Raw genomic sequence first — 72,089 nt, forward strand, 5'->3', positions numbered from 1 at the left:
GGATGAAAAATGTAAAGGGATTTCCAATATTATTATCTTTTTTACATCCCGAAGTAATGTAGTGCAACAGAACTTAGTTAAGACTCAAGATACTAGCATTTCGCGTAGCTTTGTTTTACAAAAAAAATAGGGTAATTAAGCTAAGTAACCTCCTGAAAATAGCCAATTTATTTTTAGCCAACGTTCTGTAAATAAGTTGTAAATAGCCAGTGTCATTTATTAACAGTTAAATTTGGACGGGATTGCCCTTTCTTATTCACGCCCATTATTTTCAGCGAAATAATTAAAATGAAAAGAAAAAATTCGACCATAACTACCTTGCAAAAATCAAGGGAGCATTTAAAACTCCATAAATGCATTAACAAACGAATTTAAACATCCAAACCACATATTTGGACGTTATTTTTACTGCTCTTCAGAAAAAAAAAAAAAAAAAAAGAAAAAAAAAAAAAAAAAGAGAGATTTGTTGCAGCGATTTCTGCAGATCTCGAAGACGTCGAGTCGCGCCTGAGAAGGAGATCCTCAACCGGGTCAAGATGCAGTGGCTGGCGACGCACGCGAGGGAAGCCGCGACCGACGACGGCGGATCGAGATCGAGTCGCGTCGGACCATCGGAGAGCGCGCGCGAAGGAGATCGCGACCGGCGATGGCTGGGGATCGCAGATCCGAGCGTCCAGGAGCGTTGTTGAGCAACCACGAGCCGATCCAAGATCCAAGCCGCGAGCGACGCGCGAAGGAGATCGCGACCGGCGACGGCTGTGAAGCGCATATCCGAGCGTCCACGAGCGTTGTTGAGCGACCACGAGCCGATCCAAGATCCAAGCCGCGAACGAGTCACCATCGCCGGTCCATTTTGATGGCGGTCACGTCACCATCACTGCCGGTGACCTCCGAGGTCCGCGTAGGAAGAGACAGACATGATTAAATAAGAAGAACAGTTTTTTTTTTTTTCGGTTGCTGTTCATAGAAAACATATTTACAGTATATTCGTGTAAATAAGAAGCATATTTACAGTATATTCATTGTAAAAACAAAGCATATTTACAGTATATTCGTGTAAATAAGAAGCTTATTTACAGTATATTTACAGTATATTTGAACTGAAATAAAAATTCTGGAAATATTTTGAGCACGAAAATTCTGGAAAATATGAATATTGAACTGCATCCACTTCTTCAATAATTTCGCCATTTTTGAATATTGAATAATTAAAACTTGCCGAAATTTTTTTCAAAATTCAAACAAAAATACTTCCTAAAAACTTGCCGAAATTTTGAAATATTGAATAATTAAACCTTGCTGAAATTAAAACTTGCCATTTTGAATATTGAATAATTAAAACTTGCCGAATTATTTTCAAAATTCAAACAAAAAAATTGCCTACAAAAAAAACTTCCAAAATCGGTCAAACAAGGGCAAATAAGTAAAAAAAACCTTATTAAATGAGCTGCCACGTCATCATCTAGGCTATTTACGGATTATTAACAAAACGTTGGCCAATTTTAAATTGCTAGACATTGAGTGGCTTACGCAGCCAATTATTTGAAAAAAAATATTTTTAGATTCAGTTTTTGAAGAAAAAAAACTGTTTTTTTTAACTGATAGATGTTTGTTAAACTTTATAAAACAGTTGTTGTTGGTAACAAAACTAATTTAGCGTTTGATTAAATAAATATATTATAATAAAAATACTAAAATAAATATGTTCTTTAAAAAAAACAACAAACAAACTCTCTTTTGTCTCATGTACGAGAATATTAGAGTAATTTGTATAGTAAACTTAAAAATATTTTTTCCAAAAGCTAGGAATTCTAGCTTTTTCAACTCATGTACAAAATCTAAAATCGCTTTTAAAGTTTTTTGTAAAAACAGTTTTACCAAACACCAGATAAACAGTTTAGTTTATTCTAAAAACAAAAATAGGACTTTTTAATCTCAACTAAACACCGCCATTATTTTTGGGAAATTGTCTATTCTAGACTAAAAAATGGACTTTTCGGTTTTGCTAAAAACGTCTACAAAAGACTAAAATTGAAAAATATCACTTGTAGCATTTGTGTTATATCAGAATGGTGCGTTTATATCGTGTGTTTTGAAATGTCATATTTATACTTTCAGATTTATGTTAATAACATATATATCCCTTCAAATTCATAAATGAGGCAAATACATCCTTTTGTTGATTTTTGACTAAATATATTTGTTCAATTTCTTTTAACCTCGTCCATTTATTTTATTTTTTAGTTTTAATTATAAAAAAACATGAATTCTCTATCTCTTATAAATCACCACCCTCTTCACCAGCTCCAGAAACGCTAATAACAACGCCAATAACAAGTAATTTTCAAGTTCAATAATGAGGATCTATTAGCAACAACCAAAAAAACAATAAAAATTATGAGGATGGTGACCTGGGGAGACAGGCTAAAGAGGGAGAGTTGGAATTAGGGGTACGAGGATGGTAACGTGGGGAGGAAGAGAATTCATGTTTTTTTTAAATTAAAATTAAATGAAAAAAATGGATGAGGGTAAATCGGGTTTTAACAAATATATTTAGTCTAAAGTCAACAAAATGGATATATTTACTTCATTAATCGTTTTTGAAGGGATAAATATGTTATTAACACATATCTGAAAGTATAAATCTAACATTTTCAAAAACATAGGGTATGAGTGCAGCATTTCGATAAAACACACGGGATACAAGTGATATTTTCCCGACTAAAATAAAGAGAATAGTATTTTTTTTTTTTCTTTTACCCTTATTTTGAATTATGTAATGACCATTTTAAACTAATTTTTTCTCTATTAATTTTAATACTATATTTTAATAAGGAGTAATGACCATTTTAGCTCGATTTTTCCTTTTTTATTTTAATAAAATAAATTGTAATAAACTAAAATAAAATGAAGAGAGAGAGAGAGAGAGAGAGAGAGGGAGAATGAAAGAGACAAACCCAAATTTTAAAGTCTATAGCTCTTGATTTCAACATCCGTTTTTGATAATTTTGCTATCAACGCGAAGTCTCAGAGACTACTTTCTTGTAAGACCGGTCTTGACCATGTTTTCTTTTAACTCTAAATTTTGTGACAATATGTCACGAAACTATAAATTCGTGAAGACATTGTCACAAAATTTTGAATTTATGGAAATTTCGTTCACAATCACTTAGTTCATTGAAAAATAGTGGTTTCCAACCTAATGTCAGCCGGTTGATACTTGAAAAAAAAAAAAAAAAAAAAAAAAAAAAAAAAAAACCACATAAGGCGTGAACACATTTGGATCACGAGATGATGACATGTTTTATTTTGTAAATTTGAAAATTATCATAGATTGTGTACATGTCCCTTAAATATTTCATTTTCATAAAATTTTAAAGAATAACATTAGTAACGTGTCCCTTAAATATATCATTTTCGTAAAATTTTAAAGAATAATATGAGTAAGGAAGTGTATTTCAAAAAAAATAATACAAGTTATTATCTTATGATCTCATATAAAGTTGACATCCATGGTTCTTACATGTTTTTTTTTTCTTAATTCCAACCTCCACTCAACACCGGGCTGAAAACCACTATTTGTGAAATAATCAAGCGATTCGGGGCGAATTTACCAAACAAAAAAAAATATTTGTGATGATGTTGTCACGAAATTGTTATGTTTATGAGGAAATGGTCTCTATTTCGTGACCATGTTGTCATGAAAATCCAAAAATTTATGATCTTGTCGTCACGAAATCTCAAAATTTTGCAACAGCAAAGTCATGAAACATACCATTTTGGTGACGATATTGTCACAAAATTTTGAATTACTTGAGAAATTCGTCCAGAAACAATTGATTCGTTGAAAAATAGTGGATTTTAACCTAGTGTCAATCGGTGGATACCTAAAAACAAAAAAACACTAACAAAAAAAAAAATTAAGACCACATAAGACATAAACACATTTGGATCATGAGATGATGACATGAATTATTATGTAAATTTAAAAATTAACATAGTAAGCTTACGTGTCCATTAAAATATATCATTTTCTTGAATTTTTAAAGATTAACATAAGTAAGGAAGTATATTTCAACATAATATTATGTCATTATTTCATGATCTCATGAAGGGTGACATGACATTCATGATTCTTATTGATGTCGGATTCGGTCCCTCGATAATCACGAGAACTATATATTTTATTAAGTGTTTCGATTTTATTTATATTTATGTTGATCTAAAAAATTCGACGTATAAAAATTGAATAAAGCTAATGGTAACAAAATAATAAAGAAGAAAACGAACATAAATAAATAACGAATCAAAAAGGATGTTTATATTCAAGACTGATCAATCGAGTACAACTAGGGTCGAGCTCGGCTCATTGAAAGTGGACGTGCTCAACTAAGATTTTGAGAACAAACTTGAAGATAATAGCGATATTGAAAATGATAACGGATGATATTCTCAGGTAACTTAGTCTATTTATAGTTGAGGTTGAATCATCTCGATTGTCCATCTGAAGGACACATGGTCGCGCTGGAGGTGGTCAAGGGGCTTATTTGCCTGCTGACATGAGCTGGCGAGGGCGAAATAGTCGGATGAAGATCACTTCTTCTACACTGACGACATGGACATTAGGACCCATTCCTGAAGGAAAGATGAGATCGATTGGGCGAGCTGGACCTTAGCTTTGTGAAGGAATCAACTCATTCGGACGAGTTATGCCTAGGCTAACGTGAACTCAAACACGCATTTGGGCTTGGGTCCAACTGAATATTTTCAATGTGGAGATCAGATCCTACACCCACAATTAGTCCCTTTGTATATTTAATAGGTATTTATTAAATAAACTAAAAGACAATTTTTTGAAAACTCGAAAATAATCCCGGTAATTTTTGTTTTTAAAATTGAATTTTTAATTTAACTCAAGCACTCGAGTACTCCTGAACACGTGCATTGTCAGCTAGATAGGTACAAGCACCAAGATTGATGCTGCTTGATATTCTTTATCAAAACCGTTTGAGATTCTTACTTGAGTGGGAATTCTAGACTGGCTGATATGATAAGCTAGCCAATCGACGTCGATAAATAAGAGATAAGTGAAAAGTTATTTTCACTCTTCTATTTATTGCCTTTCGGAAGTAATCAACAAGTCAGTTGTCATTCTTTTTAACTTTTCTTTCATTTCGCTCTCTAGAAATTTCCTCTCTAAGATCTTTGAATTTTGTTGAGTTCATCCCCTGAAATAAGGTTTTCTTGAGTTTGCTACCAAGAAACTTTGAATTTCTATCAATTCGGCCCAATTTAGTCTTAAATTTATGAGTTCGGTATAGGTCTTGCTCATAATCCTTCAGATCGACCCAAGTTTAGCTATAAATTTTTTAGTTCGAACCAGGTTATTTCTAGGTCAATTTTTTAGAATTTCGCAGCCTATAGCGTGTTTAGTCATGGATAGCTCACACAAACCTAGTTCGTCTTTTGAAAAAATTTGATAAGGTTGCTAGAGTCTTTGATCTCATTCACCCGTTACAACATGTTGGTGATTATTGTACCTTGATAACCATATTAAGTGCGGAAAAAATTAATTACACTAACAAAAACTAATTAATATTATGATTAGCTAACAAGATCTAGATGTACTTATTAATTATTCATGAAAGTAACGTCAAGCAACCAATAAGAGTTAGGTTCAGAAATTCAGTAATACTTACATGTTTTGGATCAACTACTGAATCTTCACGCTTTGACTCATCCGTCTTCAGTCTTAAAAGACTATCTTCAATCTTTTAGCTCCTTCTTCAAGCTTTAGCTCCTCGATGCTCTGAATTCGTCAGTGATGACACCGTTATCTTCCGAAACGTAATCTCCGAGACGAATAAGAAAGATGAGTGGACACAATCTTTAACTCACTATGATCTACAACGAGGTGTTTAGATCGCACCATGTTTATGGGATTGAAATCACAGACTTCCAAGAAGGGGAGAGGGAGAGTCGGCCGAGAGAGAGAGAGAGAGAGAGAGAGAGAGAGAGAGAGAGAGAGAGAGAGAGATAGTCTTCTCTTGGTCAAAATTTCTAACGCACAGAAGTGTGTTTGTTGCCTTCTCATGAACCCCTATTTATAGTAGTGGAAATGATATATTCTTGGTAGTTTCCAAAATATATTATTTTCTTTTATTGTGTTCACACTAGTGAATCAAAGCTTGGCCCTTAGACCTCATCTCATGAATCCTATTTTCTCTCTTAGCCATCAGATCAACATCTATGATATTTTATTTCCTGTTTAAATAGAGAATATTTATTAATGAGAGAATAAAGGAAATATCTTATTTCTTTTAAATATTATTCCCCTATTAATATTCATGAGAGATAATAAATGACAATATCTTATTTCTTTTTAAATATTATTCTCTCCTAATATTCATGAGAGAGAATAAATGACAATATATTATTTCATTTTAAATATTATTCTCTCCTAATATTCATGAGGGATAATAAAAGGCAATATCTTATTTCTTTTTAAATGTTTTTCTCTCTCATTTATTTAAACAACTAAAGAAAAAATATTGGTAAGTACAAATAATGGCATGGACGAATTTCTACCTCTCGGCCAAGGAGGATTTGCGTAAATCATGCCAAAATCTCCTAAAATTCGTGTACCTCATTTTGTGCAAGGCCCAATTGCTTAAAATCTGATTAATTATTTATTTACTTGGTCCAACAATAAACAAATAAATAATTGATTAATTATTTACTTGATCAAACAATAAATAATTAATACTACCATAAATAATTATTTAATTATGCAAATACCCATATTTAAGAATTGATGATGTCAATCACAATTACAGCTAGTGAGATTAAAATAATGAAGACATTATTATTCGAAAGTTCTTATCTGCCTTTATCAGAGTCGAATCGGGGACTATGGACCTAGTATTAGAAGCTTAACAAATCCGATGAAAAAACGAAAAAGTCATTTCTCTTTTCTACATCGATTTGTTTAATCTTGGTCAGACTCCACCTTCCACGCCAAGGCTGAATCCTCCTTGGTACTAAAATTATATTTACTCATCGTGACGAGTGTCCACTGATATAGTCAGTTTGTGATCAAGATCCTCAGGTTCAACCCGTGTCGAGAAAATAATATATGCTCAGAAAACTCTAATTAAAGCAAATATTACAGAAGTCGATGAAATTAAAAATTATATTAATTGTCGATATATAACACCTTATGAAGCTATATGGAGACTATATGAATATCCTATACACCATAGAATACCTGCTATTCAAAGGTTATCAATTCATTTACCATGTACATAAAATATTACGTACCATTCCAATCAGAAACTTGAAAATATTTTAAAACAACCTGGGATTCAAAAAACATCTTTAACAGAATGGATGAAAATAAATAAATCTAATGATGAGGCTAGAGAACTTACGTATACAGAATTTCCATCCAAATGAATTTGGAACAAAAAAGATAAAATATGGACTCCAAGACATTCTGGCCATACAATTGGACGAACATATTACGTTTATCCGAATTCAAGAGAATTGTATTATTTAAGATTACTACTAAATCATAAAAAAAAAAGGTGCTACTAGTTTTGAATCGTTACGAACAATTGAAAATATTAAATATCCAACATTTCAATCAATATGCAACACTTTAGGATTATTAGGTGATGATAAAGAATGGGATGATTCAATTTTTGAAGCTACATTTATGTCATCATCAACACAACTAAGACAATTGTTTGTTTTGATTTTATTATTTTGTAATGTAAATGATCCTATCAAGTTGTTTGAAAAGCATTGGAAATTTATGACTGACGATATCATATTTAAAATTCGTAAATTATTCAATAATGATTGTTTTCATATACCTGATCATGAACTATATGATTATGTATTATATGAACTACAAAAGTTATTAAATATGAATTCGTCAAGTTTGCAGAGCTATAATTTACCACTACCAAAACAATCATTACTTGATGATTTGAATAATAAACTTTTAAGAGACGAGTTAAAATACGATACAAATAAATTAAAAGAAGAACATTTAAAATTAGTTGGTTGCTTAAATGAAGAACAAAGAGACATATATAACAAAATTATAGACGCGGTTACAAAGAACAATCACAAATTATTTTTTATTAGTAGTCATGGAGGAACTGGGAAAACGTATCTATGGAATACTATAATCAGTAAACTAAGATCAAATAATGAAGTTGTTTTAGCTGTTGCATCATCTGGAATAACATCTTTATTATTACCAAATGGGAGGACAACACATTCTAGATTCAAAATACCTTTATCAGTTGATAAATTCTCTGCATGTTACATTAAAAAACAAACACAATTAGAAAAATTAATTGAAAAAACATCTCTTATTTTATGGGAGGAAGCACCAATGAATAACAAATATTGTTTTGAAGCCCTTGACAAGTCATTACAAGATTTGAGAAATAGTTACGATACACCATTTGGAAGAATGACTATAGTATTAGGTGATGATTTTCGTCAAATATTACCTATTATAACAACAGGATCTAAAGAACATATAATTGATGCAACATTAACCAATTCTTATTTGTGGAAATATTTTAATATTTTAACTCTTAACAAAAAATATGAGACTTAATCAACATAATATATCGTCAAAAGAGAAAGAGGAAATTACTGAATTTTCTACGTGGATTTTAAACATTGGTAACGGTACTGTAGATGGAATAAAAGAATTAGAAAATGAAGATGCGACATGGATAAATATACCTGAAAAATATATATTACATTATGATTTAAACCCAATTGAAACCATTTTCCATTCAATATATACTGATTTCTTTACTAATTTTAATAATATTGAATATTTAAAACAACGGACAATTGTAGCCCCACGAAATAAAACCGTAGATGAAGTAAATCAGTACATTTTATCAATACTACCAACTGATTCTAAGACGTATTATAGCTGCGACACAATTTCACCATCACACATGGAAACGTAGATGAACTAAATCTTTTCTATCCTGAGGAATTTTTAAATAAATTGAATTTTAATGGACTACGGCCACATGAGTTAACTTTAAAAATAGGAACACCTATTATGTTATTACGGAATTTGAATCAATCTTTAGGATTGTGCAACGGTACAAGATTACTTATCACACAATTAACAAATAGATTAATTGAAGGAAAAATAATTAATTCTAACAATACAAAAGAAAAAGTTTATATTCCTAGAATAGAGATGACTATACATGAATCAAAATGACCTTTTATTTTAAAAAGAAGACAATTTCCAGTTAAAATATCATATGCTATGACTATTAATAAAAGTCAAGGACAATCTCTTGATAAAATTGGTCTGTATATAGAAAATGAAATTTTCAGTCATGATCAGTTATATGTTGCATTATCTAGAGTAAAATCACCACATGGATTATTTATATTTATTCATGAATCCATGAATAAATATCTAAATCATGTAAAAAATATTGTCTACAAAGAAATTCTCCATTGTACAAAATAGGGCAAATACTACAGTTGATTTCTTATGAAATGACATTTATGGCTAATATACTATTATAGGAGTTGACAAATAATGGAAATACTAATTTAAATTCATAGGAGCCTCAGCGATTCAGCACTGGCCACTGGGTTTGCTATGAAAAAGGTCAGGAAAGACGCTACCACCAGTCTGTTAATAAATCATTACTATGTTCAACTTGATGAATAGGTAAGCACATAGAATTTATCTCTGTCAAGTTATATTGTTAGAATCAGTATTCTCATATACCCCTGTAATTGTACAATTTATCCTTTTTTCACGATGTGTATCAACTACTTCATTCTTTTTCCGACTCCATATACTCATTTTCTTTTTCGTACAGTATAAGCGCACTCTTCTTAAATTAGTTTTGCATTATCATCATGTCTGCCTAGCCAAATTTGTATTTAATAGGACTTCTATCATTTGAATTACAAATACGAGGTTGTTATTAATATATATTTTTATATCTAAAAAGGAGTTACAGCTTTTCTTTATTTATTGAAGAATGTTTAAGCACATTACATGTTATGAACGTATTTATCTCATAACATTTTGGATTCAGTTCTTGATTTTTTTTTTCTCGCTTTTTTTCCGTTCACTATTTAACAAAGCTTCGAAATGAAATCATTGCATGTCATAAACCTTATTAAGCAGCGCAATTGTGTTATGATATTATATTTGATATTGTTTTTTTCAGTTGTTGACAAAATGTAAGTTATTAACTTTGATTCTATTATGTACTTAATACTTCTTGAAATTCTTTTTTGCAGACGGTCGAAAGTTGCTCAGCAAAATTCATCATTATGCAAAGTCTTTCTATAGAGTATCTGTGTATATATGTGTGAAGTACCTGGTTATAAATAAAAAAAAGAATAAATTATCTATTTGCCCCTTGTACTTAGACACATAATTGAATACAGTCGTTATACTTTTATTAATTTCTGCAAATTTGCCCTTTGGACTCGGACTTTGAGCCTTTGATATCCTTCTGTCAACTTATGAGTCACGGTTTCGGTTAGTGGTGCACATCTATTGCACGTGATAACGCAAAAAGGGCATTTATATAATGTTGTATACAAAATGTAAATAAAAATCTGATGAATATGTAAATAATTAGAAGAAGAAATCGTTAAAACAAAACTTAAATCCACATTGCACAGTATCAGATCGACATTGCACAATATCAGAAGTTGAAAAAAATCGATTTCAAAAACCCTAGAATGTGGTACTCGACTGAACAAGCTTGGAAGAAAATGGTGAGGGCGAAGGGCAAATCTCCGGTGAAGAAAACACCGCCGAGCTCTGGTCGCGGCAGGAAAAAAAGCACTCCATCTCCGTCGACGTCTCGTCAAACCCCAAATCGTCGACGGAGAGATGAATCCACCTCATCACCAGGGTTGCGAAAACCTTATGGGAGTAGAAATAGAACCCCGATTCAGTGTGGAGCTTATGGTAAGTACAAAATATATATTTTCTTGTATTTATATCTTCGCTTTTTTGGGACCACTTTCTAGTCGACTTAATTTGTCGAATAGTGTGAGAAAACTCTTTTTGTCGACATATTTGTTCTATATGGGGTCCATTTTTTGTGGGTTTGTCTCGTATATTGATAAAGTGTAGGGTACGTGGTTAGAATAAACAATTTAAAGTACATTTGTGGTGTTGGTGGGTGTTATAACGATATGTAACACTGAAATGGTTGGTGTGTTATTTAATGATTTTTTTTTCTTTTGCTGTGTATCTGCTTCTTAGAGGAACTCCTAAACTGCTTCACTATAAATGTATACCATGGAGGTGTAATGTCATTGTCAGATTCTGAAGCCAAGTACGTAGGTGGTTCTGTTGCACACTATGACAACGCTGATTGGGATAGGATTTCTATTATGCAATTGGATAAGATGATAAGAAGGGATTTAGGTTATGCTGATCGTTGTATCTACTACATGAGGTACCCGGGGTGTAGGAAGATGGAGATTGTGTATGATGACGCTATTTTGCTTGAAAACTTATCGGACGCACTGAAAACCAGCTGGGAAGTTGACGTGTATTGTGATCACCCAGTTAATGTTCCCACTGTCATTGACGAAGGTGAAGAGCAGATTCGTATGATCACATTTGGTGATGATGTTCAAGAAGAGATTGATGTTGACGATCACGGCGTGTTCTGTGACGATGAACTTGTACAACAGGACCAAGATGAGATAGTGCAACAAGAAGAAAATGAGGCTGTTGAGACTGAGCCACCACAAGAAGCTGATGAGACTGATGCACCCCAACCACAGCCAGAAGCTGATGAGACTGAGGCACCACAACCACAGCCAGAAGCTGATGAGACTGAGGCATCACAACCACAGCCAGAAGCCGATGAGACTGAGGCACCACAACCACAGCCTTAATACGATGCAGATGAGGATGACGACGACGATGAAGAAGCGGCAACAGACACGGCGGTACCAATTCAACAGGATTTTGGGTTTGAGTTGAGTGAAGACGAAGTTGTTGTGGACGGTGAAGCTGTAGACAATGGTTTGGCAGGGTTAAAAGATAAAAGCAAAAGACCTATGCGCGAAGATGAAGACTTTACTCACGAGGGCATTGAAGACGACATTGATGCTGACTTGCCATTGAATGAGTCTTCATCACAAGAAGAAGCAGCTGATAACGTCAGGAATAGAAGTGTCAAGAAGAAATTGCCGAAGTTCCAAGAGTTCAGGAATGGAACAGATTTCAGGAACGTAACACTGAAGTTGGGGTTAACTTTCCCAAATGCAAGTATTTTCAAGAATGTGATAAGAGAGTACGCAATTCGAGTTGGGAAGAATATATGATTCAAGAAAAATGATCGCGACCGTGTCAGAGCAACGTGCAAGGATCCGAAATGCAAATGGGTTTGCTATGCATCACTGCTTGGAGATACTGGTACGTTCATTATCAAGACATATAACTCTCGCCATACTTGTCCTAGAGTCCCTCGGAACAGGTTTGCAACGCCAGGTTAGCTAAAAAGTATCTCCAGGATTTCAAAGACTGCGAGTCATTGACAGCTGCAGACTTCATGAACCGTGTGCTAAAGGATCACATTCTCGAAGTGAGCAGACAGAAGGCGTATCGAGCCAAAAAGTATGCAACCAAAATCATTGAAGGCTCTTACAAAGAGCCGTATGCTGCATTATGGGACTACGCTGTAGAACTACGACGTTCTAATCCAGGGTCTACAGTTGAGATCCAAACTGAGTTTGGGAGTGATGGAAAACCTGTATTTAAACGGATATATATCTGTTTCCAAGGTTGCAAGGCGGGTTTTGCTCATTGTCGTCCTGTTATTGGTCTTGATGGTTGCCACATAAAAGGGCACCATACTGGTCAACTTTTAGCAGCAATTGGAATTGATGCCAACAATGGGATTTTCCCTATTGCGTATGCTGTAGTTGAATCAGAATGTAAAGACTCTTGGACATGGTTCTTAGAGTTCTTGAGAGAAGATTTGAGCATCAGAAATGGCCACCATTGGACTTTTATTACAGACAAACAAAAAGGCCTAAAAGAAGCATTAAGTGGATTATGGGATGAGGGTTCTGTTGAAGCTGAACACAGGCATTGCGCGAGACATCTACATGGTAACTTTACAAAGGTAACGTAAATCTCATTTACGTATTTATTTATTCAGCCCTATTATTTCAGATGGTTTAAAATGCTCATGCATGTATGCTTATATGTACAGGTTTTCAGGGGTCAATTTCTGAAGGACATGATGATGTCTGCAGCTATGGCTTACTCAATTCCAAAATATGAATCCGAAATGAATATCATTAAGACTGAAATGCCAGAAGCATATGAGTGGTTAATAGAGAAGCCCCCTCAACATTGGGCTAGGAGCCATTTCCGAACGACACCAACGTGCGATATTCTACTGAATAATCTTTGTGAGAGTTTCAACGGAACTAGAGCAATTTTAATGGCCAGGTATGTAATTTCGGTGTATGTTCAAGTAAACCTTATGTTTAAGTTAGCTTCAACTGAACTTAAGTTAATCTTTTGAATAACAGACAGAAACCAATACTATCATTGTTGGAGCGTCTCAGACTTTACCTTCTTCAACGATTTACTAAACAAAGAATAGCAGGTGAAAAATGGGACTGTGACTTAGGCCCACGAATTTACAAGATATTAGAAAAGAACAAAGAACTAAGTGCAGAGAACATACCCTACTGGGCTGGGGACTCTGATTACCAAGTGTCAAATATGTACGGTACAATGTACGCTGTGAATCTGATGACACGAACTTGCTCTTGTAAAAGATGGGACCTATCAGGTAATACTCTGGTACATTATCATTAAAATTTCCTGGAATTGTTATTGATGTTCTATCAACGTACCAGGTATTCCATGCTCTCATGCCATAAGTTGCATATGGCAAAAGCATGAGGATCCATTGAACTACGTGGCTGACTACTATAAGAAGGAGACGTACACAAACATTTATGTCCACAAAATCAAACCAATCAATCCAATTGAGCAGTGGCCAAAGACTGGATTGGAACCCATGGCTATGCCTCCGGATAGAGCAAAGCCAGGTAGACCTAAGAAGCTAAGAAGACTACAACATGAAGAGGTGGTTCCAAGGAATGGAACAAGAATGACAAGGAAGTATGTCCAGGTAAAATGCTCACAGTGCGGAGAGAAGGGACATAACATCAAAACATGCTTTAGAAGAAAACAACAAACCGAGGTAATACTGGTTTTCATTATTCTTAAAAGTTGTTACCTTGGTTGAGAATTCATATATTAATGCATGTTGTTGTGATTCAGAGAGAGAATAGGTCAAATCCACAGCGACGTGGTTCATCAACACAACAAGCCACTGACCATGATGCACCGGCAGCAACACAGTGTCAGCCGCAGTCTCAGCCAGTTCCAGCGTCACAACCATCTCAGATTAGGGTAAGTTCATAACATTACTATATTCATTCTTTAGATTATTGTGGTGGATATATATATTCTGTAACACTATCTATTTCAATTGCAGACAAGCCCAAGATTCAGGACTCATAACACCATAAATCTCCGTCCTATGCGTCGTCGAGAATTATTCCGAGAGTGATCGAAAGGGGTAGATCAAGGACAAAGATAATTCAGCCTGTCTGTTGTCCCTTGTTTTGTTAATATTTTGTGTAAATGTAATCTGTATTAGGGGTTTATAAACCTACAAACATGTCACGTGTAAAAAGCTTGTAAAGCTTGTTTTGGTCTAACTACTAGAAGTTAAAAGGCTGTGTCACAAACTAAAGTTGTTTTGTGAATGAAGAATATTCACGAATGAATCATTGTTTTGTGTTTACTCTATTTATTCCTATTAATAACTTGAATATGCAATTATTTATAACTCATGCAACTGAGACATTATACTGATTCTTTCAACTTCTTTATAGTATAAATAGGCAAATACTTCAAATATGCAAATACTAGTACAATGTCGGTATATATAGCCAGTTATTTGAAGACTCTTCTTATTTGAAATACAACACAACAACAAAAACAACCAAAACAATAACTAGCATTTTAATCTTCGTCAATTCAGAAACAATAAGCTTCTTCAGTTCAATTCCCTCACTAAAGTCCTCTTTGACGTCCATAGCTCGTTCTTCGTCTTCAAGTTCTTCATCAACAATACTTGACATTCTTGATTCATACCACTTCATTTTCTTCAGCAACATCGGAATGTCTTGAGCGGCTGTTGGGCACTTAGGCGGGTCCACCACATAAAGAAATCACATCCCGGTGACTCCTTACTCTGACCCAATCAACAACAATACAGAAATCACCAAAAAAAAAAATAAAAGCTTAACAAAACAAATACATAAAATCATCAGAAGCCATATTTTACAGTACAACTAATCGATTAATTTGAAAAGAATCACCTTATACGCTCGACATGATTGAAATCGCCTTCCAGGGTTATCTGAGGTCCACGCAGTTCTCTCGACGACGCTCAAACCGCAGGTACAAGTCGGAACTCGTCGGCGTTCTGCTCCATTGTCGCTTCTTGTCAATCGCGACTTCTGTCGACTTGACGAACTAGAGAAACTCGAATCCATAGCAAGACGAGATTGAGAAGAAGAAACCCTAGATCGATTAGAACAACAAATTGAGAAGAAGACCTTGGTTTTAGATTTGGGATTTCTGTCGATTAGTTAGCTAGGGCTTACAAATTTGGGATTTTGTAAACTCAATTCCTTATTCAATCTAATAATCGACGAATATAAATTGAATAAGGAATAGATCAAATAACGTTAAGGGTAATAACGTTATTTACTATTTTTTACGTTATCACGTGCAATACATGTGCACCACTAACCGAAACCGTGACTCATAAGTTGACAGAAGGATATCAAAGGCCCAAAGCCCGAGTCCAAAGGGCAAATTTGCAGAAATAAAAGTATAACGACTGTATTCAATTATGTGCCAAAGTACAAGGGGCAAATAGATAATTTATTCTAAAAAAAATTACGTTTGTATGCACATATGTTTGAAATATTTACATTTCAAATACACAGCTTTTTTTCTTCTTCATATTCTAAATATATAAATGTAATTACCTTTGAAAATATTATTGGCACTTCATAATAGATCTGATTTTTTAAACCCCCCAAAAAAAAAAAAAATCAAAGAAGATCACATTGTGTTGCTGCCGAATATTTTGATAAAAGGGTTCTCAACAAATTTTTATTCTCTTGACATTTTATTTGTCTTCTCAAAATTTGGTCCACGTCGCAAAAAGATACATTCACTTAACACTTAACACTTAACACTTAACACTTAACACAACGTTCAAAGTTCAAACTAACCTATAATGGTTTTCAAATTCCAATTACCAAAGTTGTGTCAGAATAAGTAATGATGCTATCCCATATGTCAACTTTGAACACACACCCATTTTCTAAAAACCTCCGTACTTATCTCTAACAAATCCTTTTTCAATATGAGAAATAAAAATTAAAAAAAAAAAAAAAACCGGATTGCTCTGCTGAACGACGCTTCAATTATCACATGTTTATTTCGCTGCTATTTTCATTATAGATTAGCATATTATAACAGTTATTTTCTTCAAAATTATCGGCTATAATAACTCAAATCTTCAACAGTCCTTCCAACAAAAGTCGTTTAAACAAATTTCATCTTCATTTCCAGTTAAATTCGTTCCCTTTCTCTTTCTATTCTTCGACTCTGTATAATTTTCAATATTTATTTTTAGGATTTTGTATGACTGTTTTTCTTGAACGACGGTAGCTGTTAAACGAAGAACAAAAGTACTTAATATCGATGTTTACTTGGAACAACCGGTCCTATTGTTATGTGGTATATTACGTTTCCAATGCTCCTTGCAAAAATTTGTTTAAGCTGCCTTCCTCGATCACATCCGGCTTTATTATTTATAGCTGCCACTGTTTTATAATTTACAGAAATGACTTCTCATCAAATTGCCTAAATCTCTTTTTATGTGTTTGAACTTTAAAGTGTGAAGAATTAATTTTATGACAGTTTAATTTTGAACTTCATAGGAATTCAATTATTCTTGACATTTCATTTTGCTGATTGAACAACCAGTCCTATTATTATGTGGTATATTACGTTTCCAATGCTCCTTGCATATATTTGTTTGAGCTGCCTTCCTCGGTCACATCCGGCTTTATTATTTATAGCTGCCACTGTTTTATAATTTACAGAAATGACTTCTCATCAAATTGCCTAAATGTCTTTTTATGTGTTTGAACTTTGAAGTGTGAAGAATTAATTTTATGACAGTTTAATTTTGAACTTCATAGGAATTCAATCATTCTTGACATTTCATTTTGCTGATTGAACAACCAGTCCTATTATTATGTGGTATATTACGTTTCCAATGCTCCTTGCATACATTTGTTTGAGCTGCCTTCCTCGGTCACATCCGGCTTTAATATTTATAGCTGTCACTGTTTTATCATTTACAGAAATGATTTGTCATCAAATTGTCTAAATGTCTTTCTATGTGTTTAAACTTTGAAGTATGAAGAATTTATTTTATGACAGTTTAATTTCAAACTTCATAGGAATTCAATCACTCTTGACATTTCATTTTGCCAATTAAACAACCGGTCCTATTATTATGTGGTATATTATGTTTCCAATGCTCCTTGCAAATATTTGTTTGAGCTGCCTTCCTCGGTCACATCCGGTTTTATTATTTATAGTTGTCACTTTTTTATAATTTTGTTATGAAGTGATCTAATCCTAGCTGCGAGCTGAGCGATCTGCGAGCTGAGGAGCTGAGCGAGCTGCGAGCTGAGGAGCTGAGCGAGCTGGTTTGGTGCTTGCGTGAACTTGCACGTTTTGTTTTAAACTGTTTCTTGAAAGGCTGTAAACAAAACGAGCTACTCAAGAGAAGGTTCTGCATCGGTTTTAGCATATCTGCTGCAAATTCTACCGTTGGATCTTGATGACGTGCACTGGAAGTTATCTCGCTTGGCGTCTTTAAATAGAGTTAGACTTGGTTTCATCAAATGTAACTTTTCATACTGAATTCTGAGAGACATATTGTAGTGAGAGAAAGTATAGAGAGAGAGAGAGAGAAAGACTGTTAGATCAAGAACAGTTGTGAGATTTCTCAAAGTACTTGTAATCTGTAATATCTGCAAGAGACGATTGATCTCATTGATAGTGAAGAAACCCCAAGGCTAGACGTAGGTCAATTCAAAACCGAACCAGGATAAAATCGCTGAGTCCTTATCTTTTGCGCTTGTTTTTCTGTTATTGTTTGTGTTTGCGTGTGTTGCTTGCGATTCAAGTTACTTCTGTGTTCATCAATCTTGTGCGCAGATTGGATTGGTTTGAATCAAAGACTCAACAATTGGTATCAGAGCCACCCTCACACGTATAGAAGAACAGAGATGGGAATCACGAAGATCGAAATCGAAAGATTCGATGGGAAGGGTGATTTTGCACTATGGAGAGTCAGAATGAGAGCCATACTTGTCCAGATGAAGATCGCCAAAGCATTGGAAGGTGAAAAGGGATTGCCTGAAACAATGTCGGCATCAGAGAAATCAGACATCCTCGAAATGGCTTACAGTACCCTTATTCTTCACCTCGGAGATAAGGTGATGAGGGAGGTTTCAAAAGAGAAGACCGCTGCTGGAATTTGGTCAAAGCTTGAGTCCCTGTACATGACCAAATCACTCTCCAACAGAATTCTTTTGAAAGGAAGACTCTATGGATTCAAGATCCAAGAGGACAAATCCCTCACGAAGGACTCGACGAATTCAACAAGATCATTCTTGATCTCGAGAATATCGAAGTGAAGATTGACGACGAGGATCAAGCCGTGCTTCTTCTAAACGCGCTGCCAAAATCATTCTCAAATCTTGTTGAAGCAATGAAGTTCGCCAAAGAATCCCTAACCCTTGAAGAAGTTCAGATCGCCATCAAAGCAAAAGATCAGGAGCTGAAAAGCGATCCAACGCCGAAGGTCTGAACATCCACAGCAAAGGCAAAAGGAATTCCAAATCGAATTCGAAGAACAAGAACAAACCAAAAGGCGGAGATTCCAAGGACTCAAAATCCGATGAACAAAAGGAATTTCCCTACTAGTGTTATCACTGCCACAAGGAAGGTCATATGAAGAAGGATTGCCCTGACAAAGACAAGACTTTCGAGAAGCCAAAGAAACACGCAAACGCTGCCATTGCTCAAGAGGGATATGAGAGCGCTGAAGCTCTGAACATCTCCGACAGAGATCCATCAAAGAACTGGGTTCTTGACAGTGGTTGTACATACCACATGTCACCAAACAAGTCATGGTTCGAGGATCTGAAGCTCGAAGATGGAGGACTGGTGTTTCTAGGAAATGACAAGGCTTGCAAGGTTTAAGGGTCAGGTAACATTCGTATCAAGATGTACGATGGTATTGAGAGAGTTCTAACCAATGTCCGATATATCCCTGATCTCAAAAGGAATTTAATTTCCCTGGGAACTTTAGAAGACCTTGGCTATAGTTTCAACTCATGGAATGGTCATATCTTGATTAAGTGGGAATCCGAAATTCATATGAAAGGTTTCAAGAAAAATGGCTTGTATTTCTTGATTGGATCTAGTGTTGTGGGTAGTGCATATGTGATTAACATGGAAAATCTGGCAAGACTGTGGCACCTCAGACTTGGCCATGCTAGTGAGAAAGGAATGCATGAACTTGAGAAGAAAGGCTGTTTTGAGGGACAATCCCTGGGGAAACTACAATTCTGTGAAGATTGTGTCTATGGAAAAACAGTCAGAGCCAAGTTCAGCAAGGCAATACATAGAACTGAAGGGATACTGGACTATATCCACTCAGATCTTTGGGGTCCTTCAAGGATAGTCTCTCATGAAGGGAGCATATACTACATGTCCATCATTGATGACTTCTCTAGAAGAGTGTGGGTCTATATCTTGAAGCACAAGTCAGAAGCCTATGACATCTTCAAAGTTTGGAAGACTGCAGTGGAAAACCAAACATGTAAAAAGGTAAAACGTCTTAGAACTGACAATGGACTTGAGTATTGTGCAGATATCTTCAATGAATTTTGCAGGATTGAAGGAATCCAAAGGCATCACACTGTTGTACACACCCCACAGCAAAATGGCCTTGCTGAGAGATTCAACAGAACTATCCTTGAGAGAGTAAGGTGTATGTTATCTCATGCTAAACTGTCTCATACTTTCTGGGCAGAGGCAGTGAAAACAACATGTTACCTAATAAACAGATGCCCATCCACTGCTATAGACTTGAAAACACTAAAGGAAGTCTGGTCTGGTCACAAGTCAGACAATTCAAAATTGAGAATTTTTGGATGTACTGCTTATGCTCATGTGAAACAGGGAAAGTTAGATCACAGGGCAATCAAATGCATCTTTGTGGGATATCCAGATGGGATCAAGGGATACAAGCTCTGGTGTACAGAACCAGGACAAAGAAGGTGCATTATCAACAGAGATGTGGTGTTCAATGAAGAAGATTTTCAGAACAGGAAAGAGCCCTCAGGACAGGACACCTTCATGATACAAGACCACATCAACAATGATCAAATTGAGATGGAGCTTGAACCAGAAAATGCTCAAGAAACAAATCAACCTGCTCAAGAACAACATCAAGATGAACCAGTGATTGAACATGATGATGAAGTTCAGAATCCAGGTGGAGCTGACCATGAACCACATGATGAACCCAGGAATGCAGCTCAAAATCAACAAGACTACAACCTTGTTAGAGACAGGGAGATGAGAGTCCCCAGACCCACTCAAAGTTTTGGTTTTGATCTTACTGCATATGCTTATATGACAGGTTCAGAGATCTTAGAAGAAGAGCCAAGAAACTTCTATGAAGCATGTCAAAGCAAGAACAAAGACATGTGGAAATCAGCCATGGCTGAAGAGTTGAACTCTCTTAAGCTGAACCACACCTGGACAGTTGTGAAGAAACCAGCAGGAAAGAAGATCATTGGATCCAAGTGGATCTTCGAAGTCAAAGAAGGGATACCTGGTGTTGAGAAGCCAAGGTTCAAAGCCAGATTAGTGGCTAAGGGCTACTCACAGTAAGAGGGCATTGACTACAATGAGATTTATTCTCCAGTAGTCAAGCACAGATCCATAAGAACTATCCTAGCTCTTGTAGCTCATTTCAACTGGGAGTTAGAGCAAATGGATGTCACTACTGTATGGTGACCTAGAGGAAGACATCTATATGCAACAACCAGAGGGTCATGAAGTTGGAGATGCCAAGTCAAAAGTCTGTCTACTACACAAATCTCTCTATGGTTTGAAACAGTCTCCAAGACAATGGTATCTGAAGTTTGATGACTTCATGATTCAGCACCAATATATGAGAAAAGTGAATATGATTGGTGTGTCTACTACAAGAGAGTATCCAACAACGTAATGATTTATCTGTTACTCTATGTGGATGATATGTTACTTGTTTGTCCAGATAAATCAGAAATCTGCAAGTTAAAAGCTCAGCTAAAGGAGAGATTCAAAATGAAGGACCTTGGCCCTGCAACAAGGATACTAGGAATGGAGATAAAAAGGGATAGAAAGGCTCACAAGCTTTGTCTATACCAAAGGAATTATCTGTCAAAAGTACTTAGCAAGTTTGAAGCCGGGTCAACAAAGCCAGTGACAACCCCTATGGCAAATCATTACAAACTCACTACTGACCAGAGCCCTGTTAATGATGAAGACAAAAGATACATGTCCAAAATACCTTATGCAAGTGCAGTTGGAAGCCTTATGTTCTCCATGATCTGCTCAAGACCTGACCTAGCTTATGCCATAAGCTTAGTCAGTAGATTCATGTCTGATCCAGGAAGAGAGCATTGGAGTGCAGTCAAATGGGTTCTAAGATACTTGAGAGGTACAATTGATTATGGTCTGGTTTATGGTAACAGTTTGTCTAATGATGTGCAGGTACAAGGTTATGTAGACTCAGACTATGCAGGGAGTATAGACACTAGAAAGTCTCTTACTGGCTACATATTCACTGTGTGTGGAGGAGTTGTGAGCTGGAAGTCCACACTTCAATCTGTGGTTGCCTTGTCTACCACAAAAGCTGAATATATGGCTATCACAGAGGCTATTAAGGAGGCACTCTGGATGAAGGGATTGCTGACAGAATTAGGCTATAATCAAAAGCAAGTAACTGTGTTCAGTGACAGTCAAAGTGCTCTACATTTAGCCAAGCATCAGGTTTTTCATGAGAGATCAAAACACATCGATGTGAAGCTACACTTTGTGAGAGACGTGATTAACTCGGGAGGAGTTAATGTGATGAAGATTGCCACTGAAAACAACCCTGCTGACATGATGACAAAGCCTCTACCAGCAACAAAGTTTCAACATTGTCTGAAGATAGTCAATGTTGGAAGCTGTGAAAAAGAAGAGTAAATGGACAAGGGGTTTCTGATCTAGATGATTTGAGAAGTCTTAGATCAAGGTGGAGAATTGTTATGAAGTGATCTAATCCTAGCTGCGAGCTGAACGATCTGCGAGCTGAGGAGCTGAGCGAGCTGCGAGCTAAGGAGCTGAGCGAGCTGGTTTGGTGCTTGCGTGAACTTGCACGTTTTGTTTTAAACTGTTTCTTAAAAGGCTGTAAACAAAACAAGCTACTCAAGAGAGAAGGTTCTGCATCGATTTTAGCACATCTGCTGCAAATTCTACCGTTGGATCTTGATGACGTGCACTGGAAGTTATCTCGCTTGGCGTCTTTAAATAGAGTTAGACTTAATTTCATCAAATGTAACTTTTCATACTGATTTCTGAGAGACATATTGTAGTGAGAGAAAGTATAGAGAGAGAGATAGAGAAAGACTGTTAGATCAAGAACAGTTGTGAGATTTCTCAAAGTACTTGTAATCTGTAATATCTGCAAGAGACGATTGATCTCATTGATAGTGAAGAAACCCCAAGGCTGGACGTAGGTCAATTCAAGACCGAACCAGGATAAAATCGCTGAGTCCTTATCTTTTTCGCTTGTTTTTCTGTTATTGTTTGTGTTTGCGTGTGTTGCTTGCGATTCAAGTTACTTCTGTGTTCATCAATCTTGTGCGCAGATTGGATTGGTTTGAATCAAAGACTCAACAAATTTACATAAATGATTTCTCATAAAATTGTCTAAATGCCTTCATTCTATGTGTTTAAACTTTAAAGTATGAATAATTTATTTTATGACAGTTTAATTTTTGAACTTCGTAGAAACTCAATCATTCTTGACATTTCATTTTGCTGATTGAACAACCAGTACTATTATTATGTGGTATATTACGTTTCAAATGCTCATTGCAAATATTTGTTTGAGCTGCTTTCCTCGGTCACATCTGGTTTAATTGTTAATAGTTGTCGCTGTTTTATAATTTACATAAATGATTTCTCATCAAATTGTCTAAATATGTGTTTAAACTTTGAAGTATGAAGAATTTATTTTATGACAGTTTAATTTTGAACTTCATAGGAATTCAATCATTCTGGACATTTCATTTTGCTGATTGAACAACCGGTGCTATTATTATGTGGTATATTACTTTTCCAATACTCTAACTTCATAGAAATTCAATCATTCTTGACTTTTCATTTTGCTGATTAATGGGTGATATTTAAAGTAAAAAAAAATATATGCATTTCCTTATTGTCAAACCATTATACTTCTAACATGGTTACAGCTGATTTAAAACCCAATACTAAATCCATCCCAATCGGATGCCCAATACTAAAAAAAAAACCTTACCTTTAGGGATATATATGCCAAAAACATCTAATACTTAGATAATAAAATTTACATCCTACTTCAAAACATTGTCGAATAGATAATAATTGTTTCACCCATACTCAATAATCTGTAGCTATATATATGTAGCATATATATATATATATATATATATATATATATATTAAATAAGTAATGCAATATTGTTTTGAATTAACAGATAATGGCTACACCAATCAAAGCAATACGACCAAATCAACAATATGATATGATTCTTGCTAGATTTTCCAGAGGTTGGGTCAACAAAGACTTTGTCACTGGCCGAATGATAAGTTACGACTATATTTTGGTTGATGAAGAGGTAAATGCATTATATTATTTTCATTCTCGCACTATATTTCTAATTATAATATAGTATTTTTGTAACATTTATGCACTTTTTTCAATCTAATACCAGCACAAGACGATACACGCTTTGTTGATCAGAGTAAACCAAGATACAAAGTTGTCCCTCATAACGCAATGTTACATTTAACAAAGGTATCAACCTTCACCATCGTTGCTAGAGAAACTCCAATGATTCCATTACACAAGTTCAATTTTGTTGAGTACGATCACCTTGGAGAAAGAATTGACAACAATACTATTTTGACAGGTAATATTAAATAATAAATATCATTAGTTATATATATATATATATATATATATATATATGTTAACATCTATATTAATCTCTTAATCACGATTTTTTTATTTTGGTAAATAGATGTGATAGGAGTCATAACTAGCGCCCAACCAATACAACAATCGACCGTCAACAACAGAACAACATCAAGAAAAACAATCAACATGCAGAATATCAGGTTAACATTTCCCATGCTTTTAAGCTCAACCTAAAAATAATATTATAATTATCATGTTACATATATTTTTATCTTCATCATTTCTGAAAACAATTATTGTCAAATATTTTCGTAGAAGTGAAAATCTACAAGTTACATTGTAGGGGACGATGGGACAAGAGTTTCATGATGAAATTGACAAATTAACAACTGAGACAATAGTTGCAATCTTTGCTGCAATGGTAGTCAAACAATATCTAGGTATTCAACCCTTCATTTTTAAATTTGTTTGTATTCATAGTACTTTTCTTTGGTAGTATACATATCTTCTAATAATGTGGTTTGCTTACTTATATTATTTTACAGGCAAACCATATGTAGCAAGTACATCATCTTCAATGTACTTTGTAGATCTAGACTTGCCAAACACTCAGACTTTAAAAACACGGTATATACATATTGCTTTATTAATAGATATATTTTTCTATTTCTCTGATATAATTCATATACTTAAGCTGTATTATCTAATTACTAATTACATTTTCGTCTCTAATTACATATAGATTTGCTGACTAGACGACAAAAATTGAGGTCTTACCAGCTTCGAAATCAGACGAATCAGTAGAAGACCAAAAAAAGTAAAAATAGAGTGAAAATCGGTGACTTGAACAACTCTGATCTGGTAACCCATTTAAAATTTTAGAATTATGCGTCGTTATTTTACAGTGTCCCTTACAAATAATAAATATGTTTATATGATTTTACAGAGTGCCAAATATACAATCAATGCTACAATCACAAATTTTGACACTACGCAAGGTTAGTATTATAATTCATGTCCCACATGCAATAAGACGGTTAAGCAATCTAGAACAACTTGGTGGTGCGACGATCATGCGTTTCTATCGGGTCTTCCAGTACCATGGTACCATTTTTTTCATAAATATACTCAATTATATATATATATATATATATATATATATATTCAGTCAAACACTATGAATATTTTTCATACAGGTATAGGCTAAACACTTATATTGAAGATGACAGCGGAGAAACAAAAGTAACCATATTCGGTCGAACTGCACAAATTTTAATTAAAAAACCATGTTCTGTGCTCACTTTTGACGAAAGATACACTGATCAAGCAATAATTCCACCGACAATCGAACAACTAAAAGGTCTGCGAAAAATCTTCCAAGTTTATTTTAAGAGACATGGAACAACAATGAGTATCATTGTTTCAAATATATTTGAAGACGAGCTTTCGGAAACAATTCTCAGCCCATCCTCGACTACTTCAACTTTGGTCCCCAAAACTCCAAAAGCAATGCAAACAAGTTTGAGGTAATCAAATCCCTCATTATTTCAAAATAGATTAAAAATCAGTGATGTAATTCATTATTTTCTACTACAGTATCGAGAAAGCAGCAACATCAACGTCTCTAAAACGAAAACTTTTCAGGTATACAAACATAATTCATTCATTTGCTGTGAGTTTAGAATTTGTTCATTCCATTTCTCTTTTCCTGCTTAATCATACGATGTTGTCCAATTAAATATTCTTAAAGCTTGATTGAATCAATTTCAATGAATCCCAATAATTTTTTTCCATCTGGTTGGTGACATTATGACATGAAATTTTCTAATAAAAAAAGATAAAACCTTTCTGATTACTTCTTATTGCTGTTAGCTTTTATGAATAAAATTTTACATTATTGATTTGTGCTGGATTCATTCTATTATATACGTGCAATAAAAAAGAAGAAGAAGAAAAAGATCAAAAAAAGGCGAAGCAATGGTATTTTGGTATATGTATTATACTCTTTTTGGATAGACAATGGTATATAAACATATATGCATATACCTCTACGACAAATAAGGTATTTTCTTACTTCATTTTATATATGTGAGCAGTTCATATATATATATATATATATATATATATATATATATATATATATATATATGAACTGCTCACGACTCTTGATATTTGGTAGCATTCCAAGTTTCTACAATGGTTTTTTATCCGTGGTAAAGTCCAAAGTTTGTAGTATTGAGACTAAGAAAATAAGAACACAAACACAATGACTTGACGGTATCAAACATGCGACCATTGATGAAATAATGAAAAACGTAACTGATGTAGGTTAAGTGTGCCATTAAAATGACATTAATTTGTTATCGAGAAAAATATTAGCTATTATGCAATAAAAAAAATCTTAATAATCAAGTTGAAAAATATGCAGACTGCTAGCAGGAAAGTAAAAAATAATAATGATCATCATTAGTAATCATTCTAATTAGTATCACACACACACATATCTAAGACTACATTCTTAACAACAAAAAATCTTTAGTATAATTAGTGAAAATTGGTTCTTTATTTATTTTTTTTTCTTGATTTAATAATGTAATTGTATTCAGCAATATTTGTTGATCATATAATTAGTTCTCAACATGACATGTATATATATCACCAGTTCTTTTTTCTTCCCAGGTAGTGACTTTTAGTTTGGCCGTCGGTCTTAGTTGGTCCTGCAGTGCCAATTCCTTCAGCAAACCGAGTACGTCTTTCCCATTATTCTTTTGTTGATTTAACAGAGTCAGTATATTACTATTGTAAAATCTTGAAAGTCACTTTTTTTTGCCCGAATTACACATATGTCAACACTACTTTGTTATTAATTTCTTTTCAAATATGTTGCTTCTTAAATATGATTATCTATTTATCTCATGTTATTTATTTGCAGGACTACAAAGACTCATGAGAGTAATATGAAGTACTAAATTAAGTAGCAACTTTGCAAACATGTCACGAACATGTTTTTGAATATATTGTAATGCATATATGTACATATACATGTATAAATATATATATGTAAATATTAATCGTACGTAAAAATATATGTTATCTTTTGTTTACATGGAATTTTGCTAAACGGTTGCCGTAAAACCAGTCATATTTAAAAAAATAAGAGTTCAAACTCACAACTAACCCGCGGCAACGCGCGGGTAAATTAACTCGTATTAATACTAAAAACAAAATTTTATCTCTTATTTAGAAAATTTTCTAGTTTAGTTCCTAATTTTTTTAAGAGCATTTATTATCGCTGGGAATTCAAACCACGATTTCTATTTTAAAGATGGGTGGAAATAACATTAGACTAATCTAGCTAAATTAAGCCACCGATTTTTTATTTGCTTATTTGATCTCTCCTATGACTAATAGGGAGAGTATATTAAATAAACTTAAAAAGTTTTAGGCATGACATCGGAAAGTTCTATAATCCAAGAGTGAAATCCTACTTAGAAGTTTAGCGACGTTTTTATTTTTTATTTTTATTTTTTTTATTTTCTAGGGTTTCAAATTTCAATGATCTGAAATGAGGCCTGAAATTGGCGAAGGATCAAGATTTTCGATGAGACCAACAATGGCGTCTATAGGGCTCGGATCGAAACTTTTAAAATACGGGAACCAGCTCGTCGTCTCGCCAACTCCTTCCGTCTATGAGCTTCTTCATCTTCTCGACAGACTGGAAAGCTCTCTATTGAACGTTGAACAGCAACCTGGCGAGTCTATGAAAACCGCAATGGCTCCATCGATGAAAGCGGTGGTGGATGAGAGGCTCTTAGGGCACTCCGATGTGGATGTGAGAGTCGCAGTCGCGTCTTGCATCACAGAGATCACAAGAATCACTGCGCCTGCAACTCCGTACGACGACGACCGAATGAAGGAGGTCTTTCGGCTCATTGTATCGTCTTTCGAGAATCTCTCAGACAGTTCAAGCCGGTCGTACTCGAAGAGGATCTCTATCCTTCAAACCGTCGCCAAGGTCAGGTCTTGTCTGGTGATGCTGGATCTTGAATGCGATGCGTTGATTGTGGACATGTTTCGGAATTTTCTTAACTCGATTAGAGATCACCATCCGAAGATTGTCTTCTCATCCATGGAGACGATAATGACCATGGTTCTGAAAGAGAGTGAAGATATTTCTGCGGAGCTTTTGACGCCCATACTTTTCTGCGCGAAATGTGACGACAGCGAATTAGTTCTCCCCGTTGCCCGGAGATTAGGTAGAAGAGTACTTCTAAGTTCTAAACTGTGAGGCCAAGGTTAAGCCTTACTTGGTTCAGGCTGTTAAAGCTCAAGTCAGGACAGACGAAAAGGTTGGCTCTTAATGAATAATATTAATTCGTTATACTACTTGTTTTTCATATGATTTATTCTAAAGCTAATACTCTGTTTGTATAGGAGAAGTTTTCAGAACTCGATGCCCTGTTCGCTGATATACATAGTCTCTTGGAAGTTAAAGCATCAAAGACTGAGAATTCAAGCTTACTCGACGCCACCGAGATTACGGATGCAGAAAAAGTGCTGAGGCAGTTCGAAAATATGGATCTTGATGGTATCATCCAATTAGGGAAAGCTCTTGAGAATGTGGTGGACGAGACCGCCAAGTTTGTTGACGGTTTTGAACAAAATCATGAGAGTTATGAAGCCGCTCGGCGAGATCTTAGTGAGGCCCGAGAGAAGGAAGAGTCGGTGAATGTGCTCCGGACAAAGTTGGAGAGATTGGGTTCCAGTTTCATGCATTTGAGGACGGAAGCGGAAGCTGTTTATCAAGAAATAGACAGGCTCGAGAAACAAATTGAGGGTAGGAAAGAAAAAGTAGCTCAGCTTTTGAAGAGTGCTGAGGATTTGGGTAGTGAAGCCACCATCAGAAAAGAAGAGCTTATTCAAGCACAAGGGTCTATGAATTTGTGTTTGACAAAGAAGGAAGAGGCCAAGAAGACAGTGAATGACTTTGAGAGGTCTTGGCAGTTTTTTAAGGTAGATTAAAATTTTATCTGGAAAAACTAGTTATTCTTTACCGCCTCATTTATTTTCATTTTCTTCTTCTTCAGGAGATACACAACATGAGCCAAAGAGGGAAGGCTCAACCTCAGCAATGGAGGAATACTTGAGCCGATCCAATCATGCACTGTATTTGGATACTTGCACAGAGTTTGGGCTTCTGTTAATATCTCAGGGTCATTGAAGTAATCATCTTATGTAGAAAATATGGTGCATGTATAACAGATTTCAATTTGAAACGAAGCTAGTAAAAGTAAAGTCCTATTATCCAATTCTAGGCAATATATATCTGCCAATTATTTGTTCATGTTATCATTGTTAGATTTACGTCACAATTTTCAGAGTGTTGGCGATTTTGTTTATGTATACCACTCTCTTCGGTGAAAACTATTGTGAGGGACATACTGAGAACTAACCTCATTGAAACTCCTGTGCACCACCTCAATGTCGCTAAGAATGGTTCCGAGATCGCTGTATGATTTGTTGCGATACATAGTTTACGCAGAAGTTATGCCATGGTCTATTTCAGCAAAAAAAATTCAATTAGTTGTGATTTATTAAAATAAATCTATGTGTTAACCATTTCAATTCAACGTTCCCACTTCACGATCTGGTTAATGGGTTAGTTTGGTATTGTTGTGCTTTTTAAAAGAAATAATTGAATATTCAAGCGAGATTTGCTAAGTAGCAATATTTTGTAAATTTTAAATAAATAGTCATTATTGTGATAAGACATTGTTTATACATTTTTAACATTTTATTTATACTATTGGAGTATGATGGTTGTTTATAATTATTAACGAATATATATATAAATATTTATGTGTTTTTTACTTTGTTAATAAAATTTCGCGGCTATGTATTTAAAATTTACGAGAGATTAGTTATATGACAAAATTTGAGATTTGATATGGCTATATATCTATAGAGTCCCTTTTTAAATGTTGTAATTTATGGCCAATGTTTTAAAAGTTTTAATTAACTAACCATGACATATTAGCCTTTTACCCAAATACACTTATTGCAACGTGCTAAACACTTGAACAAAAAGAAACCGACTATTCAAAGTCGACATGCTCCTCATCCTTGCCACCTGGAACGTCGATAGCATGATCAACCCCATCGAGCAGCGAAAACATAGAATCGAAGAAGGACAAGGTCACTCCCCGAGAGACGTTCTCGATCGAGGCGGCTTCCCGACACTCGAGTGCTGCGGCACGACGCGCCTCCTCGACTTTGACATCAAAGTCATCCTGCAAGTCTGCTGCAAGCTGCATCGTCTACGCCTTCTTATGGGCGACCCGAGCGACCTCCTTTGCCAAGGAGTCACGCCCGCACTCCGCCCGAACACATGCAGCTTCACTCATCATAATATGACCCTGCACGATCCCCACCTCGTCTGTCTGAGTGTCCAACTCACGTCGAAGATTCTGCACTTTGCTATAGAGCACTTCCACCGTACGAGTTGCTCCCTCGGAAGCCTTTGTTGGAAAATGTTGGTATTTAATACCAAGTTAATGGCTGATTTGTGGCAACAATTTGAGTGGGATCCACTCATCGGATTTGAATAATTCGAAGTGCTACGTATTCCTTGTAACGAGGGGTATAAGATTGAATATTTGTTTGCCAAAATCGGACCTAGAAGGAATGAGAAATTGATGCTCAAAGTAGGCTTAAAAGAAACACATACATGTTATGTTGTGGAGGTGGAATTGCAAGAGTCCCACATTGTTTTGAGATGCGTGTTGTGGTAGTGTATAAATACTATCATCTATCCTTTAGTGGATAAGCAAGTGCGAGAGAGGAGAGTGTGGGTGGGTTAACTTAACCCCTCACGCGCGCACACACACACACGCGCGCCGCCGCCGCCGAGCCTAGCCGGGCCGGGCTCGGGCCGGGGTCCGGGTTTCGGGAATGTCTCGGTCTCGGGCTTATCTTTTTATTGCAATTTCATTTCCGGATTGGGCTTGGGCCTACGCTACCATGCATTCACGTAGACACTTTGCATCAGAGGAAAACGTCTGATCTTTGAGCTCCATTATAATCTCTGACTCTTCAGAGTTGAAACCTCTCATTTATGTGAGGTAAAGAGCTATTATGGAGCTTAATGGTGGACGTTTTTTGGGAGCTATAGCTCAGGTCTCTGCGCCTATAAAAGGCAGAGCCATTCTCTCATTTGTACACACCCGAAGTTGATATTCCTTCATATTCCCTACTGTTCCTTCTCTCTCTTGTTGTTCCCAGAAATTTCTTCTTCTTTTTGTCCGAGTTTAGTGATAGTTCTGCTTCGGTTCTAGTTCGTTGTGCGACGTACGTTGTGGTACCTTTGTTCGTCGAGTTTGTCGTTGTATCCTGGGAAGCCTTGCTCAAGAGTTCCTGTACCGGTGGGAGAGCAACAAAGCTTCAAGGAAACTGTCCAACAGTCCTCGACAATTTTCCTTTCTTTTTATATAATCTCTGTGAAGGTTCTTTATTATTTTTTTGTTCATCGTTACTTTATCATGTTGTAATTTTTCGTTTCCCTTAATTATAATCTGTCTTTATTCCCAAAATATTTTATAATATTTCTAACAGCCTTGCGCTCAACGTTCAACTTGCTTGCCAACCTCGCAACTGCCAATTGGGCTCAATCGCATTGATCAAGGACGACCTCCAACTCCACGCGAGTCTGCTGAAGCTCTTCGCGAACTCTCGCGAGTTCCGCCTTCAAGTGGGGACCCTCTTCGGCTTGAGCTAGCTGAGATTTCGCGTGGGCCAGATCGTCCTTGACGAATCTTATACGGCAAATGAAGTCAAGAAGGATATTCTCGCCTAGCATATTGCGACCGAGTACCTAATTAAGGCGATCAAAGAGACGAGTTAACAAAATGCGACTTGCGTAAAATTTTCAACAAGATAAGCGAAAGAGACTCACCTTATGAGCGTTGGTTGATGTGTATCTCTGACAAGTCCACTATTGCGTCCTCCGCTGCTGCTCCAGTAGGTGAAGATCAGGTTATGCCTTATAATATCTGATCTATTTGAAATTTTGTATGTTATATTTTAGTTTTCTCCCTCCTCTACATGAATCCATATATTTTGTGTTTCGGTCTGTAGTTTTTTAAGACTACATCAACTCTTGCTACTCTATTAAGACTTGGTTCTATGCTCTTTTGTGCTATTGCTGGTGTTTGGTCTTTGCAATTTACTTTTGCATCTCGCCTTTGATTTTGTTGAGGCAAACAAGGTCTTTGCTATTGCTGGTGTCCATCTCATTTATTTTGACATGTATGCTTTGATTGAGTTTGATTGTCTGCTGATTTTTTTTTATGAAGATTAGTGTTGTGTGTTTTTCCTACAAAAAGTCAAATGGGGAGTTTGTTGTTATTTTGAATTCGCTGTTTTCGTACTTTGGCAAAATTGATGTTCCTCATGTTGTTGGAACATCTCTTATGTGACATGTGTTGTGTTAGGAATTTGTGTAACGATCAATAGATCTAGAACGGCCAAACACACAAAAACGATATGGAAAGAACAGAGCAAGAAAATAAAAAGACACAAGGGATTTTTCCCATGCTTCGGTGTAAAACACACCTACTGCACGTTGAGCTCCGGTGGTGGAACTCGCTCACTAGTATCGGCAAATCTTACTCTCAGACCAAGTTTCTCAGTACACAATGAATACAGAAAAGAAGAGAGACCCCAGAAGATTACAGTAATCAAGAACACACAAGAACACTCAACCGTGTTTCACCCTCACCGATTACAACTTCACGCTCTCACTGTTTTCACTCAGAGAAACCCTAGCCGCGCTCAAGAAGAAGACTAAAGAGATTAACCATTCTCAAAACGCCAAAGAGTCTTTAAGTATGTGAAACTTCAGCTCCAATCCTGACCATCCAATTACATTGATCATTAACGGTTCAGATTTGCGGCACAGGAAACGACTTGACGAGCGCCAGTCATAGACGACACTTCAAGCCTTGTCGTTTCTCCACCTGCAGCCCAACACGCCTTCTGAACAACTGGGCCGGGACAAAGCATTTGGGCTTCACATATCAACAATTCTCCACCTTGAAGTCTAAATGCTCGTCTACACAATACTAGTTACATTCGCTCAACACCACCTTCATAGCTCACTCACCTGAGATCAGCCTACAAACAACAAATTCAAGCAGTGCTTGAATTTTGTGTTCGTGACTATCTTTGTTCCCATGTCCGCCGGGTTATCCTCTGTTGGCACCTTCTTCAAGTCTACTTCACCTTCAGCTATACGATCTCGTACAAAATGGAATCTGACGTCCACGTGCTTGGTCCGCTCGTGGTACACTGGATTCTTACTGAGATGTATGGCGCTTTGACTATCACAGAACACTGTCACATTGTTGTCCAACAGCTGAGTTTCCCGGAGCAGACCTTGCAGCTAGATGGCTTCCTTAACAGCGTCGGCGAGGGCCACATATTCTGCCTCAGTTGTAGACAGGGCTACCAGAGGTTGTAATTGTGACTTCCAACTCACACAATTCCCACCTAGTGTAAAATAGTACGCTGTAGTTGACTTTCGAGAGTCTCTGTCCCCTGCAAAATCTGAATCCACATACCCTACAAGATCAAGAGTGTTATATCTGCGTTTATAGATCAAACCAGTATTCAAGGAACCATTAATGTAACTGAGGACCCATTGAAGAGCCTTCCAATGTTCATGACCAGGATTTGACATAAAACGACTCAATAAAGATATAGCAAAAGACAAATCAGGACGAGTACTAATCATCGAGTACATCACAAAACCAATAACATTAGAGTACGGTACATTTTCCATTTTTGCAGATTCTGACAAAGAATTTGGGCACTGATGTTTACCTAACAAGAAATGACCAGCCAAGGGAACCTTGACAGGTTTCTGATTCAAATGCCCAAATTTTTCTATCAGCTTGGTTAAGTAAGAAGTTTGATGAATTTTTAAAGTAGATTTAATTCTATCACGATCAACAAACATCCCTAGTATTTTTCTAACAGCCCCAAGGTCTTTCATATCAAACTCAGAATTAAGCTTATTTTTCAGCTCATTTATCTTAGACCTGGACTTGCTAATTAAAAGCATATCATCAACATACAGAAGCAACTATACAGGGATATTATCATGACAGACATAAAAACAAGAATCAAACTGACTTCTATTGAAACCAATACTGATCACAAAATTATCAAATCTTTTGTACCACTGTCGTGGTGACTGTTTGAGGCCATATAAAGATTTCTGTAATAAACAGACACAATCAGCAGATTTGTTGGAATCGATCTAGGGTTTGAGAAAATAATTAACGCTTCGGTAAGCGGCGAAATTTTAAAAAATTTCTTTTACAAGTAAAAACGGTTTTTACTAACCTAGACAAGTGCAAGTACATGTAATTAAAAACCAATATGAGCTAGAAGTTTACTAACCTTTCTTGAAGCTTGAACTTTGAAGAAGCTTGTGGAAATTTTGCAACGCTCGTCTCCCCTCGCAGCACGTCTCTCTATCTTTCCTCGGCACCTCGAGCAACCACGAAAGTTTCTATCACTAAATCACTCGAAAAGAAGGAATCAGTGAGTGGGCACTTTTAAACACTACGACTTAAGAACGAGTCTCGAAGTCGCAGAGCTAAACACTAGGTCGAGTGAGGACCTAGGTGCCAAGACAAGAAAAATCGAAAATAAACTTAGAGAGAGAGAGAAGATGGGCGGCAACCACAAGTTCTAGAGAGAGAAGCTCTCAATCTCTAACTTATGTGGAATGAGAAAAATGAGAAGAATGAGGCTCCTATTTATAGGAGAGGTCTCACCTTCAATAAGGTAGTTTCCTCTTCTATAGAATATCACATATTCATGAGCCAATTTCCTCTTTTCCTCTATGATGCACTCGGCCAAGGTAGGCTTCATTAAGCCTTGGATTTGTTTCCTTTTTTGTTCCTTGCCTTGCTTCTTTCTCAACTTGGGCGCCTACCTCTTGTTTCCCTTAGAGGAAATTTGTTTCCTCTTTTTCTTTTGGCAAGTATCTTCATACATTTATGCACAAAATATTCTCTCTATCTCTTAGGTATGTTGGGCGCCTATAGCCTTCTAGAAAAGGCTTCTAGAAGCTTTTCCTTTTGTTCATGACAACATGAAAAAGGCCCAATAAGAATTTTCAATAAAATTCTTATGAAATGAAATTAATTCACAAGGCCCAATGATCAAGTCATGGCCGAGTGAAACATGTCATAAAATGACCTTGTCAAAAATTTATTGACATTCATTTCATCCTTTGTCTCAAAAGACAAAAATACCCTTTCGACAATTTTCGTTCTTGTTTTGACTTAGCTTCCAGTTTAACAATTCCTATCGATGTGATTCGTGATAGTGACCTCATGGACCTAAATGAACAAAGCTTGAGCTAAACACTTGGACTCAAAAGTTCACAAACCTTTTCCAAGTTTAGCTTAATGCCAACTGACTCCACTAAAGAGCTGACACTGAAAATCTCTCGGTTCAAATGAATTTATTTTCTACTCAAGAATTCACCTAATTGTAATGAGCGGATCCACTGAATATTATCTATGTTTACCCTTCATGAATGTCATCAGCTAGTCGGGATTTACTAAATTACCATTTTACCCTTCTAGCTGTTATTTCCTCAACTCCTTTGTCGCTTGTGAATAAGTTAGAAACAATGTATTGACGAGGAGCTAACAAGTCACATTGTTTCATCCAAAAGAGTCAGGACTCAATTTGGACACTGGCTAGTTCATTTATTCACACTCCAAGGAACAAAGCATGAGGTGACATACATTGCATTTCAGCAATCTTGTACATGAATTCCATATCTATGAGAACTTCACAAAGTTACTCATGACAGACTCATAACTTAGTACTTCACCAATAGGCCTTGTTCGGAATCACATAGTGAGTCCGAACTTTGACTTTCTCAAATGAGAATACTAAGGTGTGAAATGGCATGTCTCATTTCAGGATTAAGGTAAGCATGATGCAATTCATACATAGTGACTTCGAGACATAAGAGGTTAAATGGTTTGTTCTTATATTGTCTCTAGAAGTGCACTGGTCAATTTAGTACCTTCGGAAGATACCTAGAAGAACTATAGAGTCTCCAACTCTCAATGCCTCATAACCAGACATCATAGATTCTTCTAACAATCATACTGAGGTCAATAGTCCTTTGACCCTAAGATTGCGAATATATCGTTTTAAGCAAACTACGAAGAGTTTGTTCATGCAAATCTACATTTGTCTCTTCGTAAGTTGTTAAGTTTGTTTATGGACTAAAAGACTAAGGTTTTATCATAAAGCTTCAAACAAAGAAAGAATGAATGAACGTTTCAACTTTATTAATGAATGAATAGGCAATTACAAGCAAGAGTCTTCGTAAGACTATATGACATCAAATGTACATAAATAGACACTACTACTCTTCTTGTGGGCACCATTGACAACAAGATTTACTCTCAACAAACCCCTCAGGCTGAACCATATATATGGTTTCATCGAGGTCACCATGAAGGAAAGCCGTCTTAACATCCATCTGGTCAATCTCAAGATCAAAGTGAGCAGCAATAGACAACATGATTCGAATAGTCTTATATTTAACCACGGGAGAGAAAATTTCATTGAAATCTATTCCCTCTCTTTGAGTGAAGCCTTTTGCAACCAACCTGGCTTTGTACCTAGGGGGCTCACTAGGGTTTATACCCTCTTTGATCTTATACAACCACCTACACTCAACAACTTTTCTGTCCTTAGGTTTAAGGACAAGTTTCCAGGTGTTGTTAACCCTAAGGGATTGCATCTCCTCCTTCATGGCATCGAGCCACTTACCTTTATCTTTGGACCTGATGGCTTCTTGATAGCAGCTCGGTTCCACCACTTGGATCTCATGAGCTGCCACCAAAGCCGTGAAGACAAGGTCGGCATAGGAGAACCTATTGGGAGGTCTGATTTCCCTTCTATTCCTATCACGGGCAAGCTGGTAGTTTTCTAGGCTTCCTGGTCAGTTGGTTCTAGGTGATCAACATGAACATGTTCTTCTTCACCATCTTGAATGCCTATAGGATCAGCATGTTCACATTGAGGGTTTGGATCGGGTTGGGGTTCTATGGGGTCAGGTTCAATCTCCACCTCAAGGTTAGTTCTCACCGGCTGGTTATGCTCACTGGTGGTAGGGTTCTCAGGGTCTCCTAAGGTTTTACAAGGAAAGACACTCTCATTAAACACAACATCCCGGCTGACAATGATTTTTACCCCTCTTAAACCTAGCTCCCATAACCTATAGCCTTTGGTGCCTAAAGGATAACCTAGGAAAACACACTTGATGGACCGAGGATCCAGTTTTCCTTCTCTAGTGTGTGCATATGCAGCACAACCAAACACCCTAAGGTGACTTATACTAGGGCTCCTACCAGACCACACTTCTAGGGGACACTTGAACTCTATAGAGCTGGAGGGGCTAAGATTGATAAGGTAGGTGGCAGTTGCAAGAGCTTCACCCCAAAAAGACTTAGACAAACCAGAAGTGAAAAGAAGACATCTTACCTTTTCAAGGATGGTTCGGTTCATGCGCTCAGCTACACCATTCTGCTGCGGTGTGAGATGAACCGTGTGATGTCTAGTAATCCCCTTCTCACTGCAATACTTGTCAAAGAAATAATTGCAGAATTCTAGGCCATTATCAGATCTAAGAGTTTTAACATGCTTATCAGTTTGGTTTTCAACCAAGACTTGCCATTTTTTAAACTGTTCAAAAGCTTCATCCTTTGATTTCAACAAACAAGTCCAAACCATTCTACTATGATCATCAACGATAGACATGAAGTACCTAAAACCACCATGTGTGGTAGTTTTATCAGGGCCCCACAAATCAGCATGCATGTATTCTAAAATCTGTGTAGAATAATGATTTCCTTTTGAGAACTTTTGCCTATGTTGCTTACCCATGATACATGTCTCACAGAAACTAATGTTATGAAACTTGTCCTTACCAAACTTACCTTGCTTACCTAGGATGTCAAGGCCTTTCTGACTCATGTGGCCGAGCCTCAGATGCCATTTATCGGGTCATGCATGGTTAGTACTAACAAGAGCAGCAGAGGTAACACAAGAGCAATGAGCACCAGTAAGAACATAAAGACCATTCTGTTTCACACCGGTCAAAATGGGTTTGCCATCTTTCCTGATGGTGGCTACACCATTTTCCAGACTGGTAGAGCAACCAAGATCATCAAGCCAACCAATAGAGATCAAATTTCGTTTCAAACAGGGAATCAAACGAACATCAGTTAGGACAACTTTCCTGTCATTCTCAAGTTTGCAAACAATAGATCCAATACCTTCAATCTTACAAGGATGGTTATTACGCATATACACAAGACCAGAATCAACAGGTTTCAAACCAACAAACCATTCTTTGTAAGGACACATATGAAAGGTACAACCAGAGTCAATAATCCACTCCCTTGACCTAATCCGATCACTAACATTCAACACATCACAACCCACAGACTCAGCAGCATGATTCACAGCAACATTAGTTTCAGGGGTAGTGTTTTTCTATTTAGCAAGTCACTTATAGCAATCCTTTTTCACGTGACCCACTTTCTTACAGTAAAAACACTTCCTAGTTTCAGATTTATCAGAGGAGTTATTATTAGCATATTTGTTCTTCTTTTTGTTTTTAGCAGGGTTCTTAGAAGAAAAACTATCACTCTTATCTTTCACAAACAGGTTAGACCCATAACTTCTCTTTTGGTTTTTCAAATCAATCTCCCTAGTTTTCAACCCAGAGATAACCAATTCAAGAGAAGGAACAGTGCCAGTATATTGCAGAGAATCTTTCACAACGGTATAAGAATCAGGCAAAGAATTCAACAAGATAACAGCAAGACTTGTATCATCAAGGGCTTGTTTAGACCCTTTCAACAACTGATTCATTTTCAAGAACTCGTCAAGATTTTCATCAATAGACTTAGTGGCATCCATTTTATAATTGAAAATAGCCCCTTTCAGGAAAGCAAGGTTTGGGGCAGATTGATCAGAATAAATGGATTTGAGTTTGTCCCATACCTCAGTGGCCGATTCTAGCCCATCAACCTTGCGAAGCACGTCGTCTGAAAGGTTTAGGATCAGGAGGTTGTACGCTTCCTCCAATATCTCCGACTTCCTCTTGAGGGCTTCTTCGGACCACTTCTTTTCATCTGCTTCCAGAGCCACCAAAACTTTATTGTGGGACAACAGAGCGCGAATTCTCTTTGACCAACTGTTGAAGTCGCCTTTTCCGTCGAACAAGGAAAACTCCATCTTCAACGAACCCATTTTTCGTGAACCAAGGCGGTGCAACGAACAAATCACACGTGTGTCTCCCGACCTTCTCCAACAACCACTTCTCAGAACAAGAACCACCCTCACAAGACCGAAACACCCAAAGAACTCAAAGAACACAAACCCAGGGTAAAGAAACCAGAAACCCTAGATCAGGTGGAGAAGAGAGGAATTTGGGAAGAGAGGAAACAAGAGAGAAAAGGATCGGAGATAACTATTGACCAGAAAGGCTCTGATACCACTGTTAGGAATTTGTGTAACGATCACTAGATCTAGAACGGCCAAACACACAAAAACGATAGGGAAAGAACAGAGCAAGAAAAGAAAAAGACACAAGGGATTTTTCCCGTGCTTCGGTGTAAAACACACCTACTGCACGTTGAGCTCCGGTGGTGGAACTCGCTCACTAGTATCGACAAATCTTACTCTCAGACCAAGTTTCTCAGTACACAATGAATACAGAAAAGAAGAGAGACCCCAGAAGATTACAGTAATCAAGAACACACAAGAACACTCAACCGTGTTTCACCCTCACCGATTACAACTTCACGCTCTCACTGTTTTCACTCAGAGAAACCCTAGCCGCGCTCAAGAAGAAGACTAAAGAGATTAACCTTTCTCAAAATGCCGAAGAGTCTTTAAGTATGTGAAACTTCAGCTCCTATCCTGACCATCCAATTACATTGATCATTAACGGTTCAGATCTGCGGCACAGGAAACGACTTGACGAGCGCCAGTCATAGACGACACTTCAAGCCTTGTCATTTCTCCACCTACAGCCCAACACGCCTTCTGAACAACTGGGCCGGGACAGAGCATTTGGGCTTCACATATCAACATGTTGATTGTTAAAGTTTTCGACAGACTCGGTGACGTGGTTGTCTGATTTGCTTCCGCTTTTCTATATGACCAATCAGACTTAGCGATCAGCGGCTGAAATCCTAGTAAGGCGTCATTCACGAGGTTTCGTCACATATAAAAGGCAATGTACGCCTCTTGAATAGGGTTACACATTTATGATTTTTGTGAGAGGTCTCTGAGCATAAATAACTGTCATTGGTGTGATTTATTTATGTATTGTTTTTCAGTACAATTGTTCTTGCAATAGATAAAAATGGGTATTGTAATCGTGATATTGTAAATCACGTGTTGTTATAAACGTTGATCAGCCACTTGGTGAGTGAGCTGAATGAAAAGTGAGGGGAGTTCACATTTAGGGGAGTCTAAATGAGACTTTATATGTGTAATTTTGAAGTCTATGAAATTTGAAAGGTGATCATTCGGAGTTATCCGTGTTGTATTTATTTTACCGTTTAAGTTGAAGTTCTCTTTTTATCACGTTGGCCCAATTGGCTGAGTTGAATTATCAATTTATTATCTCCTTATTTACAGCTTTAATAATCTTATTAAACGGTAAACTGTTGCATGACTTTTGAAAACATCATTGAGACATTACGAAAACAGCGAAGACAGAGAATTAAAAAGGTGAACCATGGTGTGAAGTCCGGAATTAGGAATATCCAAAGAAGCGTGTAATAAAAAAGAGTTCTAGAGTGTTGTTTTGGTTCACTGTTCGTAGTTGCTGAAGCGGAACCTGCAAGCACTGTGGATGTTCAGGCAGTGGATGATCCACCGTCGGCTCGGTTCAGATGGAGAATTGACAACTTCTCAACGCTCAATATCAAGAAGCTATATTCCGATGTCTTTTATGTTGGAGTCTACTAATGGTATATGGTTTTGACTTGAATCTTTCGTTGTCTATTACTGTTGTTCAGGTGCAATTCTATTTTTGTTTGGGTAATCATGCAAATGTGCTTCACATTAAATGTTCAGGAGGGTTCTAATTTTTCCCAAAGGGAACAATGTGGATCATTTGTCAATGTATTTGGATGTTGCTGATTCAGCATCTTTGCCAAAAGGGTGGAGTGAATATGAGCGTATTGTCAATCAACTTCATAGCAAACACTCTGTTACAAAAGGTATGTCTCCTCAGTTGGCCTATCTTTGGCCTTTATATCCTTGTAGATTGTTTCGTTATGTTTATTTTCGAATTGGTATTTTGAATAATGGTGTCCTAGGATAATATAAAAAAACAGTGGAGTTTTCTTGCCTTGGGCAAGGTTATGAATCAGGAAGTATTATCTGCTTATTTGATTGCTGCATTCTAAGCTTATCAAGCCTTAAATGTTTGGTTTTAATTACACAGGGTTCTCTAATTTTTTTCATTCTAAGTGATGAATATGTACTGGTTTAACAGATTCTAACTGATTAGCGAAAAAATGTTTTTTTTTTTTTGGGTCAATGGATTCAAATTAAAGTTAGTAGGGTGCCAAAACCTATCAAGGATAGTCCCACATCGACTGGGTATTATGATCCAAGGATTGTGGGTTACTCCTCTAATTACCAAGCTTGGTTTTAGATGGAACCCCACACCTTTAAGAAAACCCGGCTGAAAAATGATACAAATTCAGATTTGTATATAATATAAATTGCTGTATATAACGATTTTTTTATCCCTTGTTTTTTCAGTTTTAAATTGCATACAGGAACTCTGTTCTTAGTATCTGCTGCCTTGCAATAAGTCTTTTTAAGAAACACAAGATTTTATTTAATAGAAGAAAGTATAAATATTTTGTCGAATAACATCGTTTTAATTTCATATTCATGTATATTACAGCTGCTTCATATTTCATCTTGCAGAAACACAGCAACAGCTTAGACAGAGGCTATCTTGAGGATGATACCTGCATAATGGAAGCTGATTTGGCCATACGCAAAGAGGAAAGGGCACACCATCATAAAGGTCATAATTAACTTTGGAAAATTCTCAGCATATTCAACGTTAATTACGAATCATTGTTATTTTCCTTCATAATCTGACATTGCTTCTGCTGATGTGGTTCAAGAAACTATAGCTGCAAGATGAAGACAAAGCCGGTGAAGTTGACAGAAACAAAAAGGTTCGTCTATACACGTTTAATGTATTCATGAGTGGTCACTTTGTAACGAACTTCTAATTAAATTGTACACTCATCTCTGACTCTAATAACCTCCTGGAAGTGAAAACATCAAAGGAAAAGAATTCCAATATCTTTGAAACCGCAGAGATCACTGAGGCAAAGGAAGTGTTGAGGCATTTCATGAACATGGATCTTAATTCCATCATCCATGCAGGGAAAGCTGCAGAGCTCAAGAGTTCACTCTCTCTCTTCCTCTCTTCTAATTCATTTCCTGAGAACGTTCTAGATGTAATTTCCAAGTTTGTAGACAGCTAAGACCAAAACATTGAGAGTTATAAAGCCTCTCAGCGAGACCTTAACGAGGCTCGCAGGAACGAACACTCAATGAAAGAGCTCGAGACCAACCTGCAGCAATTGGTTTCCACATATATGCCCGCAAGGAGTGAAGCCCAAGCCGTTGGTCGAGCAATAGATTGGCTGGAGAAACTGTAAGCGTGTATTATATTATAGTATCAATATTATTACCTATGTTTAGCTATTAAATAATTACTAGGTAGTTATTATATTTTGTTCTATTTAGTCAGCATAGGAAGTTGTTTATTTCTATCTATTATAGGATAGCCTATCGTATCTTTTCTAGGTCAATATTGTATTATTTAAAGGAGTCCTTTATACACTCCAGATTCATTTAGAAATAATAAGAAATAAGCAGTATTTTGTCTTTCTCCTCTTGATATAGCTTTCAGAAACAAATCAATGAAATGAAGCCAAAGAAGCAACTCCTTATGAAGAGAGCAGAGTATTTGGCAAGTGAAGTTACCATTTCAAAAGAAGCTCTCGTTCGTGCCAAGTTGGCAATGAGGTCGTCTACAATAAACACAGAATTGGCAGAGAAGACAGTTAATGACATTGAAAGGTCTTGGGAGTCTCTGAAGGTAACAAGTTGAATTGGGTTCAGTCTGTGGATATTCAAAACAGAGTTGGAAACTTATCATGCAATGGTCTTATATTCTTGAGCAAAACTGCAAAAGACTCAACCTTAGCCAGTCCAGTTCAGCTCTTTTTTAAAAGTTATTTTACTGTTGATGTTCTTTTATGGTGTGCTTTTGCTTTAAAAGTTAAAACTCTTGCAAGTCTTTGAAGGTAAGAAGTTAAATTGGGTTAAGTCGACTAAATAGCGCCTCTTTTTTGTAGTCGCAAGTTCTGTGTACGTATCTTAAACTTGTTTTTCTGCCAGTCATCTTGACGAGCTTTTGTCAAGTTCCTTTATATATTCTATCCACAGTCCCTTTATATTTCAACCCTAATTTGCTTGGCTGTGGGGTTCGAGAGGTGTTTGGATGGAAAAACCACAGAGAGAGTGTGTGTGGTTGTAATGGATTTGTTTGTCATTAATTGAACCTGGTCAAAATCAGGCTGGTGTTTAAATACATTACTATCATTAATAACAGAAGAAGTTAGAATCATACGATCATCACTGGATCTTTCATACCGCTGAATTATAGGATCATCGTCAAAGAATGAGTTGACACATTAATGGGTGAAATATATAGCATACAATCTGATGGAAAATAAATAATACAGACCTGTAAGTAATAAGGGAAAAAACAAGCTGCTGTTATTAATATTATCGTTAATAAAGGAGATTCTGATGCAAAGAATGAAAATTCTGGTGGCTGGGTTTGGGAGAGACCCGTACACTCCCCACGGGAAAGCCACAGAGGCCTCTCTTCTCTTCTACCCAAACCACAAACGAATAGAACAATATGCCCATTTATCCCCCACTGTACACACTAACAACTTAATAATACCCTTGCAGGTCCATCAAAATCTGAGTTGTGATCAATAAACAATATCAACATACTACAAGCGAAATTCTTCCAACTCCAGTAGTGCTAGAGCAGAACAGACTCCGAAATTTCCTTCAAGTAGGACTCCTTTGCCAATTCATCATCAGTAAACTCGATATGCGGTTTCTCAAAAGTGTAGTCGGAATCCTCCTTCGCATACGGTTTGGGATCGACTCCGGTGATGAAGGGATGTTTGAGCAGCGTCTCGGCTGTGGGCCTCTTCTGCGGGTCCTTCAGTAAGCAATTGTAGACAAAGTCCTCGGCGGATTCGGAGAAGACTCTGCCGGGAAGAGCGAAGTAGTCTCCTCCGCAGAGAAGACCGCCACTGAGCATCGTCAACACGACGCAGCCAAGTGCCCTAATGTCTGAAGGCTGGCCATCGTGGGTTTGGCAAGGCCGTGCCAAACCGCAATCTGCGAGTTTGGCAGCGAGACCGTCATCTCTTTCGAAGAGCAAGATATTGTCGAGCTTGATGTCGCAGTGGACGTAGCCTTCTTGGTGGACTCGGTGGATCGCTCCGAGGATAGAGTTTGTGAAGCGCCGAACTTGAGGCTCGGGAAGACCTGACCGAGCCGAGGACATGTGATCCCGCAGCGTTCCTCCGGAAGCATTCTCCAAGAACAGGTTCAGAAGCGGTTCATGGTCGAAAGTGACGTCGTATCCCAGGCATTGGACTATGAAAGGGCAGTCCTTGAAACGCTGTAGAATCTTCCTTTCCATGGCGAGCTGTTTTGAAGGCCCAGTCATAGGGCAAGACTTGACGGCAGTGATGAAAGGCATCCCAGGGAAGTTTCGGGAGCAGGGGTCCGGGAAGTAGGCCAAGTCGAGTCGCCCGAAGCTGCCCTTATTTCCGAGAAACCTGCCCCGCATCCACTCTCCGCTCGCGTACCTTAGGCTTCTCTCCCCTCTCCACATATATTCATCAGCTTCTAATCTCTCCATTCTTCTTCGCTTCTACGCTTCTTAAGGACTAGGGTTTGGATTTCGTGGTGATCAGTGAGATGGCTTTCTTATTTATTGAGTTTAGGGTACGAGATAATATAATATAATCATGTAGCTAATTTATCGGACTCTTTCCAAAAGTCGAATTTAGTCAATTTACTAATTCCGCCGACTTGTATTATAGGAAAATATTGATCTAGATATGTTAATTTAAGTAATTTTAACAAAATATAAATAATTTTATTTATTTTAGAAAAAATGGCATGAACTAGCCAATTCAAACTATGGCTTTTGCAAAATAGCCATAGTTTCATTAGGTTAGGCAAAATAGCCAATTGAGAGTACAAATACCATTACACCCTTTATAGTTTTGATATATAAGCTTCGGTTTCAAATTTTCGTCTCTTTTTCATTCTAATTTCGCTCAAACCAATTCACTCCAATTTTTTCCTTCACATTTTCGCTCAAACTCTTTCCTCTCTTCCAGATCTCAATCAAATCTTCATTTCGACCCGCGACTTCATCATTTCGAACTCAATCTTCTTTTCATTTCGTCATAATCGTTCTTTCAGTTTCAGCGATCCTTTCTCGTTGTCGGCGAATTAATCTGATTTTAGCGTTCCTTCTCCGAGTTTGCGTTGATTCTCAGTCGTCGGCGAATTCATCAACGATTTTCGACGGCGAATTTCATTAATCCAGCAGGTCAGTTTGCGTTCATGCCTTTTCTCTGTATTTTTTTTTATCTTCTATATTGTTGTGGATTTTTATATTTTTTTGTTGTATTCAATATGTTAATCAGGAGTTTTTCAATGGCATTGGTGACGAGTTCTATTTTTCTACCAGATTTTGCTAAAACAGGTCAGTTTCGTTCTTAGATTGAATTTTTTCAAGTTGTTTTTGTTTTTTTTTTTGTATTCTGCGTTCATAAATTGGATTTCCAGGTTTTCATTAAATTTAATCATGCCTCAATTAAATTTAATCCCGTCTTCATAAGCTTACATGTTGTCTTTATAGTTCGCTCGGATTAAATTTAATCCTGCCTTCACTATTTTTAATCTTCTGTTCGTAATGCTTTCATTCTGACTGGTTTGTTAATTTTGTTCATATTGTTCATGATCCTGGATTCCTTGATTTCGTTAACACTAATCAAGGTTTTCTTAATGTTAATCTACCTTTTCATTGTGTAGTTGATTTGTTCGAAGCTCTCGCATGTGTTGACGACGTTGGCCTTTCCGATGATGATTTGCAAGCTGTTTCAGATTTGGATGAGGTTGATCTTGTTGACAACCTAGAATTGAACAACATGCCGTCTAATTTTGATGTGAAGGAGGGTAGTATTTTTCTTGAAAAGACTCTATTGGTGAATTCTTTGAAGATGATATCAATCAAGAACAACTTTGAGTTCAAAGTTTCCCGGTCTAGCAAAAGCAGGTATTTCATAGTTTGCAACAAACAACCTTGCGATTGGAAGTTGAGTGCGTCCGTGTGTGGGGACTCGGGTGTATGGGTGATTAGAAAGTACCAAAAAGAACACACGTGCGTTGTCGAAGTAGTTTCAGTAAAGCATCGGCAAGCATCGGCGTCACTTATTAGCGAGTGTGTGAAGAGAGAGTTCTACAATGGTCGTGCAGGCCATATGGTTCCTAACGATGTTGTGGATCATATGCGGACGCATTACAAAGTCAACATATCTTATTTTACTGCGTGGAAAGGTCGGGATCTCGCGTTGAAAGAAGTTTTAGGTTCGCATGCAACCTCGTACTCACTTCTTCCGGTTGTTGCTGAGATGATAGCAGAAAAGAATCAAGGTAGTGTTCTTTTCCTCTTTTGGTTTCTGTCATTAATTGTAATCCAGGCTAGATTAAAGTTAATCTGACTAACAGTGTCATATTTTTCTTGAATTAGGAACTTATTATACTTTTGAGATCGAACCTTCCGGAGAATTTAGGAACTTCTTTATTGCGATCGGGGCTTCAATTGAAGCTTGGAAGCATACTCGCCCCGTGATCTCCGTCGATGGAACATTTTTGAAAGGGAAATTTGCAGGGACGTTATTGCTAGCGGCTGCGATGGACGGTGATAACCATATCCTTCCATTAGCGTTTGGACTTGTTGATACGGAGAGTGATGCTACATGGCGTTGGTTCTTCGAACATATCAAGAACGCGTTCGGCGATCGCGCGAACTTGGTTGTGATATCGGATCGGAAGACGTCGATCCCCAAGGGAGCATTGGAAGTCTTCCCGTATGCGAATTACGGCGTTTGCATTCAGCATTTATGGGGTAACTTGCTGACGAAGTTTCGCCGTCGTAAACTTCGGCCACTTTTTCTCAAGGCTGCCAAGGCATACACGCACGACGAATACGAGTATTTTTTCGACAAACTTAGTGACAAGCAGTCAGGAATCAAGGATTATTTGATTGAAGCTAATCCGGAATTGTGGGCTCGTTCCAAATTCCCGGGGAAAAGATATCAAGTCATGACAACTAACATCTCGGAGTGCATGAACGCTGTTCTACGAGAAAATCGGAGCTGGCCGGTAGCTTTCCTAGTCTTGGCTTTTAGGAAAAAACTACAGCAATGGTTTTATAGACGTATGTTGTCTTTTGAATCGATGAAGTCTCGGTTGACTTCTTGGGCGTATAAGCTCATATTGGAGAAGGAAGATGAAGCTCGGTCTATGAAGGTATGTGTTTCTTTATGTATGTTTTTTTAGTGTTAATGAATGTTTAGGCTGTTAAAACTGTTTCACATCGTAGTTTAATTCATATTTTCATGTGTTTAATGTAGGATTAATTTTAATCCATCCTGGATTAATCTTACTGACAATGCCATATTTATCTTGAATTAGGTCAATGAAGTTCATTTTACGCTATTCGAGGTGGTTGATGGGCAACGATCTGTTACTGTAGATATCCTGAACAGAAGTTGTTCGTGCTTGTTTTGGCAATTGGAAGAGATTCCTTGCGGACATGCCGTGGCCGCTCTTTGGATGAGAAAGCTCGACCCGATGAACTATGTGTCTTCATATTACACCAAGGAGACGTTGATGGCGACTTACTCCAGATGCGTCTATCCTGTAAACGAGAATCAAGCCTCATTGGTTCGTGTGGGTGATACAACCGTTATCAAACCGCCTAAGCTCAAGACTCTTCCTGGAAGGCCTCGGAAGAAAAGGATTCGTTCTTCGAATGAATTCAAACATGTGCATTGTGGTTCATGCGGTGAAGCCGGACACAACACTAGAACTTGTGCGAAGATCTAGGGTTCATTTCATTTCATTTGTGTATTCTTTTGGTTTTTGGTTTTTTGAATTTTTTTGCAATTATGTTGACTTTGGTATTGTTCATTTTCAATTTTGACATTGTAGTTTGATTCAGAATATTTGGAATAGATTGACATGATTAATTTTGTTCATAATTTCATGAGTTTAAGGTAGGATTAATTTTAATCCTACCTGGATTTATACTTAACAATGAAATTAACTGACTAATCCAGCCTTCAATGCCATGATACAAACAATGATAGAGAACTGAAAATAACCCAAATATTACTCTAACGATTCTGGATTAAACTTCAAAAGAAATTAACTGACTAATCCAAACTTCAATTCAACTATACAAACAGTGAAAGAGAACTGAAAATAACCTAAATATTACTCTAACGATTCTGGATTAAACTTCAAAAGAAATTAACTGACTAATCCTATTACATGTTTCTTCATTTTTTTATCATAGATTGAGTAAGGTTAAGGTTGAAGCTTGGCATGTCCTCGGGGGTAGGCGTCTCCACAGGCTGCTCCGTTGTCGTCTCCACGGCCGGCTTCTCGGGCTGATCTGTTGTTGTCTCAACGGCCGGCTTCTCGGGCTGCTCTGTCGTCGTCTCCACGGCCGGCTTCTCGGGCTTTTCTTCATTCTTCTTCAAAGCAGCCTTCTTTTGCCTTTTTTGTTTTTGCACATCGGGGTCCGCGGATCCAAACTCCGTTGTATAAGGCAGACACATAACAGCAGCCTTGTGTTGCTCGCGTTTCCGCGGTGACCGGCGGACGATTGGAGCTTCTCGCCTTGCAGCTTTTTTAAAAACCTGCAACAATTACATCAAAATAATCCTCTTTTCAGTGACTGAATATTTTTTAATCCTGCCTTCCTAAGAATTAATCCAGGATTAATGAACAATTACCCTCATCTTCAAATTTCCTTTTTGGAGTGTAACCATTTGACCTATGCCATCCTCGCCCCGAGTTGAAACCTGTTCCGCCACCGTAGTGTCAGCCCTTTCGTTCTCCTTCACCGTTGCCGGGTCGATTGGAATCTGTTCAGGCATCTCGGTGTTGAGCTGAAACAAATTAATCCAGGGTTCACTATTAATAATCCAGGTTCCAAACACTAAAAAATATTTGTCGAGTTTTCAAACCTGTATAGTTGATGTCGCTGGGTCGATTACAACCCTTTCGGTGTCCTTCATTGTTGGTGGGTCGGTTGGAATCTCTTCAGCCCTTTCGGTGTTCAACTGAAACATTAGTGTTCTAGTTAACATTCTTTATTAGGCATAATTTGAAATTTATACCAAATAAACAAACTTAAGTATTACTTACAGTAGTTTGTATGTCGTTTACAATGTAGTTCATATCGTTGAAGTCAGAGATGTAGGGCGATTGTGAGGCGATGCCGGCGTTTGATGATTCCGCCATACTTTTGTCTTTTATCTTTAGTACCATTTGATGGAGTGCATTGAGTTTGGTGTCGAGTCTGTCCAATCTCTTCTCCAATCTCATCTCCATTGCTTTCATAGCAGTGAGTATGACATCTTCACGCACTGAAGGCATCGGTGTTGACGGTGTTGACGGTGCTTGTTGTTGTGGTGTACGCACCGAGTCCTCATCGCGACTCTCCTGTTGTTGTCTTTCGGGTGCTGGCTGCATCGTGGTTTGAAATGGCTCCATGTACTCCGTATTCAATTCAGCCCTTGTGCACTCGATTTCGATCAGCGATAGCTACATTTAACAATATAATCCACCATAGATTAAATATAATCCCAGTTTAAAACATATTTTCTAACAACAAAACATGAAAACGTACCGCTGGGTTGTCGAAAACCTCCTCTGACAGGTTGAAGAAGCTGGGCGTGAGGTTGAAGTTCCACCGTAAAATTTGGGGCAGCTTTATTGTTCGCAACTTTGTTGCGAATCCCTTCTCCAACAGCAGTGGAATTGTTTCATAAGCCCATACTACTAGGGCATGAACAAAACCACCAGCATCGTATGCTTGGAGCTTTCCCGTCTTCAATGTTCGATGCTTCTTCATCGTCTCGAGGAGTTTTTTGAAACTCTCTAACCCCCATGGATATTTCGCAAATCTGTCGGGATAGTCGGCAAGCTCCAAGTATTTTGGGTCGCAACTCACTGAATGTTGGCAAGGCAAAATCTGTGTGTACAGAATACACAGATTTGCGAGCTTGACCTTCTCTTCACTTGTTGCCATCAACGAAGAATTGAACACTATCAGAAGGTTGTTTACGGATGCAGTCTTGTTGTTGAAGAACTTCTCGACGATTGTTACTTGTGGTGTAGCCTCTATGTCATCTGTATCGTCGTTGTGTTTGCAGAGCAGCCCAGAACAGATTGCGAACTCCCTTATACCAAACTTTGCAATCTGTCCGTTGAAGTTGAATGCCAGCTCATTTGTTTTTGCAGCATGGCTTTGCCGCAGGAGCAGCTGGTGCACAATCTTCCCCGGAAATGCACTGTTTTCGATCTCTAGCAAGTGACCGAAGACCCCATTTTTCACTGAGTTGATCTCTTCGTCACTCAGCTTTGACAGGATTCCTTTAATCCCATCGAGTCGTGTGTGTGTATTTATTTTGGCTTGGCTATTCCATGCTTCTCTCGCAATCACGAAATCGCTCAGGTCGCGCGACTGCACAAAAGAGACCAGATTAAAATTAGACTAGCCTGGATTAAAATTTTATTTATTAAAGATTCAAACAATTACTTACTTCTGTAGCCTCTTCTTGGCTTGTCAATGCAGCTCTCGCTTCTTCATTTCTTGCCGTTGATTGCCTTGTTTGCCTCATTATCTGCTTCAACGTTGCCAAAGAAAATATTAATCCATGCTAAATCCAGGTTACTTTAATAGGATTTGTTCTTGATCTCTAGCAAGAAATCATACAATCAACACCTAAAAAAATCACACAAGCTTAAGGCCACGATTAATCATCCAAGTTTAATCCAGCCTACTTTAATATTAATCTAGGGTTACAAAAACCGCAATCAACACCTTCAAACTCACACAAGCTTAAGGCCACGATTAATCATCCAAGTTTAATCCAGCCTACTTTAATATTAATCTAGGGTTACAAAAACCGCAATCAACACCTTCAAACTCACACAAGCTTAAGGCCACGATTAATCATCCAAGTTTAATCCAGCATCCTTTAATATTAATCTAGGGTTACAAAACTAAAACGAACGAAATTTACTTACAGCTAATTTGGTTTGGTGAATATTGAAGACCGGAGATGGATTGAAGATTATAGGCGGCTCACGGCGACGTCTCTTCTTCCTCGGCCGTCGCACACACAGGTGTCAGGATTCGCGAACTAATCGAGAGCAGCGAAGGCAGACGTGCGAGAGAAAGACTGACGACGACGACGCTGGTCATTTCTAGGGTTTCGTCGAGAGAATTCGCTACGACGGCGACGCTGGTGATTTCTAGGGTTTTGTCGAGAGCTAGAGAGACAGAGTCGGGGAATATCGTTCAAAATCGCCAGACAGAACGAGAGAATTAGGAAAAGAATCGAGAGAATTCAATAATTGGGCCGAGGGGCATATTTGGGCTTTTAAAAAACTTGGGCTAGTTTGCTTAGACTTGGCAAACTGTGGCTATTTTGCAAAATGTTAAGTTCTATCGGGCTATATAGCCGCTTGACCTTTTATTTTATTGAACTAAAAGGAAAGTATTTAAGACTATGTTTGAATGAAAGGCTTAGTAGTTATGATTTGTCAAATAATCAAGTTAATATAAGATTACAAAATAGTTAAGTTGTATCCAAAATCTGTAAAGATTATCATAATTCAAATTAATCCACAGGTCTACTAAATGTAAAATATATATATATTTTATCATAAACATCAATTTCTCTATAGTAAAATATCTTATGTACATGTTTCAGAATTTTACCAATAAAGTCAATATTTTATTGATAATGTCGAACTTCAGTTATTTGAAAAGTATCTTTTCGATTTATTCTTCTTTTTCTATTTGTTTTCCCTTCATTATTTTTCTGTTTATTCAATTTAATTCAACTCCACATAAATATAAATAAAATGATGCATGAGATATATATAACCTATAATTTCGTGGTTGTTGAGGAACCAAATTTGACGTCAACAATGATCATTGTTCTTGACTAAGGTGGGAGTCATCATATACAGTGCCCATTGCATAAAGAACTTCAAGTTTTAAGTTAACCGTGAATCTGGCAATATAAATTGACTTGTATAAGTTATCAACTAATTTAACATAGATTATGTCTTTCGAAACATCAAACACCAATGACACAAGATCTCTTAAAATTCATTTGTGATCTTATTTCTCTCACGTGCCTTAAATAATACAAAAGCTGCAAAGCAGCAGTTAACAATCGTCAACCATAGGAAACTGTCGCAAATAATTGCAATTCATCGCATAGAATTGGAAATCGTCGTAAGCATGTAAAAAACCATCACAAAAGTAAAGCCATCGCAAAAAAAAAAAAAAAAAAAAAAAAAAAAAAATTGATGCCCATCGCATATCATCAAAAAAAATTTGTGTGTGTTCGAATGAGAGAACAAAGCCACTTTTTATAGGCCAATGGTATGAGAGGTTACACCATTTAAACTTCACAAAACTGCTCAGCTTTAATGATAGCATATACCAAAACAACCATATAAACGTTTTATTTTATCCATCATAATCATATACAAAACCGTTTTCATTTAGGATAAAATCATAGCATTAACTACCACATTTACAATAGCTTTTAGATTATTTTTCACCATAACAGAAGAGTTATTTGTGGAATTAAAACTTCCATTAGTCAAAACCATCGTGGAAACTTAAATTTTTTTCATTTTCGTCACGACAATTTTTTCTTCGTCGCGGCGAAGGTTTCCACGACAGAAACCAAAACCCTCATGAAAATGTAAAATTTCAAGTCTTTTTGCGTGTGAGGCGTGGTGGGCGTAAGAGGCCGGTCTCAAAGGGTATCGTGTACGGAAAGCCCACGAACCAGGGAGTTACTCAGCTCAAGTTCCAGCGCAGCAAGAGGTCTGTGGCCGAGGAGCGTGCTGGGCGTAAGATCGGAGGCCTCAGGGTTCTCAACTCTTACTGGCTCAACGAGGTGATTATAAGCCTGTTTGGAATAATTCTGGACCGTAGCTGCATTGTAGTTTTAGAGTATCTGAACGTGTTGGTATATATGTGTGTAAAATGTAAGACTCTACTTACAAGTACTTTGAGGTGATCATGGTGGACGTGGCTCACAATGCGATCCGCAACGACCCGAGGATCAACTGGCTGTGCAACCCGGTCCACAAGCACAGAGAGCTAGCTTCGCGGTCTCACTTCTGCGGGAAAGAAGTACAGAGGTCTGCGCGGAAAGGGACACCTCAACCACAAGCAGAGGCCCTCTTTTTGGGTTTTAATATCTGTAATTATAGCGAGTTATGTCGTTTTCTTATTTTAAGTTTTGGTGTCGTTTACTTTATTAGTTTTGTATAAAGGTTTGACTGAACCTAGAATCAGATCGATCAATAAACACATTCTATTCATTCAAATCTGATTCTCGAGTCAGAGAATATTCCCCTTTCTTCTTCATTCCTTTCCATATTCAAGAATTCAAGATGGTATCAGAGCTCTTCCGCGCTATCTGAGATCGTAGACCGCCTTTTGATTCTCGTCTCTCGAACATCAAGCTTCTCTTCATCGCAATCATGGTGGATTCAGAAGTTTCATCGATGGAGAATCAACCGACTCGTGTCACTGGTTCTTCAAGATCTAGGTCAGTTCTTGAAGATCCATTCTCGCCGTATTTTCTACATCACTCCGATTCCAATGGAGGAAGCCTCGTCTCCAATGTCTTGATTGGCACGAATTACCTTTCATGGAGCCGATCGATGCTAATTGTTCTTGAATCCAAGAACAAATTAGGTTTCATTGACGGATCCATAACCAAGCCTTCTTATGAAGAATCTGACATGCTACGCCTATGGAGTCGCAACAACAGTACTATCATCGCCTGGATTTTGAATTCAGTCTCCAAAGAAATTGCTGCGAGCATCCTTTTTGGAGGAACTGCGAAGGAGATATGGGATGATCTGAGAGATCGGTTCCAACAGAGTAACGGTCCAAGGATTTTCCAGCTCCGGCGTGAATTCACCAATCTTTCACAAGATCAGCAGACGATTGGTGTCTATTTCACCAAGTTGAAAGCAGTACATCAAGATCTATGTGGATTCAAGCCGGAATGTACTTGCGCGTGCTCGTGTGGTGGTAAAGCGAAGTTGAATGAATTCGGTGAGTCAGAGTATGTTATGCAATTCCTTATGGGCCTGAATGATACATACAAGCATGCTCGTGGCCAAGTGTTGTTGATGGAGCCTATTCCACCAATAAACAAGGTTTATGCCATGTTGAGTCAAGAAGAGACTCAAAGATCCGCATCTTTGGATAATCAGGCATCAAATGACCTTACCAGCTCTCATGCTATGGCCATCCATGAAGAACAAAAGAAATTCAAGCCCAAGGAACGTCCTCTCTGCACGCACTGCAAGCTTCTTGGACATACAGTGGATAAATGTTACAAACTACATGGATATCCACCGGGTTTCAAGTTCAAGGCCAAAGGACAAGCAAATACTGTCGAAGGACAAAGTAATGGTGGAGGTTTTGATGGATCAGCATCAGCAGGAACGTCCAATTTGTCGTCTGAACAAATCTATCAGCTCATAAACCATCTGTCTAATCAACTCACAACATCAGCCTCCTCCATCTGTCTAATCAACTCACAACATCAGCCTCCTCTGGTCAGATCACATCCAATGAAGTCAACCTAACGACTTTCAACACAGGTTTACATGGTTGGGTTAATTTTATACATAATACTAGTTCTGCTTGTGCTTCTTGGATTCTTGATTCAGGGGCATCTAGTCATATTAGTGCTGATAGATCTCTTTTCAGTAGACTTAAACCCTTGCAGAATTCCACTGTTACTTTGCCTAACCATGTAGTGATCCGGTGCATTATTTTGGTAATATTGTGCTGAGTGATAATCTTGTTTTATACAACGTTCTTTATGTGCCTTGCTTCAAATTCAACTTGATATCAGTAAGAGCACTAACTAAAAGATCTGACATTAAAATTGTTTTCTTTCATGATTATTTTGAGATTCAGGATGTCAAGGATTCGAGGATGATTGGCAGGGGTGAAACGACTAATGAGCTCTATATCATCACCAAAAACTGCATCAAAAGTCCTACTACCTACCTGAATAAAGTCTCTGTAGAGATATGGCATCAACGTTTAGGTCATCTTTCCTTTAAATGTTTAGATGTTTTGAAAAACCGTTTAGCTTATCATGTTAATGATGTTGATAATCATTCACCATGCTGTATTTGTCCTTTAGCAAAACAACATAGGTTACCTTTTCACTCTTCAAATCATTTTGTTGATTCTTGCTTTGACCTCATCCACTGTGATGTGTGGGGTCCATACAGTGTTCCCTCTAGGAATGGTCATCGGTTTTTCTTAACTCTTGTAGATGACAAGTCTAGATTTTGTTGGATTTTTCTCATGAAATACAAATCTGATGTTCATACCATCATTCCTAATTTTTGTGCTTTTGTTTCTAACCATTTTGCTGTTAATGTGAAGCAGTTTCGATCTGATAATGCAAAAGAACTTACTTTTACTGAGTATTTCTCTAAGCATGGTATTTTACATCAGTATTCCTGTGTGGAAACACCACAACAGAATTCCGTGGCTGAAAGAAAGCATCAGCATTTGCTCAATGTTGCTAGAGCACTTTACTTCCAGTCCAAGATTCCTATTCAATTTTGGGCTGATTGCGTCCTCACTGCCACTTATCTTATTAACAGAACTCCTTATGTTATTTTGTCTCAAAAATCTCCTTATGAAATATTGTTCCAAAAACAGGTTGAATATGAGCATTTAAGGGTTTTTGGTTCTTTGTGTTTTGCTTCAACTTTGAAAGCACACAGAACTAAATTTCAACCTAGAGCTCGTAAATGTGTTATGATTGCGTATCCTGCAGGTATTAAAGGTTATAAATTGCTTGACCTCAATTCAAATGAGGTTTTTATTTCACGAGATGTTGTTTTTCATGAAAAAGTTTTTCCTTTTCATGAAAGCAACACTGAGATTAAGATAAAAGATCCTTTTGATTCTATACCTTTACCTATCATACATTCTACTAGTATTCCTCATAATACTATTAAGAACCTTGTTGACAATGATACTGAGAATCATACTGTTATTGGTAATGAGTCTCTTACTCCACAAACCTCAAGTCCAGATATTGTGCAGAATGATGTGATGGAACATCAACTAGTTCAATCAGAGGCAGGATTAAGGAAGTCATCAAGAGCTCATATTCCACCAGCATATCTCAGGGACTATCACTGCAATCTCCTAAAAACAGGTTCAAGTTATTCTTCCAAGCATTCTATTGATACTGTTCTTGATTATGGAAAATTATCTATGTCCTTCAGAAATTTTGTTCTCTCTGTCACAGCAAATTCAGCTCCTGAATTCTATCACTTGGCAGTCAAGTCAAGTGAATGGAGAGATGCAATGAGAGAGGAATTGGAGGCTATGCATAAGAATAATACATGGTTCATAGTCACTTTGCCACCGGACAAGACAGCTATAGGATGTCGTTGGATTTACACCAATAAGTTGAACTCTGATGGTACACTAGCTAGAAGGAAAGCAAGATTGGTTGCCAAGGGGTTCACACAAAAAGAGGGAGTTGATTTCTTACATACCTTTTCTCCGGTTGCAAAACTTGTCTCAGTTAAATTTTTGTTGAGTATTGCTTCTTCTCAAAAGTGGTTTTTATCACAATTAGATATTAGTAATGCTTTCTTAAATGGAGATTTATTTGAGGAAGTGTACATGGAGTTGCCTTTGGGATATAATGTGCAGAGGGTGCAAAGCAATTCAAATGGAAAGTTGGTCTGTAGGTTACACAAATCCATTTATGGATTGAAACAAGCTTCAAGGCAATGGAACTTGAAGTTCACAGAGGCAGTTCAAAACAATGGGTTTGTCCAATCCAGGTCAGATTATTCAGTTTATACAAAAGGACATGGTTCTACTTTTGTGGTCATTTTATTATATGTTGATGACATTATCATCTCTGGTCCTAATCAATATGTGATTTCTGATGTTAAGAGTTTTCTAAGCTCTGTTTTTAGATTGAAAGATTTAGGGACTCTAAAATATTTTTTGGGTTTAGAAGTTGCTAGGTCGGATACAGGGATTGTCTTATGTCAAAGGCAATATGCTCTACAAATATTAGAAGATGCCGGGTTTCTTGACTCTAAACCAGTCAAAACTCCCATGAATCCTAGACTGACTATGAATTCAACTGATGGTGTTTTGTTAGATGATCCAACAGGTTACAGGAGACTCATAGGACGTCTATTGTATCTCACAATTACACGGCCGGACATTACTTTTGCAGTCAATTTGTCCATGCTCCAACTTCTCAGCACCAACAAGCTGCTCATCATTTACTGAGATATTTGAAGTCAAATCCTGGCTTAGGATTATTCTATCCCTCTAACTCTTCTACAAATTTGCGTGCTTTTTCTGATGCTGACTGGGGTACGTGCACTGACTCACGTTGGTCTGTTACAGGATATTGTGTCTTTGTTGGTGATGCTTTGGTTTCATGGAAGTCAAAGAAGCAATCGACTGTGTCTAGGAGTTGTGCAGAGTCGGAATATCGAGCGCTAGCTGCTGTGATGAGCGAGGTCATATGGCTGCAACAGTTAGCAAAGGATTTCCAGATCAACTCTGAAGTCTCTCCGGTGATTTACTGTGATAATCAGGCAGCCATTCACATTGCCTCAAATTCAACGTATCACGAGAGAACTAAACACATTGAGATTGACCTTCACTTTGTCAGAGAACGTCTCCAATGTGGTTTAGTAAAATTACTCCCTATAAGAACTCATCTTCAGATTGCAGATATTTTTACAAAACCTTTAACCTCACCAGCTCTTCTTACGCTGATGTCCAAGATGAACTTGTTGAGTATATTCAGTTCATCTTGAGGGGTTTTGGGTTTTAATATCTGTAATTATAGCGAGTTATGTCGTTTTCTTATTTTAAGTTTTGGTGTCGTTTACTTTATTAGTTTTGTATAAAGGTTTGACTGAACCTAGAATCAGATCGATCAATAAACACATTCTATTCATTCAAATCTGATTCTCGAGTCAGACAATATTCCCCTTTCTTCTTCATTCCTTTCCATATTCAAGAATTCAAGACCTCTCGCAGAGCCACCTGGAAGAGAAACAATACCCTCTCCCTCAAGCGTTACCGTTGAACACTCTCTCCCTCTCTTTTCTCTCTATATATCTTGGTGCTGCTTTTTCATTTTTGGGTTCGAGGAAGAACATTGTAGTTGTTACTTACTCTGCTGCCTTTGCATTTTTGGATATTTATTTTATCTTTTCTTTTTGTTTATCTTTAATGAACCGTATATCGTTGTGTTTTATTCAAACCTCTGCCTATTCAGACTCTAGGATTTCAATACCATCCTCAAAATGTGAACATAAGTTTAATTGATGGATCAGAATGCACAATCCTGCCCGATAAGCCTTCTTTAGACAGCCATCGCCGCTCTCAAAGACTAGGATAACTATTACACACATACATATATGGCAAGATCAACAATTTGACCGCTTAACCAAACAGAACCTGCTAACTCGACAGCTTCAACTCCCAGGACTGTGCTTAATGGCGGGAAATACACATCCCCGTCACACTTAATGGCGGGAAATATAAATTGCCGCCATAAAAATTGGCGGAAAAAGAATCGAATGTGACAAGTCGCTCCCGAAACTTTAACTCCTGCCAATTTTGAGTCACGAGGGTGACTTAAAATTGGGGTATCGGGTGCGACATTTTGGACATCGAATGTGTCCTTTGTCGTGCCCATTATTGTTCTAGTAAATTTTGGAAGAACCGCTGACTAGTATTCAATAGCCACGTAGTTGTGTGTGTCTTTTTTCTCAGATTTTCTGGATTTCAAACGGAGGAAATAATTCAATGGTCACAATGTTGAACGTTCGTGTTTAGAGTTCCTATCTATTCTCGAATACACATGAATAGACTCCCTTATTTATCATATTGTCACTTAACCTACGTGACTTTTTACAAACAATTTATAAGAAGAAAACAATTTTGTACCATTACCATATTAACAAAACAAATATTTTTGGAGAGAACTTATCTCTTTATTTAAGGGACAAAAGTGGTTACTAGTGACCTAATTAGTTAATTAATTTTACTAAATAATATTTTTCAACGGAAAGTACAATGTGTGTATATATATATATATATATATATGTATATATATGTGTGTGTGTGTGTGTGTGTGTGTGTGTGTGTGTATCTTTAGACTTTTTACAACCTAGACCTGATCAACAAATTATTATTGAAATTGTAGCAAGCAGGTGAGTAAACTAATTATTATTCAAGTGTGAGCTATATTTTCCCCGAGTTAAATAAATAATTATTCAAGAATTCAATCAATAAATTAAATTCTTCTAGAAAAATGTTTTTTTTTTCACGTACAACCAAAGTACATCAACTTATTTCAACCTTATAACTGCGAATATATAGCAAACTAAAGGAACTATGCACCGACAATATAAAAAATAGAAAACAAAAAACATAAAAAGTGACACAAGTAGATACAGTGACGATGATTCCAGGAAAACTCTGTCGTGAGTCCCAAACGACATGACTCCGATTGCATCATCATCTTCTTCCTCCTCGGAATAGTCCTTCACCAAGAAGGGATGGCTCAACAAGGCGTCGCAATCGGGTCTCCTTCGCGGGTCCCTCCGGAGGCACCTCAGCACGAAATCCTCGGCCGCAGCGGAGAACACTCCCCGTGGGACCGCCGGCCTCCTTTTCGCAATGACCCGCCACGTGTCCCACTTGCTCATCGTCCCGCGCTCCTCCCACGGAAGCTTCCCAGTGAGCATGGTCAGCACGACGAGCCCGAGGGCCCACACGTCCGCCTCCGCCCCCTGAACTCCTTCCCTCACCGCCTCCGGCGAAAGGTACTGCGTTGTCCCCGCCACGTCACCACACTCCTCGCTCCTCCTCCGCGCCAGCCCGAAGTCCGCCAGCTTGGCCACGTGGGCCCCGTTCTCCTCGAAGAGCAAGATGTTCTCTAGCTTGACGTCCCTGTGGGCGAACCCTAGCCCGTGGACCCATCGGAGGCCGTGGACGACCGACTTGGCGATCCCCGAGACTTGTTTCTCCGGCAGACCATGGTGCCCGTTGGAGCTCCGGCAGAGGAGGTCGTACAGAGAGCCTCCCGAGGCGAGCTCGAGGAAGATGTTCTTCACGAGACTCTGGCCATCGGCGGAGAGGGTGACGTCATCGCCGAGGCACCGTACGATGTTGGGGCTGCCGCGGAGGAGGTCGAGGGCTTCCTTCTCCGAGAAGAGATTTGAACTTTCGGATGACGCGGCTGTGGATTTCACTGCCACGACGGACGGCATTCCCAGGAACTTGTGTGTCTTAGGGTTTGGGAAGAATGCCACGTGGACAGAAGCGAAACTGCCTTCTCCCAGGAGACGGCCTCGCACCCACTCGCCGCCCTCGTACAACACACTTCGTTCCGCCATCGACGTATCCACTTCTTTTTCCTCTTCTCTCCTCCAACAATTCAACTTCATCTTCGTGTACTATCTTTTTTTCTTTTTCTTTTTCTTTTTTTTTTGGTGTTCGGTTACAAGGTTCTTAGGGCTTGATATTTAAGCAACTGAAGTCTAATGTGTCTTCGATTCCTATCCTACTTCGAAGTCGAATTGCAATTTCTTTCTATTCAAGTAAAAATTGGTGTAATTAATTAAATAGTAATTGATACAAAAAAAAAAGTACAATCTCAAGAAATAAAAAATTTAACAGAAAGGATTTTAGATTACATAAACACATATTTTATATTCTATTTAAAAAATTCTATCACGCAAAAATTATATATGTTGACATTGAATATTACCATTCAATAATAATAATCATATTAAAAGGTGTGTTGAGGTTGGAATGATAAACTAATTACTGTTTCATAATTTATAAAAAAAATAATTCATAATTAACTAGTTAATAGTAAATTTAAATTTTACTAAATAGCTAATTTTGTAAAATAATAATTAACATAAATTAATGAGAATCAAATATTTAAAATATCATAGTATAGTCTAGTTGGTAATTTCACACCACTTTCAAATTAAAGATCATGAGTTCAATCTCCGTAGCAACAAAGCTGCTTAAAAAAAAATCCTTAAACATTTCAAATATATATATATATATATATATATATATATATATATAATGAGTTGACCATATATAGCCACAATGACCCTTAATTGATTAATTATCTCTCTATATGCCCCTCTCTATTAACGATGAGTTTGTCTCTACTTGAAATTTTACCATTTATTGTGACGGTCGAAAGATGCATCGTAGTTTCTCATTTCTCTATCCAGAATACGTTTTTGTAACAAATTTATCGATATTGACAAATAAATACAAATAAACCAAAATAAACTACTAACAAAATAAACATCATCTGCGACCGAGGCGTTCGGAACAAGGATATCATATTAACCAAAATAAACTATCGACAAAACAATTTATGAAAATTGGAACAACATTGAACAAGAGATAAACTCACGAATTACTATATCCAAGCTTCTAATCAGGGTATAAAAAAAGTCACGACAATAAAGTTCTAAATGAAAAGATGTTATACATCTATTGTTTTTGCTAGAATGAAAGGATGATTTACATATGGTACCTTGTTGAGGCTTATAGCCATATACATTATACGGATCTGTCTGGAGAAGAAATAATAATGGTCTATAATATTCTATTGTAAATGAAAAATAAGCTAATTATTACTTACATCGCAAATTGATTTTGATTGGTCCTATTCGTAGGTAAGCTATAGTCGTACATTAATAACAAAGAGAGATGTTTGACTCTAATTAAAAAATATATAAAAAAGGGATAAAACTACAATTTTTGAGTTAATTGCCCCATCATCAAAGTTAACTATTTTACTTAACTTGAAATCTTGACTGCTTTATAATTTCAATGTTTCAAGTGATTTAGTATCTGTGTAATTTTTTAAAAATTAAACATTATATACCTGTATAATTTTTTACTAACCAGTGTTATTTTTATCTATGTTTATAGTTGATAAAAAAAATAAAAAAAAAAATAAAAACTTATCTATGTTTGTTATTATTATTATTTTTTGTTGTTGTAAAAATGGTTTCATTTGCGGCATTTTTATATTTAGAAGTCAAATATGTTGTTTATTTTAGTTGTTTTTCGTTTTCTTTTTAAAATTAAATTGAAAATTTTAATTGGTACTTAAATTAAATTTTTAGTTTCTAATATGACCATCTTAATTAGTACATTAAAATTGTTTCTATTTTTATTAGTCTTAAATTGTGTCTACTGTAATTGGTACTTACTAACTAATAGACTAATGGCTTATTCCATTTATTTAATCTAAAACTTCTGTTTATTTAAAGACTCAGATTGATCGTTCATGTTGTTTGAATTTTGTAGTTGGAATTGTATGCACGATGTAGTTGTAATTATTAAAATATGAAAGCGTTTTCCATATATTTAATGTGTACTTACACTCATACACGAATGATTACATACAGTTTTTTTTTTATCAATGGGTATTTCATCAATCTTAGTTTATCGACAAAGAAAAATAAAGGATGAGTAGTTAGTTAAAACATTTAATGGCTGTTATGGGTAAAACCCCCAAAAGAAAAAAAAGGACTTGGTCCGGTCACAAAAAACATCAAGAGAAAACGAGTTCTCGAACATAGAAGGCCGGAGCCACGAGATAGGGCCGTCCCGCAATCTTTAAGGGGGCTGGCCCTCGGCATCTCTTGGAGGGGCGGTCCTTAGTCTTTCAAGGGGGCGGGCACCTACGTCAGTCTCCGGCGCTTAGGTTCTGACAGGGTGTCTCATTTTTTGGTGTAATTAATTGGCATCTACATATACCATCCTCTCTTTTTTTTTTTTTTTTTTTTTGGAGCCCGAGCAAAATAGCAAAGTCAAACGTTGTAATTGTCAAAATAACCAACTTTTGGTTTATTTTTAATGTGTAGCCAATATACCACATTAACAGTAAAAAAAATACAAATTTGCCCTTCATTTAAATAATATCAAAATAAAATATTTGGAAGATTCCCACGTCCAAAAAAGAAGGAAATGAAATTGGAATCGCGTGAATAAATGCCAACTAAAACATATCCACCGTGATAAATGCTTATCTTTCAAACACGCAACCAAACCTACACCGCACAAGAAAAAATTCAAAAACAAAGTAAAAAAAAAACAAATTAATATACGTATATAAACCTAAATAAACAGAAATTAATATACGTATATAAACCTAAATCTTCAGAAATTAACATATACAAATTATTTTCTGTTTTTTCTGTTTATTTAGGTTTATATACGTATATTAATTTGTATTTGTATATTAATACGTATATTAATTAACAGATATTAACAGAAATTAATAGGATTGACATCGTTCCATACATGAATCAATGAGTGAAAAATCTTCAATCAAAGCTCTAATTTATACAAATTAATATACGTATATAAACAAGGTAATGAATGGATTTACTGGTGATCGAGCTCGTCGAGCCAGCGAATGACGGAGTCGAAGGTGGCGCGGCGAGTGATGTCGTAGACGAGGAGGGCGGCGACGGCTCCGCGGTAGTAGGCGGAGGTGACGGCACGGAATCGCTCCTGGCCGGCGGTGTCCCAGATCTGAGCCTTGACCTCTGGAACTCGACGCCGATCGTGGCCTTGGCGTTGGGGTCGAACTCGTTCCGCGTGAACCTCGACAGCAGGTTCGACTTCCCAACCGCCGAGTCGCCGATCAGCACGATCTTGAACAAGTACTCCTCTTGCTCCGACGACTCTTCTTCCCCTCCTCGCCCCATCTTTTGATTCTATTCCCTAAATATCACGTTTATGTCTATATTTGTAATACAAGCTCACCACCATGCGTAATTGGAGGGGTTTTGCATATGTGAACGTGATTATTATTAACAGAATATCTTGGCAATCAAATCATAAATATGTTGGCAATCAATTTTGATTTTCTTTAATTATATTTTTTATTTAAAAAAATTAAAAAGGGCAAAACTGGAAGAAAAATATTGGCTTAAACGCCACGTCAGCGAAATTGGCTATTTCTCAAAATAAATGTAAACGTTGGCTAATATGCAATCTCAACGTTTGAATTTGGCTAGTCCGTCTAATTTTTCTTTTTTTTTGGGTGTGCGTGTGTTCAGTTACATGGTTATTAGGGCTTGATAATTAAGCCACTAAAGTCTAGTGTCTACGATTCCTATTCCATTTCGAAGTCCAGTTGCACTTTCTTTCTATTCAAGTATAAATTGGTGTTATTAATCAAATAGTAATTGATGCAAACAAATAAAAATAAAAAAGTACAATCGCAAGAAATAAAAAATTAACCAGTAAAGGATTTTAGATTACATAAACACATCTTTTAAATTCTATTTAAAAAAATTTATCACACCGGTTGACATTGACTACCATTCAATAATAATCATTTTTTGTGGTATCTAGGATAGTCTAGTGGTAATTCCACACCACCTCCTGTGTGGAGGTCGTGTGTTCAATCCCCACTGCAGCAAAAACTGTCTTAAAAAAAATAATAATAATAATCATTTTTTCTTTTGCTCGGATCAATAATAACCGCATTACAATAGTGTGTTGACGTTGGAACGGTAAACTAATTACCATTTTACAAATTAAGAAATATATATATATATATATATGTATATATATATATATATATTCATATGGCTACGTAGTTAACTAGGACATAGAAAATTTAAATTTTGCTAAATAACTAAAAAAAATTAATTTTGTAAACCGAAATAACGATGAATTTGTCTTCTTGGTGTGATTTTTACTCTTCAATTGTGATGCTCAAAAGTTGTATCATAGTCTCCCATTTTTATTAAGGTAAGATTTTCTTTCATAAATTTAACGATATTAACATAAATAAATAAACCGAAATAAACTATAAAAAAAATGAAGTCATCCGCGGCCGAGGCATTTTGAGATAAGGATATCATATTTATTACCAACATAAACTATTGACAAAACAATTTACGAAAATGGAACAAAATTAATCGAACAAGAAATAACTGTTGAATTAGGCTGTACAAGCCTCTCTCTCTCTCTCTCTCTCTCTCTCTCTCTATATATATATATATATATAATATAATCAACAAATGAACCCACTAATCAATGTATAAAAAAAGTTACCACAATAAAGTACATGTGGGTGTAGAGTTCGACCCTCCTCAATGAAACGTTATTCGGCCATCAAACCCAATAACTTATTATGAATCTCATTAAACATAAATGAGTTGTGAAACTATCGAACTAAAAAACTTCTTTGTCGTTTATTGTTTGTTTTCGTAAGCATCTAAGGAATCATTTGGCCCTGGCCCATATCTTGTTACGAACTCGAACCATCTTCGCCAAGAATTGTCACGAAGCCGAAGTCAGCGTGGAGATGCGATCCCACCTTATAACCCGGAGAGATGACGACTTCTACAGAGTAAGTTCAATCGAGTAAAGCGACGTGACAGATCGAGATGCAATAAAAGACAAAATCGCCAACCACTACTACAAATTTGGTTTTCTGATGCGCAAGACCATCAGATGCGACTAGTCACATCTAAAAGTCGCATCTAAATGACTTTTAGATGCGACTAGTCATATCAGATAGTCAATCAGAAGCCCAAAAAATTCGCTCAAATTATCTTTTGATTTTGGCTATCCGATGCGATTTGTCGCACCTGAAAGTCGCATCGGATAATTTAAAATTTTTAGGCGGGCCTTATCTCCCTCTCTTTTATTTCATTAATCTGATGTGGCGAATGAATTTTTTATTTTTTATTTTTTTAATTATGATTCGGTATGACTAGTCGCACCGGAAGAGTTATCAGGTGCGACCAAATCGCACCTGAAGATTTATCAGGTGTGATAGAGTCGCACCTGATTATTAAGGTTTGTTTAAAAACCCAGGTCGACCCTTTCTTCTCAGTGGCCGCTCAAACGAGTTTTTTTCTCTCTCTCCCTCTCTGCTAACTTCCCTTCTATGGTCTCAAAGCCGACCCCGACCACCATCTCCTCCGTCCCTCTCTTGTCGGCCTCTTCCTTTGCCTAAGAACACTTTGCCGACCACCACAAGCTACCGTCTCAGGTCCTCCGCCTCATCTGGCCACCAGACCTCCTCCTCAGGTACGACATCCTCAGTCACCACAGCCACCATCCCTGCTCCACCAGGTTATCTCTCTATCTTTCTCTCTCTTTCTCTCACTCTATCTCTGGCTCTCTCTTTCTCTCACTATTTTTCTATGTTTCATCCAGCTCCGCCACCGGACCTCACCGTCTCCGCCGTCCCTGCTCCATCTCTGACAGCGCCTCAGCCACTGGACCTCACCGTCTCCGCCGTCCCTGCTGAATCTCCGACGCAAGGTTAGTCTTTTTATTTATTTTTTCATCATCGGGTGCAGACTTTCAGATGCGACTTTGTCACATCTAAATTCGCACTTGAAAGTGTCATCAGGTGCGACTATTGCACTTTCAGGTGCGAAAAAAGTCGCACCTAATGCTATATTTTGTACTAGTGAACACTTGTCTCCGGAGATGTCGCATCTCGTAGTAATATAAATTCATTTCTTCTTGAAGAAATGCACGTTATTTTTTCTTATGATCGCTTATCTCTCTCTCTCTCTCTCTCTCTCTCAATTGTACTTCTGAGTTCATCGTTCATTCTTGAATCGTTGAGCTCGGTTTCTTGTAATTGAGATTTTTTATTAATACAATCGCTATTATTATTATTATTTAATTTCAGTGTTCTTAATTAGCCGGTGTTAATTTGATCTATGATTATAGTCAATAAAAAAATTATCTTGTTTCATTTGCGGTATTTTGATATATAGAAGTCAAATATATTGTGTATTTTATCTACATTTTAATTGGTACAAAAATTAAATGTATAGTTTCAAATATTATCAATCTTAATTATTTGATTAAAACTGTTTCTATTTTGAATTTTTGTAGTTGGAATTGTACCCATGATGTAGTTGTAATTTAACTATTTTAATGTGCAATCAATCATTTTTGAAACATCGGATCTTTAGTGAAATATGAAAGCGTTTTCCAGATATTTGATGTATAATTACACTAATGATTACATACAGTTTTTAATCATTTGTACATATCGCTTTTATCAACGGGCACTAGTAGAAATACTGACTTAAATGGTTAATAACCGTCGTTTAAGGTTTAGACGACGGTTGATTTCTATCGTTGATATATTTCAACGATTAATCAATCGTTTAAGGCTGAAATTTTAGTCATTAATTTTTTTTTTGTCGCAATGTAAATTTTACTCGTCGTGACAAAAGTTTCCACGATGCAAGTCAAAACCATCGTGGAAACTTAAATTTTTTCCATTTTCGTCACGCCAATTTTTTCTTTATTGCGGCGAAGGTTTCCACGACAAAAATCAAAACCACCGTGAAAATGTAAAATTTCAAGTCTTTTTGTCGCAATGAGTGTTTTCCTCATCGCATTGAAAGTTTATGTGACGGAGTCAAAACCATCATGGAATCGTAAATTTTCAAGTTTCATCGCGACGAATTTTTTCTCGTTGCGAAAAAGGTTTCCACAATGGAGTTGCTGTTTTCGAATTTTTTTTACTACCAATCCTCCGTGTCCGTGCAGATCTCTTGTCGCCTGTGCATTTCCAAAATTTTAAACATGCTTATCTAACATCGATTCCAAGTATAAAAGACAAGCTCAAGAAGGACGAGAATATCTCGACCACTAATACTAGTACAAACATTCACATCGATTACACAACTATGAGCTATGGTACGAACAAAGCTCCATGTTTAATTAATGGCACACTTAGTCAAACAATGAGCTACGACATTACGTGGTTTTAGTATATAAATAAACTCCAAATTATTAGAAGAAAGTGGCAAAATGCTCATAACCACGGTACAATTATGCATAATTGGAAATGAACCTTGGACAAAGAGATTGATAATACTAAGGAAAACTCACTAAATCAACACCTTTTTCCACTTCAAGTCTCGAGCCCATAGAACACCCTTTGTAATAGTCGCAACTAGTGAAGCTTTGGATAAACTCAGATCTAAGAGAATCCAATGCTCTAGAGAGAGAACCTCCTCTAAGAGCGTTTTTGTGTATTGTATTGCTTAACCAATTCACATTATTTTACAGGTACATATACTCATACATAACTGTCTAGATACAATGAACTTGGCTAACAACTTTCTAACTGCTTAACCGTGGCCTATGGATGCTCAGCTTACGTGGCAGTTGAGCTGGCTATCATCCTCTTTCGGACTGTCTCTATCAGCCCCCCTTAAACGAGACGTCAAGGCACAGACGTGAAGTTTTTCCTTGAGCTTTAGGAAGAAAGAAGCAGAGAGGCTCTTTGTCAGTATATTAGCGACCTGATCAACAGTTGAGACGTAGCAGATTTTGAGCTGTTTCTGAACAACCATGTCGCGTATGAAATGGAGGTCGAGCTCTATGTGCTTCGCGGTCATGGAAGACCGGATTGGCCGTCATCGCTGCAGCGCCTAAATTGTCACACCAAATGACCGGTGTTACCTAGAGTGAGACATTCAGCTCTCGGAGGAGAGATCTAATCCAGGAGATCTCAATAGCAACATGAGCCAGAGCTCGATACTCGGACTCCGTACTGGAACGCGCCACGACACCTTGCTTGCGTGAACTCCAAGAAACCAAGCTACCCTCTAGAAAAACACAATAAGCACTCGTTGACTGACGATCATTAACATTGCTTGCCAAATCCGGGTCAGCAAAGCTTGTCAGGTTGAGGGACTTAGCAGGCTCAAGTGATAGGCCATGAGTCATAGAGCCTTTGAGGTAACATAGGACCCGCTTACACGCCAGCCAATGGACAATAGTTGTGGCAGATAGGAATTGATTGGGTTTATTCACAATGAAGGCAATATCTTGGCCGCGTGATTCTGAGGTATTGTAACGCACCAATCACACTTCTGTATTGGTAAGGGTCTTCCATTGGTTCAGCATTCTCACGAGACAAATGTTGGCTTGGAGCTGCTGGCGTGGAGCAGGGCTTTACACCTCTAAGATTGAGCTTGTTGAGCAAGTCAACGACGTATTTTGTTTGCGAGAGAAACAACCCAGACACAGAGTGAGAGACTTCAATGCCTAGGAAGTAGTGGAGATTACCTAAGTCTTTCAGGGCAAACTGAGCATTCAGGTCTCGCGTGAGGTGTTTGATGACCGAAGCGCGGTGTTCCCAGTGACAATGATATCATCGATGTAGACCAGCAGCACAATGAGGACAGAGCCTTTTGAGAAGATGAAGAGGGACGCTTCTGCACGAGATCCCACGAATTCCCACGCTAGGAATGCAAGGCGGAGATGATCAAACTGTTGGAGAATCAAGTGCGTATCAGACACGAATAATCGCTCTGATACCACTCTTGGAGATGATTCTCCCATATAACCATATTAATGCGGAAAAATAATTAATTATGCTGATCATAAGCTAATTAAATTATGATTATAATTAACAAGATCTAGTTATGTTTAATTAATTTAATTCATGAGAGCATATTTATCAAGCAACCGATTTGAGCAAAAAAAAAACGAATACTTACATTGATTTTCGGTTCAGCTACAGAGCGCTCCTAAACCAAGCGTACTCCTTGCGTCGTCTTGATGAAGGACTCGAGGATGACACTTTAGTCTTCCGAAACGTAATCTCCAAGATGAATAAGAAAGATGAGTGGGCACAGTCTTTATCTCACTAGATGAGAAACGTGGTGTTTCAAATCTCGCTCTTATTTTACTAAGAATGGAAAAGAATTTCCGAGGGGGAGAGGCAAAAAATTTCGCACGGCCAAGAGGGAGAGCCACGAAATTATTAGGTCAAAATCCTTCTATTTTTGCCTTCTCATGAACCTCTATTTATAGTAGTAAAAGGAGATATTCAAGGAACCTTCCAGAATATATTATTTCCTTTTATTGTGTTCACACTAGAGGATTTAATCTAGGCCATTGGATCTCAACAAGTGAATCCTACTTTTTCTCTCATCCATCAGATCAATATCTTTGAGATATTATTCTCTATTTAAATAGAGAATATTTTATTTAGTGAGATAATAAAGGAAAATATATTATTTCCCTTTAAATATATTCTCATATATTCTCATAAATATTTTCCTTTAAATAAAGAGAGAATAAAAGACAATATCTTATATTATTCTCTCTCCTTTATTTAAACAACTAAAGAGAAAATATTGGTAAATACCAATATCATAAAAGTCGGAGTTTAGGCACACGGCCAAGGCAAATTTGCGCAACTCTCATGCCAAAATTCCCAAATCCAATTTTCATATTTTGTGCAAGGCCCAATTGCATAAAACCCAATTAATTATTTATTTACTTGGTCCAACAACAAAAAAATAATTAATAATTGATTATTTACTTGATCCAACAATAAATAAACAATTCTACCATAAATATTTATTTAATTCTGCGAATACCCGTTTTCCAGAATTAATGCTGTCAATCACAATTACAGCAAGTGAGATTAATAATGATAAACATTATTATACGAAAGTTCTTATCCGCCTTTATCAGAGCCGAATCAGGGACTATGGACCTAGTAATAGAAGCTTAACAAATTCGATGAAAAAGACGAAATAGTCCTTTACCTTTTTCCATCGTCTAATCTTGGTCAAATACTCCACTTTGTATGCCAAGAATGAACTCTCCTTTTATACTAGAATTATATTTACTCATCGTGACGAGTGTCCATTGATATAGTCAGTTTATGATCAAGATCCTCCAGGTTCAACCCGTGTCAAGAGAAGTCAATTTTTCCGTTATACTTCTCTTGATACATATCAAGCCTAAGCATTGTTGTTTCCCCAGCGAAAGATTCTTTCGAACGTTACTTACTTCGAAAGTGCTAGCAATCTATCGGTTCTGGAATCAACCCTTAGGTGAGTGAACATTAACCTTCTTTCAGGAAGGCTGGATTCCGTATCTGT

General features: G+C 37.1%; 4 protein-coding genes, 3 long non-coding RNA genes and 1 pseudogene across 8 annotated transcripts; 5 read left to right on the forward strand and 3 right to left on the reverse strand.

Moving 5' to 3' along the window:
* The first annotated feature begins 536 nt into the window (after positions 1-536).
* On the forward strand, positions 537-10,372 carry LOC149378805 (uncharacterized; annotated as a pseudogene).
* A 14,863-nt stretch (positions 10,373-25,235) lies between these two features.
* LOC149378806 (uncharacterized) lies at positions 25,236-26,123 on the forward strand. The gene is made up of 3 exons (XR_016294269.1): positions 25,236-25,580; positions 25,673-26,002; positions 26,073-26,123. It is a non-coding gene; the product is annotated as an uncharacterized LOC149378806 (long non-coding RNA).
* Positions 26,124-27,996: 1,873 nt separating this feature from the next.
* Positions 27,997-29,756, forward strand: LOC149378807 (sister chromatid cohesion protein PDS5 homolog C-like). 2 transcript variants are annotated; one of them, XM_089603761.1, is made up of 3 exons: positions 27,997-28,825; positions 28,911-29,489; positions 29,564-29,756. In XM_089603761.1, the coding sequence occupies exons 2-3, from the start codon at positions 29,052-29,054 to the stop codon at positions 29,621-29,623; spliced, it is 498 nt and encodes a 165-aa protein (XP_089459887.1). In that variant the 5' UTR covers positions 27,997-28,825; positions 28,911-29,051; the 3' UTR covers positions 29,624-29,756. The 2 variants fall into 2 exon arrangements, with proteins under 2 accessions (XP_089459887.1, XP_089459886.1); XM_089603760.1 differs by lacking the exon at positions 29,564-29,756 and having other exon boundaries at positions 28,911-29,045.
* Positions 29,757-44,697: 14,941 nt separating this feature from the next.
* Positions 44,698-45,594, reverse strand: LOC149378808 (mitogen-activated protein kinase kinase kinase 20-like). The gene has a single exon (XM_089603871.1). It carries the CDS (start codon positions 45,592-45,594, stop codon positions 44,698-44,700), a length of 897 nt encoding a protein of 298 aa, XP_089459997.1.
* Positions 45,595-46,091: 497 nt separating this feature from the next.
* Positions 46,092-46,835, forward strand: LOC149378809 (uncharacterized). Its single transcript, XR_016294111.1, has 3 exons — positions 46,092-46,296; positions 46,394-46,452; positions 46,782-46,835. It is a non-coding gene; the product is annotated as an uncharacterized LOC149378809 (long non-coding RNA).
* Positions 46,836-46,897: 62 nt separating this feature from the next.
* LOC149378810 (uncharacterized) lies at positions 46,898-48,977 on the forward strand. Its single transcript, XM_089603872.1, has 3 exons — positions 46,898-47,402; positions 47,500-48,281; positions 48,447-48,977. Exons 1-3 carry the CDS (start codon positions 46,898-46,900, stop codon positions 48,858-48,860), a joined length of 1,701 nt encoding a protein of 566 aa, XP_089459998.1. The 3' UTR covers positions 48,861-48,977.
* Positions 48,978-51,463: 2,486 nt separating this feature from the next.
* LOC149378811 (uncharacterized) lies at positions 51,464-52,240 on the reverse strand. The gene is made up of 3 exons (XR_016294086.1): positions 52,077-52,240; positions 51,590-51,670; positions 51,464-51,510 (listed from the first exon to the last, which is right to left on the reverse strand). It is a non-coding gene; the product is annotated as an uncharacterized LOC149378811 (long non-coding RNA).
* Positions 52,241-60,474: 8,234 nt separating this feature from the next.
* On the reverse strand, positions 60,475-61,529 carry LOC149378812 (mitogen-activated protein kinase kinase kinase 20-like). Its single transcript, XM_089603873.1, has 2 exons — positions 60,586-61,529; positions 60,475-60,496 (listed from the first exon to the last, which is right to left on the reverse strand). The coding sequence occupies exons 1-2, from the start codon at positions 61,527-61,529 to the stop codon at positions 60,475-60,477; spliced, it is 966 nt and encodes a 321-aa protein (XP_089459999.1).
* Between the last annotated feature and the right edge of the window lie 10,560 nt (positions 61,530-72,089).

Source organism: Urtica dioica, chromosome 12 (assembly GCF_054948205.1).
Source record: "Urtica dioica subsp. dioica isolate 48M chromosome 12, U.dioica_male_clone48M_v1_H2, whole genome shotgun sequence".
NCBI lineage: Eukaryota > Viridiplantae > Streptophyta > Magnoliopsida > Rosales > Urticaceae > Urtica > Urtica dioica.

Excerpts from the sequence above, each read along its gene's own strand:
- LOC149378808 (XM_089603871.1), bottom strand. The coding sequence starts at position 45,594 with ATGGAGAGATTAGAAGCTGATGAATATATGTGGAGAGGGGAGAGAAGC.
- LOC149378812 (XM_089603873.1), bottom strand. The coding sequence starts at position 61,529 with ATGGCGGAACGAAGTGTGTTGTACGAGGGCGGCGAGTGGGTGCGAGGC. Across the intron at positions 60,497-60,585 it reads TTCCTGGAATCATCGTCACT|TTATAAGGTTGAAATAAGTT; the intron begins GTATCTACTTGT and ends ATATATTCGCAG.
- LOC149378807 (XM_089603760.1), top strand. The coding sequence starts at position 28,042 with ATGAGGCCTGAAATTGGCGAAGGATCAAGATTTTCGATGAGACCAACA.
- LOC149378810 (XM_089603872.1), top strand. The coding sequence starts at position 46,898 with ATGCCGTCTAATTTTGATGTGAAGGAGGGTAGTATTTTTCTTGAAAAG. Across the intron at positions 47,403-47,499 it reads GATAGCAGAAAAGAATCAAG|GAACTTATTATACTTTTGAG; the intron begins GTAGTGTTCTTT and ends TTCTTGAATTAG. Across the intron at positions 48,282-48,446 it reads ATGAAGCTCGGTCTATGAAG|GTCAATGAAGTTCATTTTAC; the intron begins GTATGTGTTTCT and ends ATCTTGAATTAG.